This window comes from Panthera uncia (genome assembly GCF_023721935.1).
Source record: "Panthera uncia isolate 11264 chromosome A3 unlocalized genomic scaffold, Puncia_PCG_1.0 HiC_scaffold_11, whole genome shotgun sequence".
NCBI lineage: Eukaryota > Metazoa > Chordata > Mammalia > Carnivora > Felidae > Panthera > Panthera uncia.
Window position 1 is genome coordinate 65,048,918 of NW_026057578.1, and position 71,912 is coordinate 65,120,829.

General features: G+C 41.5%; 2 protein-coding genes across 3 annotated transcripts in view; both read left to right on the forward strand.

Moving 5' to 3' along the window:
* Positions 1 to 31,268: 31,268 nt before the first annotated feature.
* EPCAM (epithelial cell adhesion molecule) lies at positions 31,269 to 44,454 on the forward strand. 2 transcript variants are annotated; one of them, XM_049651444.1, is made up of 9 exons: positions 31,269 to 31,555; positions 33,751 to 33,858; positions 34,169 to 34,409; positions 35,284 to 35,349; positions 36,561 to 36,624; positions 38,088 to 38,189; positions 39,882 to 40,082; positions 42,607 to 42,651; positions 44,030 to 44,454. In XM_049651444.1, the coding sequence occupies exons 1-9, from the start codon at positions 31,480 to 31,482 to the stop codon at positions 44,069 to 44,071; spliced, it is 945 nt and encodes a 314-aa protein (XP_049507401.1). In that variant the 5' UTR covers positions 31,269 to 31,479; the 3' UTR covers positions 44,072 to 44,454. The 2 variants fall into 2 exon arrangements, with proteins under 2 accessions (XP_049507401.1, XP_049507400.1); XM_049651443.1 differs by lacking the exon at positions 31,269 to 31,555 and adding an exon at positions 32,525 to 32,594.
* Positions 44,455 to 57,245: 12,791 nt separating this feature from the next.
* Positions 57,246 to 71,912, forward strand: part of MSH2 (mutS homolog 2) — an 82,071-nt gene continuing 67,404 nt past the window's right edge. The window contains exons 1-2 of the mRNA XM_049651449.1: positions 57,246 to 57,527; positions 68,708 to 68,862. Of these exons, the coding sequence (XP_049507406.1) occupies positions 57,317 to 57,527; positions 68,708 to 68,862 (366 nt within the window). The 5' untranslated portion in view covers positions 57,246 to 57,316. The remainder of the gene's footprint in view (positions 57,528 to 68,707; positions 68,863 to 71,912) is intronic.

Here is a 71,912-nt window from a genome sequence, read left to right on the forward strand (position 1 = left end):
ACTGTCTGAAGCTCTTTTTTTTTTTAAAGATGTTTATTTATGTATTTATTTATTTTGAGAGGCAGAGAACAAGTGGGGGGTGGGGGTAGATGGGGGAAGGAGAATCCCAAGCTGGTTCTGTGCTGTCAGTGCAGAACCTGATGTGGGGCTCGAACCCATGAACCATGAGATCATTACCTGAGCTGAAATCAAGAGTTACACACTTAACCAACTGAGCCACCCAGGTGCCACTTAAGCTCTTCTAACCCATAGGATAATATGGGCTTTGGAATTAGAAGGATTCCATCTCTACATTTATCAGCTGTTTGACTTTGGACAATTTATTTAAACCTTCTCATCTATATAATGGGGTTAATAATGCCTTTCATTCAGGGTGGGAGGAATGGGCAAAATGGGTGAAGTGGGGAGAGGTTAAGTAATTTACCTATAATTTTCACTTCTGGTCATGATGGAGTAACAGGAATCAGATATTCCTTCTCACCATAAAAAACCAGGGGCACCTGGGTGGCTCAGTCAGTTAAGCGGCCGACTTCGGCTCAGGTCATGATCTCGCGGCCCGTGAGTTCGAGCCCCGCGTCGGGCTCTGTGCTGACAGCTCAGAGCCTGGAGCCTGTTTCGGATTCTGTGCCTCCCTCTCTCTGACCCTCCTCCATTCATGCTCTGTCTCTCTCTGTCTCAAAAATAAATAAACGTTAAAAAAAAATAAAAAAATAAAAACCAGAAAACTAGGCAAAAATGCATAAAACAAATATGATTAGACATTGCACAATAGGCAACACAAGTCTGCGATCCCTAAGAGAAGGGAAACACATGAAGTGATTGCCCTGGTTTTCTGCCTATAAACACATTCTAGACCAGGGCACAGGGAGAGCCCAGGGGACTTCCTGACTTGAGAGAGAGACCAGAGTACAGGGGTGGAGGGTGGACAGTATTTGTAGGGCAGAATTCCAGAGGATCGAGTCACATTGAAGGTCCCCTTGAGTCTTTGCTCGAGTAAAGTATACATGAATAGAGCGGAACTCCATGAAACATGAACATTGAGAAGTGGAAGGTATGAGAGAAAAAAACCAAATGGAATTTCTAGAGATGGAATTAACAAGAATAGACACTGCAAGAGAAAAAAATTACTGAACTTGAGACATAGCAATAGAAACCAGCCAAAGTGGAGCAGAGAAAAAGACTTAAAAAAACAAAGCCTCAGTGATCCATGTGACAGTATCAGGTGATCCAGGGGCACCTGGGTGGCTCAGTCAGTTAAGCGTCTGACTCTTGATTTTGGCCCAGGTCATGATCTCACAGTTCATGAGATAGAGCTCCATGTGGGGCTCTGTGCTGACAGCACAGAGCCTGTTTAGGATTCTCTCTCTCTCTCTTCCTCACTCTCTGCCCCCCCCCCCATGCACACTCCCTCTCTCTCTCTCTCTCTCTTTCTCTCTCTCTCTCTCAAATAATATAATAAACTTAAAAAAATCCAGTGATCTAACATAATTGAAGCCCCTCAAAAATGAGGGAGAGCAGAAAAAATACTTGAAATAATAGCCAAAATGTTTCCAAATTTGATACTGTTTGAAGTAAAAAAAAAAAACAAAGTTTTTTACTGTTTTTTTTTTACTGTTTATAACATATGGGGGTTTTTTTTACTGTTTTTTTTTTTACTGTTTTTTTACTGTTTTATACTGGTTTTTTTTGGTTTTTTTTTTTTACTGTTTATAACATATGGGGGTTTTTTTTTCTTTTTTTTTTTTTACTGTTTTTTTACTGTTTTATACTGGTTTTTTTTTGGTTTTTTTTTTTTACTGTTTATAACATATGGGGTTTATAACATATGTAGAAATAAAATGTGTGATCACAATGGCCCAAAGGGTGGATGGGAGAGAAGAATTGGAAGTATATTGTCATAAGATTCTTAAATTTTATATGAAGGGGTATAATAGGTATTCTGGGATATGTAGTTTATCCAAGGTTACACATATGGTGGAGCTGGGATCAAATCAAAAACTCCCAACTGCAAAGCCTTGTGTAGAGAGAGAAGATGAGAGAACAAGTTCACATAGCCTAAGAGTCCTGTAATGCTCCAAGACAGTTTTACCAAAGGCTGTGGGAGTTAAATAAAAATAAATTTAAATTAAAAAATTTTTTTAATTAAAAAAATAATAATAATAAATAAAAGACATGTTTAAGTCCTAACCCCCTGTACTTGTGGATGTGACCTTATTTGGAAATAGGGTGTTTGCGGGGGATCATCAAGTTAAAAGGAGACTATACTGGATTACATTGAGCCCTAATACAAAGACTGGTGTCCTTTTGGAAGAGAGAAATTTGGACACAGAGAGGGAAGAGGCACAGGGGGAGTGCCATGTGGCAATGGAGGCAGAGATCGGAGTACTTCTATAAGCCTAGGAACACCCAGCATTGACACAGCCACCAGAAGCTGGAACAGACAAGGAAGGATCCTCTCCTAGAGTCTCCAGAGGAAGCATGGCCCTCGCCAACACCTTGATTTTTTACTTCTAGCCTCCAGACAGCAGAGTGAATTTCTATTGTTTCAAGTCACTAAGTTTGTGGTGCTTTCTTATGGCAGTTGTAAGAAACCAATACAGTCCTGTAAATTCATTTTTCCTTCATGTTCCCAGTCTTTACGAGGTAAGAAAAAAAAAAAAGCGAAAAAGCTCTAGGGGCCCAGGTAGTAAGTGAATGTTGACAGCGAGGCTCTACGTTGAAAAAATAAACGAGCTTCAGGATGTAAGAGCCATGAAGGAGGGAACTGGTTGGACTGGTTTTCTCATAAAACTCAGTGACTTTAATCCCAACCAGGATGAATTTTAAAGTTAATTGACCCAGCACTTAACACCTGAATAGCTTGCTCTCTGTGTGTGTGTGTGTGTGTGTGTTTGCAGCCCCGTGTTAGGCCCACAGGCCAGATGAATCAGATGCCCTCAGTCTTGAGAAGCTCTTTCTAGAAGGACTCCCCTTACTGCAAGGTGTAATGGCATAGGTCAGTATTAGTCAATTGAGTGAGTAACCAGCTGCAGGGGGTCAAAATCAAGAGTGATTCATTCCACCTAGAGGAGGATCAGCCAGCCCGCTTCACGGAGGAGGAGACACTTCACCAAATAACACTTCACCGCGGCGGAGTCTGCAGCCCAAAGGACAAACTGATCTTATGTGCCAACTAGAGACAAATGGAGGAAAACAAAGCTACCAGGAATGCTGGTGTTTTTCCAGGGGATGTTTCACAATAATGAGGTAGTGCTCTCTGTTCAGTGGAGAGGTAGAAAGCTATCTAGCCCCGGCTTGAGCAGGGGGTGATTCTCTGGGCTCTCAGAGTCTATCCTCTCCCCTTCCGGTTCTCCACATGGGGCTGGGGTTCATCACCACATTCTGCAGGGGGAAGGTGGCGAAACTGGATGTTTTGTTAAGGAGCTGGTGGTGTAAGGAGAGGGCAGACCCTCGTCTAAAATTTGCAAGATTCAGTGTAAGAGTATAGCCTGCATGTCCCAGTTCATCCACATTGCCAACAAGTAGCACCCCTCAGCCCCACTTGGGCCTCCCCAGCAGCATGGCCCACAGTCTGGGAAAGGGACCCAGAGAAGAGGCTATGCCAAGCCTGAAAGCAGATTTGAGCCTTTTGAGCAAGGAATTGTGGTGTCCTGAGTGCTCAGAATGTGGTCTAGAAGGGAGAGGCAGGGTCTAAGTAGGCATATTCTCCTGGCCCTCTTGGCCCTTAACCCATGGGAAAAGACGTGGCTGGAACAGGACTGTAGCAGGACTGCCTAAAGCCTGGACCTGAGCTGACCGACCCTTAGATTCATTTGAGGTCTAAGGGAGAACTGAGTGAAGTGAGTTTCTTCCTTTTGTTCTGCTAGCTGGACAAGCTAATACCATTCATCACAGCAGCCTATGTAAAGAATTTCATGGAAGGTAATGTGTCTGAAGCAGTGGTTCTCAACTGGGGGCAGTTTTGCCATTCAGGGACATTAGGCAGTATCTGTAGACATTTTTTCGTTGTCACAACTGGAGGATACTACTGGCATCTAGTAGATAGAGGCCAGGGATGTTTGAAAAATATCCTCCAATGGCGTCCTACAACAATCCCCCCCCCCCCCCCCCCCCCGCACACGGCAAACAGTGATCCAGCCCCAAACATCAGTAGTGCTGAAGTTGTATCTTGAGCCTGTCGACTTGCCTGCTGCAAGATGCTGAGCCTAGAAAGTATAAGATCACAAGAGTCAGGGCTCCTAAAGAAGGACCCAGAATGAATGCTTCCAGAAAAATGGGTCAGTATCAACAGAAAAACAACTTGATGGTGAACTTGGGACTGTATCTCATCCTCAACAAATGGGCTTGTGTCCCTGCCAAGATCCCCTATAACAACAGCCAGCCCTGAACCATCAGCCTTTCCTGTGCGCCTACCTACCTGCTCACTACCCCCGTCACCCTTCCCCTTCCCCTTGTCTTTGGTCTTCACAGGAGCAACTCTCCATTCAACTAAATCTCCAACGCTTAAACTAATTCAGTTTTCTTTGAGAGCTGAATATCATGCTTCCACAGTGTCTACTTTTATCAGGTTACACAACTCAGGACACAGGCAGAATTTGGATTTAGGGGGTGCCTAGCTGGCTTAGTCAGTAGAGCAGATTCTTGATATTAGGGTTGTAAGTTTGAGCCCCAAGCTGCATGTAGAGATTGCTTAAAAATAAAATCTTAAAAAATAAAACAATTTGGATTTAGGTCTGTGTGGTCAACTGAGCAACCAGTACAGTTTCCCCAAGCAGCCAGGGGTCTGGGAGGGATGCTTTGGGGAACATTTCACTAAATGTTTTCTAGCCCAGAGCAGAAAGTGATGGTCAGGACATTCTGAACAGCAACCCCCCCTTCTACCCCTGCCCCAGGCTCATGACAACTTTTTAAGCTGAGCATACTACCATCAATTAATTCTTCTAGACATAAAATGACTAGTATTACATTCACTCCAAGCCCATGAGTGGGCAGGACCAATTCCAAGACCACCCCCGAGTCTTCATCATGAGGCCTGGGATCCCAATAGTTCTGGGGTCTTAAAAGCTTTTCAGGGGATACCTGGATGGCTCATTCAGTTGGTTGAGCATCCAACTCTTGATTATGGCATAGATCGTGATCCCAGGGTTGTGGGATCGAGCCCTCTGTTGGTCAGTTGGACTCTGCACTAAGCTGTCAAGCCTGTTTGGTATTCTCTTTCTCACCCCCACTGCCCCTCTCCCCCTCCCTCCTGCTCACACAAGTGCTCTCAAATACATACATGCATACATACATACATACATACATACATACTTACTTTTCAGACTCCTAAACTTTCCAATAATGCTTTTCAATTTCCAATGATATTTTTCTCCAAAAAAGACCCCCAATAACTAGCTAAGCAAAAAGGAAAAAGTGTGTTTCTACTGACTTGGTCAATTCTTAATTATTTTGGAAGGAATCCTCCCATTTAGAAATCCCCAGCTTCTTCTTTTCTCCCAAGCTGTTCTTCGTTCATTCCTTCATACATATTTATGTGGTACCTACTAGATAGTGGGGCCCGGCTCCTTAGCATTGGGATGTATAGTGATAAAGAGCCATTTTCCTGTATAATATCACCCAGGTTGATTCCCAGATTTACCATCTCAGTGTGGAAAGAAAGAAAAGTGTTAATGAAATATTTGCAGTGAAATTTCACCAGGGTAAGAACATCCCAGGAAATAATTCCTTGTACTTCAGTTATTTGAGGACTATGTAATGGAGCCTTTAAAAAGGTGGTATCAGAGAAAGAAAAGGAAGGGAAGGTTCTGAGAGACTGGTTGTTTTTAAAAGCATCTGGACCTGGTCTGGTGCTTTTCCTACAAATAGTATGCATATCTTTCAAGATCTAAGAAGTACTGGTGAGCATCAGTTTTAGGGAGAAATAAAACAACAAAGCTTCCTCTGTGCAATAAGAATATATTAGCTTAATGTTTCTTTTCTTTTCTTTTTTTAAGTTTTCACTGACCTTAAAAACATCGAAATCTAAGAAACTGGATTCTGGAGCTTGAGGTTGGGGGAATCCCAGGATTGTGGGCACACGACCACATCAGCAACAAAAACAAAGGAAAAGGAAAAACTGGGGCAGCCTCCCGAAATACTAGGAAGCCTTGTCCCAGCAGGGAGCCCACGGGACTGCCAGGAACTCGGCCCCATTCAAGCCACGTGATCACTCTCTCAGCTTGCCCCTGGGGCCTGGGGACACAAGAGAGGGGAGGAGACTCGGGGACAAAGAGCAGAGCTGTAGAAACCTGCCCTGGGGTGAGGATGCCACGGTTACTGGGTCGGAGTTTCTGCCTTTGTTTTTTATCTCACCCAAGGGAAGTTAAAAATTCACCCGAGCTTGTAAAAGGACTCTTTAAGTAAAAGTACCTGTGGGGACCTCTAAGGATACTTGCTCACCTAGTCCGTCGGCAGTACTGAGGCCAGAGCACAGAGGGGAGGATTTTCACGACAGGCCCAAGCCCCCAGTCTCTCCTTTCAGGACCTCCCCTCCCTCCCCACCTGGGATCACTGAGCAAACCTCCTCTCTCTGCCTCCCTCTTAGCAGTTGTGCCTGAAGGTGTCTGTGCCTGCGCTACATGCCTCGTGGGAGAGAAATCTGTGCTCCCCGGCAAATGAGCTTCACCAAACAGCCACATGGTGTGAAAGAGATTGTTGTTGTTATTTGATGTCCTTCAGAGAAATGCACACAGCGTGACCATGAGGCCAGTCTAGAAGGCATGGGGAAAGCAGGACATGTTCAGGTGCCTGCGTGGCTGTGGGTTCCGTTTCCTCTGGGTTCAGTGAAATTTTCTCCAGCTTCACAGTTAAGATGATTTCCAGTATTTGGCATATTTGTGAGTCTCTCTCTCTCTCTCTCTCTCTCTCTCTCTCTCTCTCTCTCTCTCACACACACACCCACACCCACCCCCCACCCCCACCCCCACACACACACATACACACTGAGAGCTAGAGGAGAGTTTAGAAATCAAATCACTGTTGAACAGACTGTGAATTTAAGTTTTGGAGAAAAGGAATAAAAATCCCAGCTCTACAGTTCAACCCCAAGTTTACCTGCCTAGCCTCTTTAATTGGTAGTTTTGCCTTTGGGCTCCTGCTTGCTTCTCTGATTTCTCTCCTGGTGAGGAGGAACCTTGGAGTCCCAGGCTCTGTGGACCTTTTTCCTATCATAGGGTGAGGATGTGCATTGAGGACAGCAGTCTCTTGAAAGTGGCCTGGAGTAGGGGTGGGAGGTGGGGCAGGACGGGGGCGGGGGTCAGGCACCTGAGTGGCTTAGTTGGTTAAGCAGTTAAGAGTCAGATTCTTGAGCATCTCAGCTCAAGTCATGATATCACAGTACATGGATTCAAGACCCGAGTCAAGGACTTCTTGGGATTCTCAATCTCTCTCTCTTTCTCTCTCTCTCTCTCTCTGCCCCGCCCCTACTTGTATTCTCTCTCTCTCAAAATAAATAAATAAGAACTTAAAAAAAAAAAAAAAGAAAGTGATCTGGGAGGCAGATCCAAGGAAACAGCACGTAATATGTTTTCCTTGGTTGCTCATTTGTCTGTCATTAGTTCTAAGGGTGCCATTTTTCTTTACTTTCTTTTTTTATTTTTATTTCTTTTTTTATGTTTATTTATTTTTGAGAGAGAGAGAGGGAGCAAGTGAGCGGGGAGGGGCAGAGAGAGAGGGAAACAGAGAATCTCAAGCAGGCTCTGTACTGAAAGTAGAGAGCCCAATGTGGAGCTGGCACTCGAACCATGAGATCATGACCTGAGCTGAAACCAAGAGTAGGATGCTTAATCAACTGAGCCACCCAAGTGCCCTGCTTTCATTTTGTAAAAAACTGAGATATAATTTACATGCAATAATATACACAGATCTTAGGGGTGTGGTTCGGAGAGTTTTGACAAATGCATATCCTTGTGTAACTCACACTCCTATCAAAATAGCACACATTTCCATTACCCCCTACCCCCCACCCCCAGATTTCCGTATGCCCTTCTTCAGTCTCTCCCTTCCCAATCCCACCCCAGTCCCAGGCAACTGTGTTCTGATTTCTGTCACCACAGCTTAGCTTTGCCTGTTCTGGAATGCCATACAAATGGAATCATACAATATGTACTCTTTTCATCTGGCTTTTATTGTTTAGCATAATGTTCTTGAGATGCATCCATGTTGTTGCAGGTATCCGTAATTTGTGTTCAAGGTACTTTTGATAGCAAAACTCCACAATGTATCAGGCCCCCTCTCTATAGAGCCTGGTCTTAGGCACTGTGTTTTTCAGAATTCCTCTCGCTGTATATTCCAGGCAAGTGTTGGCTACAAGAGAAACTTGTGTTACGGTATTTGGAAGATGCAAGTGGAACATTAGCGGTGATTTCAAGGGTCTGCAGGCGGGCGCCAGGGCACCAGGCACTGAGGCGGTTCATGTGCGGCTAGTTCATGGGCAGGAGGCAGTATCCAGACCCATAGCACTTCCTGCTCCCACCTGAACTCCTTTAGCTTCTCCATGGGCTGGGTCAAGTGTGTGTGGCTGTGAGGACAGGTGCCAGTATCTCCTGGAGGGCACCCATAGCGTCTGGGTTGGAAGTGGTAAAAATCAGAGTCAGGTTTTAGTTTGTCTTCATGAGTTCCCATGTGTCCTCACTTCACTCTCCATCAAATCCAGCTTTCTTTTCTGACGGCCGGTATGGTGACCTGTGGTGACTTCGGGCTAAATACTAGATCCAGAGGCAGGAGCCTCACTTCTACCAGCTCCCACAATTGTGCAATTCTATGTAATCCCTGTAGTAAATCCTTTATTCTATACCATTCATAGTTTCTGCTTTTCTGGTCAAATCCTGACTGATTCAGGAAGGGCTAGAAGTCAGTATGCATGTGGGCAATGCATCCAACATGAAACATACCCTCCCAGCTCCTCAGATTTGGAGCCAGCGATCTACTTCAACAGTCTTCTGCTGTGGACCCTGGGCTCTGAGAGCCCCATGGAATGCTCCACCTCTATAGCTACTGGCACACATTCTTGTTCCTCCTGTCTTCTTACTCCCCTTCCCTCACTACACCTGCTCCTTGACGTTGTCTAGTCAGCCTGCCTTTGACTGCTCCCTTTCTTTTATCTCAGTCCCTCAGCCTCCTTCTGGCTCCCCTTTATCTCTGCTCCAGTCTACAACCTCATAGAACCACCTGAATGATTTGCAGAAAAATTACCCAGATATGGAAATAAAGTAAGACAATGACTGCCTGTCCTTTCAGTGTTTGGCACTGTTTCATAGGCTCCCCTAAGATTATTCAGTTATCTAGAAGAATCCAAGTTTGACTTTGCTATGTACTATTGATTACAGCCCAGACACTGTGAAATTATACATTAGCTTACAGATTTTTTATCCATTGGAGATGCAAATTATTTCTGTCCAGTGGGAAAGATAAACTACAGTTTTGTAGTTTATATCTAACAAATGTTGTATCTAGCAAATGTAGTCTAACAATCCTTTTTTTTTTTTTTTTTTTTTTTTTTGCTTATAAATACTTGGTTTCTTTTTTTTTTTTAATACTTGATTTCTCAACACTTTTGGAACAAGCTTTACTATTTTACTGGTTCACTCATTAATTGAATATTTTTTTAAAGTTTTTTTAAAGTTTATTTCTTTATTTTTGAGAGAGAGAGAAAGAGAGACAGAGAGGGCATGTGTGTGAGCAGAGGAAGGGCAGAGAGAGAGGAGAGAGAGAATCCCAAGCCGGTTCCACGCTGTCAGCATGGAATCATGAGATTGTGACCAGAGCCTGGATCAAGAGTTGGACGCTTAACCGACTGACCCACCTAGGCGCCGCAGTTGATGAATCTTTAAGGCATGTTATTTTCATATTTGTATCAGAATCACATTTTTAAATTTTTGAAAATTATGCTTTGACAATAATTTCACCCCTTGTCCATTTGGAGCATCAGCTCTACAAACCACCTACCCTGTGTGCACCCAGCCATTTGTACCAAGCTGTTCCATGATGTGGTTTTTCTCCAGTAGGGTCCAGCAAAGCCAGACATGGGTGAAGCTAATTATGGTTGCTCTGCAGGAGTTTCAACTACGTCTCTTTCCTAGATCTTCAACTTCTTTCCTGACTCCTTCCCCTCGGCTGACAAATGAGCTCAAATTTTGCCCACCTTAAGAAAAAGATCATTCTTGACCTGAGAACATGGAAGCATAGGAACAAACACCATGGTACTATTTAGGTTATCGCATTGTTTTTTTGTTTTTTTAAAAATATTTATTTATTTATTTATTTATTTTGAGAGAGAGAGAGAGAGAGAGAGAGAGCGCGCGCCAGAGAGAAAACACAAGTGGGGGAGGGGCAGAGAGAAAGGGAGAGAGAATCCCAAGCAGGTTCCATGCTATCAGCACAGAGCCTGACATGGGGCTTGATATTATGAACAGTGAGATCATGACCTGAGCAGAAACCAAGAGTTGGATGCTTAACTGACTGAGCCACCCAGGCACTCCTAGGTTATCACATTCTTGAATCGCTGGCCCTTCCTCTCTGCTGGAGTGGGAAGAGCCAAGATTCAGGTAAGAAACTAAGGGAGAAGGAGGAAAAGCAGGTCAGTTTTGGTTCTTGACTTTAGGTCACCCCTACCCCAGGCAGAAATGGTTCCTCATATGGTCTACCTTCACTCACTAGATCCTCCTAGAACCTGGGTTTTAAGGCCAAAGCCTTGCTTACAACATATTTATTGTCTATGTAAATAATGCATTGTGTTAATTGCTGAAGATATAATGGACAACAAAGACCTGGTCCTTGCTTTACAGAGCTCATAGTCTGGTATGAGAGGTGGACATTGTTCAAATGATTCCCCAAATTCAAAATTACATTGGTAAAAAGTACAACAATAGGGGCGCCTGGGTGGCGCAGTCGGTTAAGCGTCCGACTTCAGCCAGGTCACGATCTCGCGGTCCGTGAGTTCGAGCCCCGCGTCAGGCTCTGGGCTGATGGCTCGGAGCCTGGAGCCTGTTTCCGATTCTGTGTCTCCCTCTCTCTCTGCCCCTCCCCCGTTCATCCCGTTCATGCTCTGTCTCTCTCTGTTTCAAAAATAAAAAAAATAAAAAAAAAAAAAAAAGTACAACAAAAGAGGGCTGCTTGGAAGTGTAGGAGAATCAGACCTGTCAGGGTCAGTAAAGGTTTCTTTGAGGACGTCTGGATGGCTCAGTTGGTTAAGCGTCCGACTTTGGCTCAGGTCATGATCTCATGATTCGTGAGTTCGAGTCCTGCACCAGGCTCTGTGCTGACAGTTCAGAGCCTGGAGCCTGCTTCAGATTCTGTGTCTCCCTCCCTGTCTGCGCCTCCCTTGCTCTCTCTCAAAAATAAATATTAAAAAAAAGAAAAAAGGTTTCTTTGAGGAAACAGTGGTCATGCTGATGTCTGAAGGATAAGTAGGTATGGATTAGACTACTTAGAACATTTCAGACGGGAGGGGTGGGCAAAGCAAGCACAAAGCCCTGCAGGGGTAGAAAGGGGCAAATGGGAGCACAGTGTGCTGGAGGAGCAGAGGGAAGAGCAGGGCTAGAGTGACAAAGGCCCAGAGAGGCTGGGAAGGGAGGCAGAGACCACACCATGAAGGCCTTGGTCATGTTTAGAATTAGGAATTTATCCTTAAAACAACAGGAAGCCCCTGGAATGGGGATGCAGTAATCAGATTTGGGTTGGGGAAGATTCCTCTGGTTGTTACATAAAGAATGAGTTAGAGAAGGACATGAGTGGGTGTAGGAAGGGGTGGTTGGTTGGGACCAGGATGCAGGTGTTGTTGGGTGCCCTGATTCAATGCAACTTCATCTCATACCATTCCCACACACCTTCATTCTTCCTCTGTTCCTCCTTGGTGGTCTCACACCTACCCCAGCACCTATCTTAGTGTATTATTGTTGTCTCTTTCATTAGTATGAGCATTTCTCAATGGCAATGACTCTATCTCCTTCATTTCTCTCCTTTCCTCACCCCACCGTGTTTTCAGCCAAACAATTGATGCATAGTAGGTTCTCAAATAAATGCTTGTAGACCTGAAGAGTATCTTCCTCCAGTTTTCACTCCAAGGTCAGGGAGAGGCTCCACCTCTTCATGTCCTGTTCATGCCCACCTCCTCCATATTCTGCCTCCAACACTCCACTGACACTTCTGTTGCTAAGATCACCACAACCTCCAGGTGGTCAAACACGATGGACAATTTTAGTTCTTGCCTTAGCTTGAACTCTGCCCATCAGTATCTCTCAACTATTCCCTCCCTTGTGAAAAATTTTCTGCCCTGGTTTCCACAGCCCCACTGTCTTCTGCTAATTTAGCCCTCTAATTGCTTCTTCTCAATATTTTCTGAGGGGCCTACTTCCTCTATCTGTCCCTCAAATATTGATGTTCCCAGAGATCCAGTATCAGCTTTCTTTTCTTCTCTTCCTGGATGATTAATTCATACACACTTACAATCCCAATTATGACCTTAGATGCTGAAGACTCTGATATCTATCCATATGCCTATTCCAAAACTTTCTTCTTGGCCCCAGACATGTGTTTTCAAGTATACTAGATATCTGTACCTAGATGTACAAGGAACACCTCAGAGTCAGATATGAATTCACCCTCTCCTTGGAATCCACCACCAAACTTGCTCCCTCCCCTTCACTCCTTGTCTCTGTAAATAGGACAACCATTTACCCCATCACCAAGTCCTGAGAGTAGAGTCATCTTAAATTGCTAAATAGCTCTTTTTTTTTTATCTCCTACATCCTGTTGATTCTATCTCCTAAGCCTCTCACAGGTTTGCACCCTCTTCTCCAGAACCAACACCCTGCCAACGTCAGTTCAGATCCTTGTTTGATCTCTCCTCTTACATGGTCTCTCCTGTCTCCGTCCTCTGCCCCTCCAATCGGTCTTCTGTATCACTACGAAAGGAATTACTCCACACCTCTGACCACATCACTCCCTGGATTAGTCATCACTTGGATAAAATCCAAAGTCCCCTATCATCTGGCCTTTACCTTCAGCCCCATCCCCCCATCTCCCTGTATGCACCGTGTGATCTTGCTATATGTAACTACTTTCAGCTTCCCCATTGTTAGACCTCTGTGCAAATTGTTCCCTCTGTTCCAAATGCCCCTTCCCCACTTGTTGCCTGACAAATTCCTGTTCACCTCCAAGACCATTTGAGCAGCCCCTCCTCTGTAAAGCTGTCTTTGCTCTCCTAGCACCTTGACATTTCTATACCATACCCCTTGTCTTTACTTTAGTCATCTCAACCTGCCAGAGTCCTGGACTGTGAATTCCTTGGACAGATGGTCCCTCTTAAGATCCCCAGTGCCCGGCACTGCAGGTAATCCAGTAAACAGTGATTAAAAAGACAGATGATTAAGTAAGAAAGCCTCTCTAATCAAAATATTCAGTATTGGCTAAATAAAGCTAATGTATAAATAAAAATGGAAAAAGAATGTAGAGCTATGTACAAGTGAATGGAAATTAATGAAATGCCATTAGACTAAGATCAGAACTTACTGATAAGACAAGCATCATGGGGCATCTGGGTGGCTCAGTCTGTTAAGTGTCCAACTCTTGATTTCAGCTCAGATCATGATCTCATGTTTCCTGGGATCAAGCCCCGCATGGAGCTTGCTTGGGACTCAATCTCTCCCTCTCTCCCTGCCCTTCCCCACCCCACCCCCCCTTGCTTGTGTGTGCTCCTGTGCTCTCTCTCTCAAAATAAATAAGTAAACATGAAAAAAAAAATTTTTTAAGACAATCATCATGATTCTTTTAGAAAAAGATGGATAATTCATCTAATGATATTGGAAAAATGGGTTATTTTTGAATGTATTAATTTAAATCCTGGCTTCATGCCTTGCCCCAAGATTAAGTCTATATGTATTAAAGAATTACTGCAAATATAGATCACTTTTTTTCTGAGAGAGAGAGAGAGAGAGAGAGCATGAGGAAGGAGCAGAGGGGGAGAGAGAGAGGGAGAATCCTAAGCAGGCTCCATGCCCAGCACAGAGCCCAATGCAGGGCTCAATCTCACAACTGTGAGATCATGACCTGACCCAAAATCAAGAGTCAGACTTCCAACCAACTGAGCCACCCAAGTGCTCCAAATATAAAACCATTTTTATGAACTAGAAGAGGGGTGCCTGGGTGACTCAGTTGGTTAGGTGTCTGACTTCAGCTCAGGTCATGATCTCGTGGTTCGTGGGTTTGAGCCCTACATCAGGCTCTGTGCTGACAACTCAGAGCCTGGAGCTTCAGATTCTGTGTCTCCCTTTCTCTCTGCCCTTCCCCTGCTCATGCTCCATCTCTTTCTCAAAAATAAATAAACATTTAAAAAAAAAGAACTAGAAGAAAAATTTATCAAATAGTTATGTGCTTTCTGGATGAGAAATCTCTTCCTAAGCATAATGATAATGGAAGGAAAAAACCTTTAAAAAAGGCTGACAGATGTGACTATACGAAAATATAAATCTTTTGTAAATCCAAAATATAAAATGACAAGTCAAACAACAATCTGGGAACAACACTTGTCTATAAATATGACAAAGCATTGTCACATAAGTGCTTATAAAAACTGATTTTAAAAACCATTAAGATTTTGGGGTACATGGGTGGCTCAGTCTGTTGAATGTCAGACTCGGTTTTGGCTTGGGTCATGGTCTCATGACATGGTTTTGTGAGTTTGAGCCCCGCATTGGGCTCTGTGCTGGCAGCTTGGGATTCTCTCTCCCCGTATCTCTCTGCTCCTCCCCCACTCATTCTGTCTCTGTCTCTCTCAAATAAATAAATAAAAACTTTTTTAAAAATTTAAAAACCATTAAGACTTCAACGGAAAGTAAGCAAAGGACACTTCCACATAATTAAAAGAAAGTGTAATAAAAAATTAACATCCCTGTAATAACTAAAAGGTGGAAACAATCTAAATGCCCATCAATTCATAAATGGATAAACATGGATAAATGGATATCATAAATGGATGAACCTACAATGGAATATTATTCAGCCATAAACAGGAATGAAGTGCTGATACGTGCTATAACATGCTTGAAACTTGAAAACATTATGCTAAGGGAAAGAAACCATGATTACATCTGGATAAAATGTCTAGAATAGGCAAATGTACAGGCTGAGTGGAAAGTAAATTAGTGATTGCCTAGGGCTGTGGGTGAAGGAGGGTGGAGGTGATGGCCAGGGGTGCTGGCTTCTTTTTGGGATAATGAAAATGTTCTAAAATTGAGTGAGGTTATGAATGCCCAACTGAATATACTAAATATCACTGAATTGTTATACTTTAAATGAGTGAATTGTGAATTATATCTCAATAAAGCTGTTATACACACAGTGAAAAAAAGAATTAACATCCCTCGTAAAGAGGAGAGCCCAATCACAACCTCCCTTTAGAGTCACTTGGAAGTTATTAAGTGCCAGAGTTTATCTCATACAGAAATAAATATTTCTGTCTATTTCATGACTAAGACACAAACTTTGCGGCTGACAACAGCATTCGATGAGCTAATGTATATCTGCTAGTTATGACTTCACAAATTATTGAAATGTTGTAGTTTAAGGTCCAAATTGTTACCATTTGTTAAAACTAGACTTGCATGAGAAATTAAAATATAATAATGATGATTAATTTTTAGCCTAAGTGCTCTCTTAACTGAAATGCTTTCTTTTTAGTCTGCCATAAATGTGTTCAATTAATAATCATTTTCCTTGGTGTTCAGGAGAAGGCCAGTATTCAGACCTAACTTCGGAGCATAAAGAAAAGTAAATTTAACATCCCCTGAAAGATTCTTCTGGAGATTAGCTTATGGACTCCCTAGACCCTAGTCTCATGATGGGTTTGGGCACCATGATGTATCTTTCTTCTGAAAAGCTCAGTGCTCTACCCTAGTTTTATTATCTGGTGTTAATATGTAGCTGTTATTTTTATTATTATTATTGTTTCTAAGTAGGCTCTACGCCCATCGTGGATCTAGAAATCACGACCCTGAGATTAAAAGTCGCTTGGTCTACCAACTGAGCCAACCAGCCCCCCTCTATTTGTTAACTTCATGTATGTTTCTGATCTCCCCCAACTGCACTGGAGAGAACAGGGCCTACATCTCTTACTTCCTGGACACCAATAATGGTTAGCATTGAGCTGCATAATTTAAATTAAGTAACTTAAGTGCTTAGTAAATGTGTATTAAGTAAGCAAGTCACAAATTAATCCCCTGCCAGCCCTGTTCTTCAGTGGGGCGATCTGACAGGTACTAAAAGACCCTACAGCCTTGAAGTCCTCCCTCAAAACGAGCTTCTGTGCCTAAGAATCCCACCATCACTTATCTCTTTTTTTTGTTGTTATTTTTTAATGTTTATTTATTTTTGAGAGAGAGAAACACAGTGTGTGTGGGGGGTGCGGTGCGGTTTGCAGAGAGAGGGAGACACAGAATCTGTAGCAGGCTCCAGCCTCTGAGCTGTCAGCACAGAGCCAGACAAGGGGCTCAAACTCACAAACCGCGAGATCATGACCTGAGTCAAAGTTGGAGGCTTAACCAACTGAACCACCCAGGTGCCCCTCATTTGTCTCTTTTGGATAAAACATTGTCTCCAAGAGCCCTGTATTAAAATGTAAATATTGGGGTGCCTGGGTGGCAGGTTAGGCGGCAGACTTCAGCTTAGGTCATGATCTCGTGGTTTGTGGGTTCCAGCCTCACGTCAGGCTCTGTGCTGACAGTTCAGAGCCTGGAGCCTGCTTCAGATTCTGTGTTTCCCTCTCTCTCTGTCCCTACCCTGCTCATGCTCTGTCTCTCTCTCTCAAAAATAAATAAACATTTATTTTTTTAATGTTTTTATTTATTTTTGAGACAGAGAGAGACAGAGCGTGAGTGGGGGGTGGGGCAGAGAGAGGGGGAGACACAGAATCCGAGGCAGGATCCAGGCTCTGAGCTGTCAGCACAGAGCCCGACGCGGGGCTCTAACTCACGGAGTGTGAGATGATGACCTGAGCTGAAGTCAGACGCTCAACCGACTGAGCCACCCAGACGCCCCATAAATAAACATTTAAAAAAGCGTTTTTAAAAATGTAAATATCTAACCTGGGAGGTTGCCATCACTAGCACCTGGTCTTTAGTAGTTTCCTAGCAGAGAGCTTGGGCCTAGGATTGAGTCCAGGGAAAGGGCCAGAGAACTTAAGGTCCCATTTTGGGGTGTGAGTTAGGTTTCTGTGGGGTGGGGCACGGAATATCCAACTGGGCTACAGTGCATCTCCACACAACCAGAACTGATCTGTAGTATAGAGCCTTCACAAACTAAGCCACGCTGCTAGATAGGAACCAAGTTTTAGGGTGAACTCCCATCTGATCAAGGCAGACAAGTGACTGATCCAAGATTACACCAAGAGCACCGTCTGAGTGGTGATGAGGCACTAGGCTGCACCGCTTTTCAGAAGTAACTGCTGCTCTCTTTCAAATCACAATGAGAACCAAAGCTGGGGAACAGAGGTGAAGGAATGTCTGGGGGAACCAGAGGGTTTTATTAACTTAAATTCCCATCTGGAACTGCCCTCCAGAATGATGGGAGGATGGGTCAATGTGGTATGGCTCTTGACCCAGAACCAATATAATTTCTGGATTCTGAGCAATCTGTACATAAACATAACCTACACCCATGCACAACATACCTATGCTTCAGGGCTTCCACATACATAAATCCAGGATTTTTTTTCCCTATGAATTGTTTGCTAGGAGTCAGAAGTCAGCAGCATCCCAAAGTGAGTGGGGGTCACAGATACCAGGCAGGTCCTCTCTCTTCTACCAACCCCCAGTAGGAAGCAGATGGGACAGGTTCCTATGGTTACAAGGGCTTGGCTGCTTTATTACTTTCATTCTTCTGGGCGTTTTTACAAGAAGTAAGCAAAGTACAAATATTTTATAGCCCTTTGGCTACAAAGTATGATATTCCATTTCAAAGAATGAAGGCCCCTGTAAAGGTGAGCCCCTAACTACAAGCTTCTTTGGGAATCGATCACATTATTAAGTACGAGAGCTTATCTGATACACAAATATTTCTCTAGGTTTATGACTGGTAAGACATAACTCTTAGGGTTGGTAGCATAGAAACTGTGTGGGGTGGGGAAGGAGTGGCACAGAGGTAGGGGTCAAGCTTCACCATTCACCAACCATTCACTGGAGCTTGGGCGTTACTGAACTGTGCTTAGCCGGTTCTCTCATTTGTAAAAGAGAAATAAGTGATACAGTCCTGTGAAGAGTAAATAAGATAATGTGAAGAAAGCACATTGTGAGCGGCTTACCAAATGTTCGTTGCTCCTTCTCTTTCTTTGCAGATGGTGAGCTGAATTAACTAACTGGTAAGGAAGGTTTCTTTTCTTTTTTTTTTTTTAAAGTTTTTATTCATTTATTCATTTATTTTGAGAGAGAGCGAGCACAAGCAAGCTGGAGAAGAGTAGAGAGAAGGGCAGGGGAGACAGAGAATCCCAAGCAGACTCCACGTTGTCAGTGTAGAGCCCAACACAGGGCTCGAACCCACGAACCATGTGACCGTGACCTGGGCTGAAATCAAGAGTCAGACACTTAACCGATTGAGCCACCCAGGCACCGTGGTGAGGAAGATTTCTGACAAGTATCCAAATAAGGCTCTGAAAGCTCTCAAGGGTAAGAAGAATCTAAAAAATAAGCTGCAAAAAAGAAAGCAATCTGTTTCATTAACACTTAAAATAGTGTAGAACTGGAGAGTAGCCAGACCAATCCTGTTTCTATTAATTCTGTGTACTGAGTTCTCTGTGGTGGGTATCTGTCTCACCCCTGAAGTTAGAAATTCCTCAAGGGAAGGCATGAGGACTGAGAAACCTAAGACCCCTGTCTTGTTGAACCTGAATCTCCACAGAACTAGTATGGAGCCTCCTAGTTTGATGGTTGATTAAAACTGAATCATTTTATCTCCCCTCCTTGCCAGTTGGTTCTGAAATCTGATTCTCCTTAGGTAATTTTGGACCCCCTTAAGGCTTACTTATAGGCCAGCTTTCACATTTTTACCCCCATTGTATGCCCAACATGCATGAAACAAATTTACCTGTGCTTTCCAGCAGGTGATTTCTACAGGAGTGAGCCAGCTTGGGTGATATACAAGCCAAATTATGCCTGTGTTCTTATCTATACTCCATATACTCCATAATTCCACTGGTTAGTGATTGACATTCAATGGACCCGCTGCTTTCTCCTACCCAAGCGTTTTGCACCCAAGGATAGAAGCAAAGTGTGATGTCCCTCCATGTCAAAATGGCTTACTAACCCTTCACCAGTCTGAGATATTCTATGAACTATTTGTAGCATTTAGACCCACATGCTATTTTTTCTGGGCTATATATCTACATATCTATATCTATATCTATATTTTTTGCTATCTTTTTGATCTAATAAATCCTGCATGGAAATGGAAGTGTGGTCATTACTTTATTGGTTCACAGACTTCTCTACAGGCTTCTGGATTTCCCTTCTCTTTTTACAAACAGGGAACCAACAAAGATGTGACATATCCTCTTTCCTCCCTCCTCTGTCCACATTCCTTTATTTCCTTCTTTCACTTCCTTCTACCAATTCATAGCCATAATTCTCCCTGTAATGCACTCTAGCACCCTAATGCTAAGGACTGATGATCCTTAGCACTAGGACAGTGGACAGCCTAGAACTCTCAGGGACGTTATCAAACTGGGTACATTCTGAGTCAGTATTGTATACACACTGATGTACATTGCATGTGGTTCAGCTGGGCCATGACAGCTCATTGATAACTCACTCATCCTGAGTAGGAGTGCCAGTGAAATTAAGTTCATGATATTTAGTTCATTCTTATCACACACCTTGAGTTTCTAGGGACATCTCCGGTGTCCCTATCAGAACATACAGATAATTCCAGAAAGGAGAGCCATGTAAGTGTGTACTTTCCCTTTGTTGTTCCTTTCTCATGCCTTGCGAGCTGCCAATGTGTTTATTCTCAGCCAGCAATATGAGAACCCAGGCGACAGTCCTGTTTGACCCTGGCCAGTTACCAGGAGAGAGAACTTCCTCCGAATTGTATATGTATACTTGGTTGCTTCAGAGATGTCATTAAATTTGAACACTGTCTAAAATAAGCTCTCAGGTTTCATCAGAGCTTTGGATACACTGTAAATGACGCATCATAAAGACCCCACCCCTCTCTGATCCCGATAAGGCGAGGGTTAAGGTCCATCTCTGTTTGCCACACTCTAGTTCCTTCTGTCTAGGCCACAATACAATTTCTGGAACCAACTAGTTCCTTTCTCAGCTGGCTCTAAGAACACTGTATTCTTTCTCAGTATTGAATGGTTAACTCATACACAAAGTAAATGCCCAATACTTATTAATGACCGTGACTCAATCATCCAGGTGGTTATTAAGCTAAGATTGGTCACCCCAGAGCTCCCACTTCACCATATCCTGCCAGAGAGAGCACTTCCACCCCTCCCTACAAAGATTGCCACCACCCACCACTATACTCTGTAGGGCAGGGCAGTCATCCGGAAGTTCCTTGACCTTCGTATTAATATTCAAAATCTGCACAGCTCAGGCTGATTTCCCATCTCCCTGCAAGAGCCTGTCATGCTAGTCAGACCGTCTTATACCCCATTTGCCTCAGTCACTGCCAGAAGAACACCTTCTAGGTTACCCAACATCACATGGGCCATTCATCCCAGTACCCTTGAGTTCATCACCTAATCTAATCCAGTCCCTCTCTGCCCTCCCCAAACTCTCCCACTGCACCCTTCTCAACTCCTGCTCTGTCACCATCAAACATCCTGATAGCCTCCTCTTCTTTGACCACCCCTCCACCTCTAGGCGGTGAGTGAAACTGGCTTCCCTCCCAGGTGGAAGATGCTTTTACTTTTTCCCTCACTCCCAGGCACCTCAGGGCCAGGGGGTGTGCGAGGTGTTCTGCTTGCCTTTTCCAAACTATTTCTTTAATCCTTCTGAATGTCCAGCTGCTTCAAATCCCCTGTGGTCACCCCTTACCCTTTAGGCTCCTCACTTCCGAGCTTCACTGTCACAGTTCTTCACCCTTGTCTGACCTGCATCGTTACTTCCCAACCCTGCTTAGGTGCCATGGCCCAGCACTGCCATTCCACTTTTGCAAACACCTTCCACACTAACCTCATCCTTCTTTTATCTGTCTTGTTGGCTTGGAATATCCCATTCTGTTGACCCCCAACTCCCTGGCTCTCAGAGCTTGCACCCAAGCAGCCAGTTATTGCTAGAGGAAATCACACCATGTAGCTGATTGATTTCACTTTGAATTGTGACCTGAAACCTCAAAGGAACACTCTGCACTGCCTGGCAAATACTATCAAGTTTTCCAGGAAAGTTCAATGTCCCATGCTACAATGATGTTCTCAGGGGTGTCTGGCTGGCTCCGTTGGAAGAACTTGTGACTCTTAGCCTTGAAGTTGTGGGTTCGAGCCCCACATTGGGTATAGAGATCAGTAAAAATAGAGAGATAGATAGATAGATAGATTTGTCAGAGATTTTGCTCAAAAAAAATTTTTTTAATAAAAAAGTAAAATGACGTTCTCACTTTTTCCTTTTTTTCCTCAAAATCTTCCACACTGCAGGGGCGCTCAGGTGGCTCAGTTGATTAAGTGTCTGACTTTGACTCAGGTTATAATCTCATGGTTCATGAGTTTAAGCCCTACATCAGGCTCTGTGCTGACAGCTCAGAGCCCTGAGCCTGCTTTGGATTCTGTGGACTCCCTCTCTCTCTCTGCCCCTCCCCATCTCACACTCTCTCTCAAAAATAAATACACATTAAAAAAAAATTAAAAGGCTTCCATACAGCGAATCTTTAATAGCTGCAAAGTATCTCCCCCAGAATGCTTATCATGACTCTCATTTTTTTTCAAGTTTTTTAAGAGTTTATTTATTTTGAGAGAGAGAGAGAGAGAGAGAGAGAACGTAAGCAGAGGAGGGACAGAGAGAGAGAGAATTGCAAGCACATTCCACACTATTAGTGTGGAGCCCAATGCGGGACTTGAACTCACGAACTGTGAGATCATGACCTGAGCCGACGTCAAGAGTCAGATGCTTAACAGACTGACTACTCAGGTGCCCCACTGATGGGTTTTTAAAAAATGATTCTGGGGCGCCTGGGTGGCTCAGTCGGTTAAGTGTCCGACTTCTGCTCAGGTCACGATCTCGCGGTCCGCGGGTTCGAGCCCCGCATCGGGCTCTGGGCTGATGGCTCAGAGCCTGGAGCCTGCTTCCGATTCTGTGTTTCCCTCTCTCTCTGCCCCTCCCCCGTTCATGCTGTGTCTCTCTGTCTGAAAAATAAATAAACGTTAAAAAATAAATAAATAAAAAATGATTCTGATGGTTTTAACATAAGTCCACAAATTGTATTCCTCCACGTGGGAGGTGATGCTTCATTTGCCTCCCCTTGAGTGTGGGCCACACATAGTGACTGGTTTCAAATGAATGGAGTGGAAAAGGGAAACATAGCCACTTTACAGTGGGGAAACCTGGCAGACACTACCTTACATGGTGATTCAAGTGATCCGAGTAATAAAGCATGCAAATAACAAATCAGTTTGATATCATGTACCCTGGATATGATTTAATGAGGGGGGCCTAACACCTCTGTAGTATTCTTCCCCAAACCCATGAATGACCTCTGTCTTCGCATGAGAAAATATCCATACCCCAGCTGAGAGACATTCCACAAAACTGTACTATACCAAAGAGTACTATACCAGTAGTACTTTTTTTTTTTTTTTTTTCAACGTTTATTTATTTTTGGGACAGAGAGAGACAGAGCATGAACGGGGGAGGGACAGAGAGAGAGGGAGACACAGAATCGGAAACAGGCTCCAGGCTCTGAGCCATCAGCCCAGAGCCTGACGCGGGGCTCGAACTCACGGACCGTGAGATCGTGACCTGGCTGAAGTCGGACGCTTAACCGACTGCGCCACCCAGGCGCCCCATACCAGTAGTACTTTTAAAAAGCATCAAAGTCATTAGAAAAAGGGAAAGACCGAGAAATGGTCACAGACTGAAGGAGACCAAGGAGAGAGGATAATTAAATGCAACATGGGATTTTAGATCAGAAACTGGAACAGTAAAAGATCATTCGTGGAAAAACTGGGAAATTCTGAATAAAGTCTGCAGCATTGGTAGTAATATCATACCAATGTTAAGTTCCTCTGGGCATGTAAGATGTTAACACTAGGGGAAACGGGGTAAAGGACATATGGGAACTCTGTACTGTATTTTCAACTCTTCTGTAAATCTAAAATTATGTCAAAATAAAAATTAAAACTAATAACTCTCACATCTCGTCTTCATAGCCTTCTTTCGGCTGATGACCTTACCTCATACATCCATGATAAGATAAAAGTGTCAGAACAGAACTTTCATTCTCTCACAGCCCATTAGCTGCTGTGTCTGTGTCTGCCTCCATCTTGCTGGTGGAAGAGGAAAGCCATCCTTGCTCTCCCTGAGGGCTAACCCTTCCACTCTGGGTCCCATTCTCTCTACCTTCTCCCTTTCTCCAGGATGCCCCTCCCTCACCTACTTCTCTTCTGTCCTACATCAGCAATCCCCCCCTCTCCTGGATCATTTCCATCACCATGTAAACACCATCTCTCACATTAATAAGACCCTCCCTTGACTCTTCATGTCTCTCATTCCACTACCCTGTTTTCCTCATCCCCTTGGAAAATATTTTGCAAGACTTATCTGCATGTGTTCTCTCCTCAATTACTATTTCCTGTCAATTTCTCTCCATGATCGCCATGATTCTGCCAAAATTACCAAAATCCATTGGACCATTCTGTGTCATCTTACTGATTTCTCAGTGGCATTCAGTACAATTGACCATTAGCTGTCTTTTGAAAACCCTTTTCTCCTGGCTTCTGTGACACTCCTTCTCCTAGCTTATTGCTACTTCATCTGCCAGTGCTCCTCAATGCTCTATCCTGGCTCCTCCTCTTTCCTGGTCAACTGAGTCAGTTGAGTGCCCAGCTCTTGGTTTTGGCCCAGGTCATGATCTCACAGTTCGTGAGTTCGAGCCCCATGTCTGCGCTGTCAGCACAGAGCCTGGAGCCTGCTTCGGATTCTGTGTCTCCCTCTCTCTCTGCAACCTCCCCTGCTCATTCTCCGTCTGTCTGTCTCTCTCTCTCTGTCAAAAATAAATAAATGTTTTTTTAAAAATTTAAATGAATTAAATAAATAAAAAGTTTAAATAAAATAAGTTCTTAAAAAGAAAATTTAACACCCATTTATGATACTCCCAGGAAACTAGAATTAAAAAAAAAAAGTTTTTAAACCTGAAAAAGGGCATTCATAGTAAAAAACTCACAGCCAATATAATACTTTATATCAAGCAATTGAATGCTTTCTCTCTAGGATCAGGAATAAGGCAAGAATGTCTACTTTCATCACTTCTATTCAGTGCAATAAATAATATTTAAAAGAAAGAAGTAAAATATTTTTTGAAGATAATATGATTGTGTACATATCAGAGCCTAAGAAATCTACACACACAAAAAAGCTGCTAGATCTATTAATGAATTTAGCAAGGTTGAAGGGTATAACGTCAGTATATAAAAATACATTGTATTTATGTATACCAGTAATGAACAATTGGAAAATGAATTTACAATACAATTGACCCTTGATAATATGGTTTGAACAGCACAGGTCTGCTTATAAGTGGATTTTTTATAGTACTTTGTTTAAAAAAAATTTTTTATAGTACTGTACTTTAATTGTATTTTCTCTTTCTTATGATTTTCTTAATAACATTTCTTTCCTCTAGCTTGCTTTATTGTAAAAATATAGTATCTAATACATATAATTATTATAGTACATAACATAAAATTTTGTTAATCAACTGTTTATGTTACTGATAAGGCTTCCCATCAACAGTATGCTATTAGTAGTTAGGTTTTGGGGGAGTCAAAAGTTACACTGGGGATTTTTTTTTCTTTTTAAAAACATTTTTTTTAACATTTTATTTATTATTGAGAGACAGAGCGAGACAGAGCACGAGCATGGGAGGGGCAGCGAGAGGTGGAGACACAGAATCTGAAGCAGGTTCCAGGCTCTGAGCTGTCAGCACGGAGCCCGACGTGGGGCTCCAACTTACAAACTGTGAGATCACGACCTGGGCCAAAGTCTGTTGCCCAACCAACTAAGCCACCCAGGCGCCCCTACACTGGGGATTTTTGACTGTTGAGGGTCAGCACTCCTAAACCTTGTGTTGTTCAAGGGTCAGCTATAACATCAACAGATGAAATGCTTATGGTTAAATTTAACAAATATGCATAAGATCTTTACACTGAAAACGACAAAACATTTTGAGAGAAACTAAAGTGAGTTCTAAATAAATGGGTGACATAGACTAGAAAACTCAATATTACTAAAATGTTAATTCTCCCCCAAATTTGATATATAGATTTAATGTGATCCCAATAAAAATCCCAGCAGGCTTTTTCATAGAAATTGACAAGCGCAGTCTAAGATGTATATGGAAATGCAAAGGACCAAGAATAGCTGAAACAACATTGAAAAAGAACCACAACATTGGAGGGCTTCTGCTCCTTGATGTCAAGACCATCTTAACCAAGCTGGCAGAGTCCTAGAGCAAGGACAGGCGCGTACGTCAACAAAACCAGAGAGTTCAGACATCGACCCCACACACATATGGTTAACTGAGTTTTGATAGGTGGCAAGGATAGTTTTTTCACTGTATGGTACTGGAACAACTAGCCAGACATGTGAGTTAAAAAACAAAACAAAATGAAAAAAAAATACATGCACAAAAACCTTGACTTTAAAAAAAAAAATGTTTTTTAATGTTTAGTTATTTCTGAGACAGAGAGAGACAGAGCATGAGTGGGGGAGGGATAGAGAGAGAGGGAGACACAGAATCAGAAGCAGGCTCCAGGCTCTGGGCTGTCAGCACAGAGCCAGACGCAGGGCTCAAACTCGCAAATCGTGAGATCATGACCTGAGCCGAAGTGGGTCGCTCAACTGACTTAGCCACCGAGGCGCCCCTTGACATTTTTTTTTAACATAAATTAACGTATTTATTATAGGCTATCAGTGTTTCAAATGGTGGAGCTTCTACTGGTCTTTCAATTCCTTCAGTCTCCTGATGGCAGATTTTCCTTGTGACAGCAGAAATGGTGTTTGTTATAGATCCAGGCTCCACCAGCCACCGTTTTCATGAAGGAACCACAGTGCTAGATCCCCACAGCTCCTCTTTTCATCTTGGTTTTGCCACAGAGGGAGCAGGTGTACTCGGTGTGCTGGCTTATTTCAATTGTCTTCACCATTTTCCTGAACTAGGCACTTGAACAGTTTCCTGGTGCGGTTAGCCATGTTGCCTCAGATGAGATCCCAGCCCAGTCAAAAACTTTGACTCTTATATTATACATAAAAATTGACTTGAAGTGGATCATAGATCTAAACTTAAAAGCTAAAACTATGAAAGTTCTAGAATAAAATGTTGAGAAGACGACAAAAAGTTGGATGATTTCCGCATAAATAATAATGGTGAGACGCGTGTGAGAGAACTTTGTAAGAGAGAACTGTCTTGTACAGTAGGATAGGAACATGTACCATGTGAAGCTGGGGAGAAAAAGCAGCTGACTGCCTCTAGTGGAACAGGAATCAGGGTGGGGAAGGGAGCTCCTGGTTTTTAACGCTTGTAGTACGATTTGACTTTTATACTATGTACATGCATTTATTTGATAAAAGTAAAAATCTGTATTATTTTTAATTACAATAGATTTCACCTAATGAGTATCTACATATTAATGTAGGAAATAGTGTACTAAATACTTATTATGTAGCGCTTTACATTTTATGAAAGAATTTCAAGGGCCAAAATATATAAAAAACAGTTTTTTCATGGTTAGGGGCTAGAAGTTTTGATTTGGAGACAAAGTTAACTTTTTTAATGACAGATAAAATGACACTTGATAAAAATTATACACATACATATGTGTATATATTAAGGTGGGGCCCGAATATACAAATGCAAACTAGTTTTATAAACCTAAACCAAACTGAGTAATATCTCCATTTTATCAAGAGTACATCCAATGAGGTGTGCCTGGGTGGCTCATTCGGTTAAGCATCAGTCTTCAGCTCAGGTCATGATCTCGCAGTCCGTGAGTTTGAGCCCCGCGTCAGGCTTTGTGCTGACAGCCTAGAGCCTGCTTCTGATTCTGTGTCTCCCTCTCCCTCTGCCCCTCCCTCACTTGCACTCTGTCTCTCTCTGTCTCTCAAAAATAAACACTAAAACAATTAAAAAAAAAAAAAAAAGAGTACATCCAATGAAACCCGGTTCTTTAGAATTAATGAACACATGGCATCAAACTGTTTGACAATGATTATCTAGGAGAGAGAGAGGTTTGCTGGGTAGTGGTCAAGAAGAACTTTCATTCTTCAATCTTTTTTTTAAAGATTTTATTTTCACGTAATCTCTGTAGCCAATGTGGGGCTCAAGTTCACAACCCCCAGATCAAGAATTGCATGGGCTACTGACTGAGCCAGCCAGGTGCTCCTCATTCTTCCTTCTATATAATGTACCTTTGTTTCCTACTAATATATTACCCATGAAGTACCAAAAATTTTAAGAATTAATAGCCCATTATAGTAAACGTTTACACATTACACTTCCTTTTAGCCATCTGCGAGAATAACATTTATCCTATTTAAGGTTTAAGTTCATATATTATGTGTGTGTGCAGGAGTGTGCACACACACACACATATACTCTAAACCTATGTGAAGAAACTAGTATAGGATATTAACTAGGTAATGTTCTTAAAGAGCACTTCTAATTGTTTCTTAAGGAACATAATTCTTTTCTCCAATGCTGATTATATTTAATATGATATATTTTTGTTTTAGAAGTATCCTTTATGTAGTCAAGAAAAACTCAAAACCCAAATCCTTATTCAATCAATTAATATTTTATATTACTCATTGAATTTTTTATTTTTATTATTTTTTTAATATTTATTTTTGAGAGGGGGGGGAAGGGGGAGGGGCAGAGATAGAGGGAAACACAGAATCTGAAACAGGCTCCAGGCTCTGAGCTGTCAGCACAGAGCCCAACGTGGGACTTGAACTCACGAACCACAAGATCACAACCTGAGCCAAAGCCGAATGCTTAACTGACTGAGTCACCCAGGCACCCCTCATAAATTTTTTTAAGTGTTTATTTTGAGAGAGAGAGAGAGTCTGCATGCAAACAGGAGAGAGGCAGAGAGAGAGAGAGAGAGAGAGAGACAATCCCAAGCAGGCTCTGCACTGTCAGCACAGAGTCTGATTCGGGGCTTGATCCCACCAACTGAGAGATAATGACCTGAACTGATATCAAGAGTCTGACGCTCAAATGACTGAGCCACTCAGGTCCCCCACCCATTAAATTTGTATTAACTACTTTCTCTCCTTTTCCATCCAGTCTTTGGCTTTGATGTTGTTTTTTCAGAAAGAGAGAGCATGAGAATGGGAAAGAGGGACGGGGTGAGTTGGGGAGAGAGAATCTTAATCCATGCTGAACACAGAGCCTGAAGCCTGACTCAGGACTTGATCCCATGAGCCTGGGATAATGACCTGAGCCAAAATCAAGAGTCAGGGTCTCCATCACCTGAGCCACCCAGGAGCCCCTGATGTTGGCTTTCAAATTTGATTCTTATTTGATGGAATGCAGGAGTTTGGTCAGAAAAGTTTAATTTTGGGGTGCCTGGGTGGCTCAGTCGGTTAAGCATCTGACTCTTGATTTTGGCTTAGGTCATGATCCCAGGCTCATGGGATCGAGCCCCACATCAGACAGTGCAGACCCTGCATGGGATTATCTGTCTCCCTCTCTCTCTGCCCCTCCCTACTCACTCTCTCTCAAAAATAAATAAACATTTTTTAAAGTTTAATTTTTAATTTTGTCATATTTTTTTCTTAGTCAAATATATCAAACTGGCTTCTGTCAAAATTTAAAAGCAACATCTGTAAAATTTGAGAATAGTTTTAGGAGTATACCTGGGTATGAAATCTTGCAAAAATATTGACATTTCTTCCATAGGGCACTGGAATCACAAAAGACTAACAATCAAAGCATAAAATGAGAGTAATTTTGAGCAGTGAGTGAGAAATTACAAAGGTGTTAAAGAGCTATAAAAATAGATAATATCTTAGGGCATCTGGGTGGCTCAGTCAGTTAAGCCTCTGACTCTTGGTTTCAGCTCAGGTCGTGATCTCGCAGTTCATGGTTTTGAGCCCCGCGTTGGGGCTCTACACTGACAGTGTGGAGCCTGCTTGGGATTCTCTTTCTCTCCCTCTCTCTCTGCCCCTCCCCTGCTTGTGCTCTCTATCTCTCAAGATAAATAAAATAAACTTTAAAAAATGTTTAAACAGGGGCACCTGGGTGGCCCAGTCAGTTGGGCAACCAACTTCACTCAGGTCATGATCTCACAGATCGCGGGTTCCGGGCTCTGTGCTGACAGCTCAGAGCCTGGAGCCTGCTTCACATTCTGTGTCTCCCTCTCTCTCTGCCCCTCCCCCCACTCATGTTTTCTCTCTCTCTCTCTCTCTCTCTCTCAAGAGTAAATAACATAAAAAAATTTTTTTTACATGTTTAAATAAAAAGTAAGTAATATCTTGGATGTGTATTTAGATACAGTGAGTTAGAGATTAATGTGGTATTTTGTCAATTAATAATCATTTACTCAATTCTCTTAATTTTGATGAACAATTTAATAAACAGCCTTCAAGTTATAAGAAGATGAGGTAACAGAGTTAGATCTGGCAATGAAACATTTTGCAAATAAAGCCACAAAAATTAATGAGATTATTCTTGGGAATAGTATGTATAGTTTGGGGGTTGGCAGTGTGCAACTTCCTGAAAATACCCAAAATGCAAAAGCAACAAAAATCAGGTTGATAAATTGTTCTTGATTTGATACTATTCATTTCACTTAAATTGCTGAACAGATCATAAAGTTCCAAAACCAGGTCTAGCAACTCAGATTTACAGGTTTAAAAGACTGATAAGATTTCCTTATGAACTCAATAATCAAATAGTTTTTTTAATGTCCTAGTAAAATTCAAATTATACAGGTAGCCATTGTAACACAGTGACTATTTACATTAATCAACTGACAATAATAGGAAGGTACAACTTAAATTATTGCTCAATAAAAGCATAAATTTTTACTTGATATATACTCGAAAAATCAAATTTAGTTGAATCTTAAAATTGCTTTTTCACCTTTCCTCTTTTGCACTTACTCTGATATCTAAAACAGAAAAAAAAAAAAAAAAAAGCCAGAAAAAAAAAAAGCCTCCCTCCGACAAAAAAAAAGCCTTTTAAAAACAGGCTGTCATATTACAGCTAGCCCAGATAACATTAAAAACACTCGAGTCATTACAATTATTTTAAGACTGTAATAATAGCGTGTTGTAATTTGAATTCATTTGCAATGAAATTATTGTCCTTCGTTTCTCCTTCTCTGTATTTTGAAAGGACTATCGACATTGTTCTCCAATATTAATCAAAGCTGGAATCATCTCAGTTCTCAACATTTGGCTCTTTGGGAACATATTTTCTTACATCTTCAGGTGCTAAAAATGCTTATAAAAATGGGGAAAGAATGAGAATAATTATAAAGAACACACGGATTTGTCATCTCCTGACAGCCAGAGAGAGTTTTCTTTTCTAGCTTAAAAGAGTAAACGGCCAGGTAAAGTTCAAAGGTCGACTTTTTTATTGTTGTTCCGACGGTTCTCCAGCTTCCCTTTACATTCCATTTTAGCTTCCGCCTTCCCAGACCCCTCACTCTTTCCTTCAGACCTCATTTCTTCAAGGTTTCAGAGTCGTGCTCCTTCTGGTAAAGGGAAGCCTCAGTTTTTTCAAATTTTCTCCGTAGCTACCAAGGTTCCCTGCAGGCTGTCAAGGTCATAGCCCACCGCCCCTCCAGCCCCACCAGCAACCACTGCAGGAAGCACCTGCTGGCGGCGTGGGGCGGGGCGCCGCCCACATACACCTGGGGACGGGGTGGTACCCCCACCCCCACCCCCGACGGCCTCGCCAGGTGTGGGGGAGGGGAGCTTACTCTTTCTCTCTCCCCCGCCCCCAGGCGGTGACTCACCGCCGGAGACCTGCGGCTGAGGTGTGCAGCCCGGGGCAGGGCCCGGGAGGCGGGGCCGCCAGGTCCGGCAGGTCTGCTCCGCCCCGCCGCGCGCGCAGAGTGAGCAGTTCCTCTGGGAGCTCGCACCGTCGGTGCGGTGCGGGTATAGCTCTCCGCCGTCCTCCCGACGCTGACCCGCGCAACCCACGCCCGTCCGCCGGCTCCCAGCGCCCCGCTTCCTCCGCACGCTCTCCTGCGAGACCCCAGCCCGCCTCGCGCCTCTGTCGCACAGTATGGCGCTCCCCCAGGTTCTCGCGTTCGGACTCCTGCTCGCGGCGGCCACCGCGGCGGTGGCCGCGGCTCAGAAAGGTAAGCAGCAGAGTTGTGGGCTGGGGCCAGGTGGGGACGTCCCACGGCATCCGAGACGGAGATGGTGGTGAAGGGGCGGCCGGCCGCGCTTTCTCGTCTGGAGCGGATGGCGCGGGGCTGCAGCAACCCAGGCCCTCTGCGCTCTGCAGGCGGTGGGAAGGCTCCCGCTCGCACGGCGAGGAGGAAACCTCCTCACTATGCGGCTTTGCACCGCTCTCTAGGGAAATGGCCCGGAGCAGGGGCGGGGAGGCAGTGAACGAAGTGGCCTCGTTCGGTAACTCCTTGGCCTCGGAGTGGGCCAGGAGGGCTTGGGGAGACGCAGCGGCCGCGCCACGTCTGGGCGCGCCCACCTACCCCCGCCGAGGCGCGCGCTTGGGGTCCTAGTGTGGCGGAACCAGCCGCGGCCGGGAGGGGAGTCGGTGGCGAAGATGGCCCGGCCCCTCCTCCCCCGGGCACCTGAGGCTGGCCCCGGATGTGGGTCTCGGGCGGGGTCAGGTGGCTGCGGGGAGGCCGTGGGGCCCGCTGCGCATCTGCGCGGGTAGCAAGTCGTCCTGGGCCTCGACTACCTGGGGTGTGAGAGTGGGTGTTTCCACTTCTTTAAGGATCGTGTAGGTAATGCCAAGTTTATTGTAGGAACCCAGAAATATCGGTAATGGTAAAGAGTAAAAAGAAAAACTCACAATCTGACCGCTTCAAGAGAATCTCCTAATTAATAACTGACTATACTTTTTAGACATTGCTTTAAACATTGCTGTAAACCTAAACACAGTTTTATATCTTGGTGTGTGTGTGTGTGTGTGTGTGTGTGTGTTTACTCCCACATAACATCCAGATTTTCCTTTTCTTTTAATCTTGGAAACCACAATTTAAGTGGTGATGGAACAGTCTCTGGTGTGGAAGGTCACGCCATTATCCGAACGTTGGACATACGGTTTGATTACATTTTTCTTAGTTTGTTATAAACATCTTGGCTGCCATCTCTTGATGGTAAGATGGTGGCCAGAAGTAAAGTGGCAGTTGGCGGAAGTTTTCTGGAAAGGTCTTTAGACCTTTACCAACAGGGCTTGGGCTTAATTCATTACACTTTCAAACTATGCAGTTTAATTAACTCATGTTTTTCTAGCTCCAGTCTAAGGCTAAGTACTTAATCTTAAATTGTTTTAAAGTGATGATAGTTGCTATAGAGTATGTTCAGAAAGCCTGTACATGATTGGTCTGTTCTAAATTTCCACATCCCTTGGGCATGAAAATGGGCTTTGGAGCAGGTATAGTAGAGTGCTGCATAAGACTTTAACTCTGGAGGACAGCCACTATCTCCTTTTGTGATCCCAATATGGAGTTTAGTGCTGGACCGATTATATAGGTGGTTCATATTAATTATAATTTAAACAGGGAATAATTAAAGCCAACTTGAGATGAAGGATCAATATAAAAATGGTTTGTCACAGTAATTTTTGTTAATGATTGTATTCTCTTAGCTAGACAAATAAACGGAATTAGAGGGGCTTGCCAATTTGAAATTAAAATGAGGTTTTGAGATAGTGAAAGATAATGACTATTGAACTGGCACTAATACCCAGGATAAGCTGCTTAATATCACCTTCAAAATTGGGAACTTAGAATTCAGTTTAGTTAGGAAGCCCACAAACAAAAGTGACCCCTAAATTCACTGAAAGTATAATTTTTCTAAGATATAAAGTTGTCCAAGGGCTGAATATATTCCCACTAAGCTTAAATCTTTAAAGTTCAGATTTTAAGAAAATGGGCTGGGAGGAGGGAGGAAATGTGAGTTACTTACAGATCCTAGAATTGGAATTGTTGATTTTTGGGAAATGAGTCAGTAGCTGACAAGCAAGAGTTTATCTAACAGAACAGGAGGAGGGAAGGAGCTGAGACTGAGAGTATCATCATGGAGATAAGGCTGAATATGATGTTTGGAGGGCTGTATTCTTGGTTTAAAAAAATCAAAATGGGAATGCATGCAAATTAGACTACGTGTCTGTATAATATATACAAACTATTCACCATGATATCAGCCACTCAAATTACAGCTGAAAAAACATTCAGGACCATTTTTTAAGGCTTTGTGGCCCTATAACTTAAGCATTATTATTAGAACATAATTTAGCTGGGACACTAGAGTTCATAGTTGGATCCACATTTTAAAGTGGGATTTTGTTTTTTAATTTATCTAGGATGTGTCTGTGAAAACTACAAACTGACCACAAACTGCTCTTTGAACACACATGATCAGTGCGAGTGTACTTCAATTGGTGCACAAAATTCTGTCATTTGCTCAAAACGTGAGTAGAATATCCTCATTGCCTTTAAACTGTATTTTGGTTTAGCCTTCCTTAATTGATGTGTCTTGAGTTGGGAAGTGTTGTGTTTTGTGGGTTTTTTTTTTTTTTTTTTTGGTTCAAATTTGGATCATGTTATTTTGTCAAAATTATCTCCTGTAGCTGAACCATCTGAAAACTTAGAAAGTGAATATGGAACCATGTAAGTCTGCAATAATCTTTGGCTCTGGGAGTTTGGAGTTAAATTAAAATGTTTTTCCTTATGCATAAAACTGCAGTTACTTTTCAGTATGACATGAAGCTTTCTTTTCAGTGGCAACCAAATGTCTGGTGATGAAAGCAGAAATGACTGGCACAAAGTCTGGGAGAAGAGCGAGACCTGAGGGGGCTTTCCAAAATAATGATGGGCTCTATGATCCCGACTGTGATGAGAAGGGGCTCTTCAAAGCCAAGCAGTGCAATGGCACCACCACATGCTGGTGTGTAAACACTGCTGGGGTCAGAAGAACTGATAAGGACACGGAAATATCCTGCTCCGAACGCGTGAGGACCTAGTGAGTTGAGCTGTCAAATGTTCCTTGTCTTCATGCTTTTCAGATTCGTTTAATGACATTTATCTTTGAGTATGTAATGTGATTTGGTGGTTTAGAATTCAAAAGGTAGAAAAGGGTATACAGTGAAAAGCTTTCATTTTTTTCTCAACCCCCTTCCCCCACCCCAGCCTGCAGCTACCCAGTTTACTTCCACAGAACCGATGTCACCAGCTTGTTATATAACTTTCCAGAGATACTTTTATGAATTCACTAGCAATATATTTTTGTTATTTTAAGAATTGTTTCTTATAGTAGCCTACTAAACAAGGATTTTCCTCTTACATTTTTACTTAACACTGTTCAGATTTTAAAGTTGGATTAGTGTTAAATGTATATGAAAAATTTAAGCTGTTTATGTATTTGCCTATTTATTGCGTTTTAAAACGAGGTGTGGTTGTCTCGGGCTCATGCAATAAAAAGGAGCGGAAGCATACTCAAGCTAGCTTAAGGGAAAAAATTTTTATTTAAAAAGTGACTAGAGCTGGAAAGTTATCAAGACCAAGGCAGGCACTCTCTCCTTTGGTGTTCTGAAGCCTCATGGTCACTTTTCTCTGTTCCACTCGGTGCCTTTTTGTCTGTTCCCTTGAACGTGACCCAGCGTGAGCAGCTAAGCCTTGGCTTTACGTGACCTTGAGTATAGTGGCCCAGCGCCAGAGGTTGACCTGTTGGAAGGGTGTTCTCTCCTGGATGAGTGCTTTATGAGCAACGTGTGAAGGCCAAGGAAGAAATTAAGGGCATACCTATTGCATAAACCCTTTTCTGTTAATTATACTGTAATTTCACTTGGGAATTTTCCTATTAGTCAATCAATAAATACTGTCTTTTTACTTTACAGCTGGATCATCATTGAACTAAAACACAAAACAAGAGAAACACCTTATGATATTAAAAGTTTACAGACGTACGTACTATTAAGTGCATTCTATTTGCACAGTTAATACTCAGATCTTCGTTCTACACCATTAGAAAAAGGAAAACAAGTCTTAATGCTTTTTCATATTTATGAAAAATAAGATATTATAAGTAATATTTTAACCTTATTTTGAAAATAGAGTTGCAAGAATAATACAGATTCGTATAGGAGTCTTCACTCAGATTCACCAGTTACCAATGAACATTTTGCCCCACTTTCTTTTTAAATGTGTATGTGTGTGTGTGCTTTTTATATCTGTCTAAACATGTATAGATGTTTTTTTCTGGAACCATTTGAGAGCAAGTTGTAGATATCATGCCCCTTTACCCCTAAATACTTTAATGTATCTTTTCCTAGGAACAAAAGGCACCCTTTTAGTTTCTTTCTCTTTCTTGTAATCTCTACGTGCAATGAGGGAATCAAACTCACAACCCCAAGAGGAGAGTCGCATGCTCTACTGACTGAGCCAGCCAGGCGCCCCGAAAGGCACTTTTTTCTATAACCACTCTACAGTTACCAAATTCAGGAAATTTAACGTTACACCAAATTGTGCCACTTTTCCCAGTGTTGATCTTTATGGCAGTTGTTTCCCCCTTTGACCCAGAATGCAATCTGAGATCATGCATTGCATTTAGTTGTGATTCTTTAGTCCTTTTTGATATGGAACACTGTCTTGGCCTTCGTTGGTCCTTCATTACATTGATATTTGTGAAGAGTATAGGCAAATCAGTTCATAGAATGTCCCTCAGATTAGGATTTATCTGTGCAAGCTAAACATTTTTGACAGAAAAACTGCATAAGTGATCTTATGTCCTTTTCAGTACTTCACATTAGGAAGCACCCGATGTCTTGTCCCTTTATTAGTGATGTTAACTGTAGTTAAGGGGATATGTATATATATTAGGTTTGTAAGGTAGAGTTACTGTTTACTTCTTTGTAATTAATAAATATATGGGCAGATACTTGGGTACTGTGTAAATATCCCATTTCTAATCAAACTAGAACTCAATTATTTTAACATCAATGGATGATTCTAGCCTGAATCAATTATTAGTAGTTGCAAAATGGCATAAAATTTTTAAAACAAGTTTGGTTAATGACAATTCTAGAGCTTGAGCTACCTGCTTAGTTAAAAAGTAATGCTTCTTAATGTTGTGTAGTACACTTTTTTTAAAACACAGGTTTTTAATTATTTACAGTGCACTTAAGGAGGTAATCACAACTCGTTATCAACTAGATCCAAAATATATCACAAACATTCTGGTAAGATTTTTGTTTTTTTTTAAATGAGCTTTTGCAGAAAGTTGGTGGAATAGTATGGTTTGGGTATGAATTTTGATAGTGGTTAAACTGCACTTGAATACCAGTTTAAACCCTGGACGCTTAATTCAAATTTCCTGTTCTTTTCCTTCCATAGCCTTTGAAAACCTCAAGTTCACCCTTAAGGAAAATGTAGTATCTCTAATTTCCATCATGCATGCCAGTCACTTTAGCCTGGGAAACCTCTCTCAATGATTGCTTTTGGTACATTTTCTTTAGGATGCCACCTAGCTCCCATCTTCTCTGGTTTAAGGAGCTAATTCTTAACCAGGTTACCCCTTCCTTGACTCTTTGAACTCTGGTTGAAAAATACTTGAATAGTGTAATGGAACTTTTTCAAGGCAGAAAAGTGATGTCATTTTTAAGGACAGGAAGGAATATACTTTTTTGCTCCTTAAAAGCAGAATGTGGTAAATGCATACTGCATTTTGGATTGTATTTCTTTAGTATTTTATTTTAAAAGTAGTTCTAACCAAATAAGGTGCTTTATTTTTTTATTTTGTTTTTATTTAAAGTTTACTTATTTATCCTGGGGGGGGAGAGAGAGAGAGAGGTCAAGTAGCGGAAGGACAGAGAGAGAGGGAGAGGCAGAGAATCCCAAGCAGACTCCATACTGTCGGCACAGAGCCCAGTGCAGGGCTTGAACCCATAACCTGTGAGACCATGACTGAGTGGAAATCAAGAGTCAGAAACCTTTTTTTTTTTTTTAATTTTTTTTTTTTTAATGTTTATTTTTGAAAGAGACGAGACAGAATGCAAGTGGGTTGGGGCAGAGAGAGAGGGAGACACAGAATCCGAAGCAGGCTTCAGGCTCCGAGCTGTCAGCACCAGAGCCTGACACGGGGCTCTAACTCACGAGCTGTGAGATCATGACCTGAGCTGAAGTCGGATGCTCAACCGACTGAGCCACCCAGGCACCCCCCAAGAATCAGAAACTTAGCTGACTGAGCCATCCGGGTGCCCCTTTGCTTCTTTTTTTAAAGTAAGCTCTGTGCCCAATGTGAAGCTTGAACTCATGACCCTAAGATCAAGAGTCACATGCTCTACTGACTGAGCCAGCCAGGTACTAAGATACCTTTAAGATACTAAGGTACTAAGATACTAAGATACTTTAAGATCTTGTTTGAAATCTTTTGGGCAGAAGAATATTCTCTTTTAGAAAGAAAATATGCATCATAATTATTTTTAGTTGTGTAGCTGTCTTACTTCCCTTGGATAGATTTTAAAACTTCCAAAGAGTTTTACATTATTAGTTATAAATTCAGTTACCCGCTAATGGAAAGGAACACTGACACATTTAGATTATAGAAAATAAAAAACTAAATATTCTGAATATTGAACAGTAATATTTTTACATGATTTTGGTTGTGTTGGTATTAATTTGTATTTTTCATATTTTCCCCCAGTATGAGAATGATCTTATCACTATTGATCTGGTGCAAAATTCATCTCAGAAAACTCAGAATGATGTGGACATAGCTGATGTGGCTTATTATTTTGAAAAAGATGTGAGTATAATCTTCCTCATTTAATTCCTGTGTTTAGAAATGCAATGCTAGGGGCGCCTGGGTGGCTTAGTCGGCTGAGCATCCGACTTTGGCTCAGGTCATGATCTCACGGTTCGCGAGTTCGAGCCCCACATCAGGCTCTGTGCTGACAACTCAGAGCCTGGAGCCTGCTTCAGATTCTGTGTCTCCCTCTCTCTATGTTCCTCCCCTGCTCACACCCTGTCTCTCTGTCAAGAATAAATAAAGAAAAAAAATAAAAAAAAAAAACTGCTTTATAAATGCAATGTTGTATGTCATGCTTCAATGGATTCAGGATCTTTCATCATCTTTTTTTTTTTTTTTTTTTTTAAGTTTATTTATTTATTTTGGAGAGCACACAAGCTGGGGAAGGGCAGAGAGAGAGGGGGAGAGAGAGAATCTTAAAGCAGGCTCCACTCTCAGCACAGAGACTGACACAGGGCTCAATCTTACAAACTGGAGTAATGGCCTGAGCTAAAATCAAGTCAGACACTTAACTGACTGAGCCACCCACCCAGGCGCCCCTTCTTTCGTTATCTTTTTCTTCACTTACATATCAACCACACCTCTGTTCTCCACATGATTCTTGTGCTGCAATTAATAACATCCTCATCCCTGCCTTGCACCTTCTGCAAACACCTTTCTGACCTGTTTGTTGTGTATGAGAGAATATCTTCTCTCATAATTCTTACCTGTTGTATCCTTGGTAGTTACTTAGTTTATGTGGATAGCCTCTTCTCCATTATAATGTCCATGAACAAGAGGTGATATAAGAAGTGCTATGTAACTAGTGTGATTAAAATAGTTTGTTTCGGGGCGCCTGGGTGGCTCAGTCGGTTAAGCATCTGACTTCGTGTCAGGTCACGACCTCACGGTCCGTGAGTTCGAGCCCCGCGTCAGGCTCTGTGCTGACAGCTCAGAGCCTGGAGCCTGTTTCGGATTCTGTGTCTCCCTCTCTCTCTGACCTTCCCCTGTTCATGCTCTGTCTCTCTCTGTCTCAAAAATAAATAAACATTAGAAAAAAAAAATAGTTTGTTTCGACTTTAATATGTTATCAAAAAAATAAATTAACATAGTGAGCTATGTATTTTTATTAAAAAATATTTTTTAATGTTTATTTATTTTTGAGAGAGAGACAGAGCATGAGCATGGGAGGAGCAGAGAGAGAGGGAGACACAGAATCCGAAGCAGGCTCCAGACTCTGAGCTCTTGGCACAGAGTCCGACTAGGGGCTCGAACTCACAAACTGTGAGATCATGACCTGAGCCGAAGACAGACGCTTAACCTACTGAGCCACCCAGGCACCCCTACACTGAGCCATTTTCTGATGAAACCTGGGATTTGCTTCAAAGCAATCTGGCCCAGGGGGAGGGGGAAGGGAGGAAGGAGAGAAGGAAGAATGGATTAAGTAAGGTTGGCCATTTGTTTATATTGTTGACTCCAGGTGATAGGTACATGGGATTTCGTTATGTTGTTCTTTCTACTTTCATGTGTGTTTGAAAATTTGCCACAATAAAAAGTTTTTTTTGAAGTTTCAGCGTACGTGATTGTTACCGCTGAAACCAAAAAGACCCTTGACAGCAGTTCTTTCCATGTATAATTGGCATCTAATTCTATGTGGCCATGGTAGGTTTTCTTAAATATTTTAAATTGCTTTTCTCCTTCTAAATATAGGTTAAAGACGAATCCTTGTTCCATTCCAGTAAAATGGATCTGAGAGTAAACGGGGAGCAATTGGATCTGGATCCCGGGCGAACTGCAATTTACTATGTTGATGAAAAACCACCTGAATTTTCAATGCAGGGTCTGCAAGCTGGTATTATTGCTGTCATTGTGGTTGTGACACTTGCAATTATTGCTGGAATCGTTGTGCTGGTGAGTGTAGAACAAGTCCACTTTCTTTTTTTCTTTTTTTCTTTATTTTATTTTATTTTTATTTTTATTAAATTTTTTTTTTAACGTTTATTTATTTTTGAGACAGGGAGAGACAAAGCATGAACAGGGGAGGGTCAGAGAGAGGGAGATACAGAATCCGAAACAGGCTCCAGGCTCTGAGCTGTCAGCACAGAGCCTGACGCGGGGCTTGAACTCACGGACCGCGAGATCATGACCTGAGCCGAAGTCGGCTGCTTAACCGACTGAGCCACCCAGGCGCCCCTATTTTATTTTATTTTGGAGAGAGAGAGAGAGTGTACAGGAGTGGGGAAGAGAGAGAGGGGGGCAGAAAGAGAGAATCCTGAACAGGCTTTGCACTGTCAGTGAAGAGCCCAGTGCAGGCCTTGATCCCATGACCCTGGATGATGACCTGAGCCAAAATGAAGAGTCAGAGGCTCAACCAACTGAGCCACCCAGCCATTTGAAGGCATATTTTTTCAAGAAAAGGTGACAATGTGAGAGAACTATCTCCATATTTTAGAACATATTAATGAAGCAAAATCTTCAGTTTTTATAATACTCTATAGTGAATGAATCTCTTGCATCTGGCCCTTTTTTATAAAATGGTCACTTTATGAAGTAAGAAAGGATACTAATCTGAGAAAAGCTCATAGCTGAGCACCGCACAGGTCAGTTACGTTGCCACCAAGCAGCAAATGTCCTTTAGTTCTCTTGCTGCAAACAGTCCAACAGCCCTGCCAGCATCAGTGCAAAATACCTGAACTCCCAAACCGTTCAATGAAATGAAACAACAGAACACCAATTATTAAAGTTAGCATGGAAAGGGTTAAAAGTGGTAAATATGAGGAACGATTCTAAACAAAAGATTAGCAAATTTAATTTAGCAGTGCCTCAGCAGAAGAAGGTACCACCTGGACAGGATTTATTCTAGAAATACAAGGATGCTCAGCATTAAGAAATCTTAACAACATAGCATAATTCAGAAATAGATTTGAGGGTATGTGAAAACTTAAATTTTCAGTTCAGTGGAATCATCATACTTGGCTATCCATCTGGACGAAAACAAAGTTGAGTTTCTATTTCACCCCCCCAGGGCAGGCCATATTGCCCAACTCTGGGAATGGTACATTATGGAGCAGGGTGCCCATGTTCAAACAAATTCCTGATGGATTATAGTAACAAATGTTGAAAAATAGAACAAGCCTCAAAATTAATTTAGGAAATGTTTGTACAACCTTGTGGTAAAGGAAACCAAGCAAGGCAGGAAATCTAGAGTCCATGAATGAAAAGTTACATATTTGACTAAGTTGAAATTATTTTTTATGGCAAAGATCTTATAAAGTGAAAAATAGCAATGATATGCTGGGGGGAAATATCCATGATGCATAAAACAAAAAAGATAGTTATGCATAATATATGAATTCTTAGAGGAGAAAATTAAATCAAGAATAGCAAACGGCATGGATAGATGATTTACAGAAGAAATCCAGATGGGAAATAAACACATGAGAGAATCCTAGAAATCAAATTGTCCTATAGAAATGAAAGCACAGGTACATAGGAAGGACAGTATAGGTTATGTATTGCACTGTTGCTCGTAAGGGTGAATCTGGAAACAATTTGAGTGCACCCCTGTAGGAAAATGGATGAGGAGATTGTGGAATATCTATGTTATGGAATAAAGCTGTTAAAAAGAATGAGTGCAATTTATAGCTTTTGCTCATCGGAAGGTTCCTATGATGTTGATATAGGCTGTGCAGAGAGGGAAATAATACTGTATGATCCCATTTTTTTAGACTGCCCCCTTTCCCAAAACTCATATGTATGGTTTTGTGTATGTTTGTATTAGGATGGAGCAAAATGTGGAAGAATGCGTAACAGGCCGTTAGATTTTATTATTAAAGATTGTTGTTTTCTCAATGAATTTTTTTTTTTTTTTTTTTTTTGGTTTGTTTAACTGGTTGTTGTAGGCTTTTTGCTGTTACTGTTCCAGAAGATTTTGGTGGGGGCTGGGCTCAAAGTTTTGGTTTTTTTTTAATTGAAATATAATAAACAGTGTTATATTAGTTTCTGGTATGTAAAATAATGATGCAACAATTCTGTATATTAGGGGCACCTGAGTGGCTCAGTCAGTTAAGTGTCTGACTTCAGCTTGGATCATGATCTCACAGTTTGTGAGTTCAATCCATGCATAGGGCTCTGCACTGACAGCATAGAGCCTACTTGGGATTCTCTGTCTTCCTCTTTCTCTTTGCCCCTTCTCTGCTCGTGCGCACATAGTATACTGTGCTTCTCTCAAAAATAAATAAACATTTTTTAAAAACCTCTTTAACTCTGTATATTACTTAGGTCTCGTCATGGTAAGTATAGGCTTTTGTTTTTTTTAGTTTAGTAGGGAAATTTTAATTTAAGAAATAATATCTGTAGATTTTAAAATTAAATTTGTTCAGATAGGAATAATGTTCATTAAAAACATTTATGTGTCAATTTTTCTTCCATTCAGGTTATCTCCAGAAAGAACAGAATGGCAAAGTATGAGAAGGCTGAGGTAAATGGATTACTTAATAAAAAGGCCCCTTTTTAAATCTCTTACTCCTGATAATCACTATACCTACCTAGACACTGATAGGACTCCATTATACTGGAGCCCCTTCATAGTATAGTCCTTAAGGTCTTAGGGACAGTCTTTCAGTGTTTCCTTAAATTCTCCTTCATGAGTTCCATGGCAGACCAGCTAATACTGAATTCTGCCTCAACGCATAGTGGGATAGGAAACCTGCAATTTTTGTTTGACAAAGTGTCAACTTTTAATGGAATCTTTCAGAGGCGTACTCTGTGGATTCACATTACAGAAACTTAATGTGGCTGATGACCTGAGTTATTGTTTTTATTCCAGTGAAATAATTATTAAAAAAGAGCTTAATACACGTCCTAATGAGTCTCTTCCATGCTAACTAGTCACCTACATTAGTGTGAAGACAAAGTGTGAGATTGTTAGCGTGTCAGTTGCTTGGAGTTGGATGTGAACCACACTTGTTCCTGAACTCTGTCAATAACATTTTCAGTATACCCACTGATTTTTATATATTTATGCATTTATTTATAATTGTGTATGTGCATTTTACTCATCTTCTACCAAGAAACACAGAAATGTAAAAGAATATTGAAAAAAAATTGAATAGAACTAGAAAGTTGTAGCGATTTTTTTTTTTTTTTTTTCCTAAACCATAGTTGACCATCTGGCTTACCTGGTTTGGTGACCACAGGTCTAGGGGACAGACTCTCCCTGAACTGAAGCATAACAAAGTTGGAATGACAATGTAGTGTTGTGGTCAAGAGCAATGTAGATGTGGGTTTGATTACTTGTTAGCTGGGCAAGTTATTTAACTTCTTTAAGCCTCCATGTTTCCTTATCTGTAAAATGGGGATATACGTACAGACCCATTGTAGGATTAAACACAGTAGTCTGTATACAGTGTTGGTCCACTGCTTGGCACACAGCAGAATGTTTGCCAGTGGTCGTAGTTTCCATTCATCTTGTCTCAGTTCTGCTTGTAACTAATTGTGTGATCTGTGACAAGTCAATTCTGAGCTTCAATTTCCTCGTCTGTAAAATAGAAAATATATTGTTTCTTACTGGACGTAAAAATGGCATCCATTTAATAAAGACCTTATCCATTCTTAAAGATCTAACTCACCTGCTACTTCCCCATCACTTTGGCCGTCTTACCTCCAAATAGTAGTTTGGGTCGTGCATTCAGTGCATGCTTCCTTGTAGTACATTTTTTCTTTTTCCAAATGGGGCTCATAAATGTGGAGAGAATCATCTTGCTTTCCTCTTTTTTTTTTTTTGTAACTATTTTAAGGATGAACAAAAGCCTGGAAAATTATTTAAATTTGTTTTCTCTTTTTTTCCTCTATTTCAGATAAAGGAGATGGGTGAGATGCATAGGGAACTCAATGCATAATGACTATAATTTGAAGAGTAACTACAAGAAGGGAAGTTAGCAAACATTACAAATGTACAAACATGGGACAAAGAGATCTTTGAGGACTATTGTTTTGTTAGTTAACATCTGTTTGTAATAGTGAAACCTGTACTCAATATATAAGCAGCTTCAAATTGACTTTACCAATCTTAAAATTTGGCCACAAGTGTCTTATATATGCAGATCTGATACAAAACTCAGAACTTGGACTGCAGAGTTAAAATTGTTTCTGCCTTACATTGAAGTGTGTACCTTAAATATGCTTCCACAGTAGAGATTTAATGACTAGTGTCTCATCCATTTGTGATTGAACGCTGCCTTTCTGTTTACTTTGAGTCTTGTACATACAAACTTTTTTTTTTACAAACCGAAATAAAACATTTTAAAACTAAATTTCCTAACTTTGTTTGAATCATACAGAATCAAATTTCATAGTATACAAATAAGATAACAGGTTAAGAAATGCTCAGAATGCTAACTGCAAATTGGAGTTTTATAGGAGTATTTATAATTATGTGTATTCAGTATAAAGTGTATAATCTCTATGTAACTTCTACACAGAAAAATCAAACAGTTTTATTCTGAATGAATCTAAGTTTCTGTTTTAAACAAATTGGCATTTTGACAAACACACCTTAGGGCAGAATTGGTGGATAATGTTATGAACCATGAATGCTATGGTTGGTTGAGTTAAAGCACCAGACATTCAACATCTTACATGACAAATAATTACAGTAAGACACATTTTGTATGAGTTAAGAGTATCCTGAAATTTTGCTTTTGATAGGAAATTTTTAAAAACACTATGAAGAGAACAGCATTAAAGAAAATGTAAAAGTTAGATTGAACATTTACCAACGATTTTTATCCCTTCTGTAGTAGGCAGACTTCTAGGATGTCCCCCAAGATTACTTATCCCTGATGTACATGCCCAAATAATCCTCTCCCCTAGAGTGTGGGCAGGGCCTGTGAATATGATGAGCAGTCACTCCCAAGATTAAGTTACATTTTATGGCAAAGGTGAGGGGATTTTAGATGTAGATGTGATTGAGATCCCTAAAGCTTGACTGTATTGAAAGATTACAAAAGAGTGCCTGAAGGTAGGAGACAAGAAGTAGAAACTATAGATGAGCTCTCCCATTAGTCTTAAAGCAAACTGCCATGTGGTGGAGAGGGTAACCTATCAGGAAACAGCAGGCTGAGAGGAGGGCCTCAGTCCCACAACCACAAGAACTGAATTCTGCCAACAATCACTGAGCTTGGAAGAGGACCCCAGCTCCAGATGAGATCACAGCCCTGGCCAACATTACCGCAGTCTTGAGACCGAGAAAAGGACCCACTTATGTGATGCCTAAACTCCTGACCCGTGGAAACTGATAATGTGTTTATTGTCTTAAAATGCTAAATTTGTGGTAATGCATTATGCAGCAATAGAAATTGATACCGCGGCGAGTAGCAAGAAGGGAATAGATAATAAGGAGCAGCCATTACCTGAGACAGAGCCTGAGACAGAGCACCCGAAGAAGAGAATCTCTACTTCGCCTAAGCCCCACTCCCCGGGCTGAGATCTGGACCCGTTGGGAGAGGGCAGTGCAGCTCACTGAAGAGCAGGGAAGTTGCTATGATGCTACCCTGGAGGGACTTACTGAAAATCTGCCCATGGAACTTGCTGGAAATATGCCCTCTAGGACAGGAGTCCTCAAACTACAGCCTGCAGCCTGGCCTACCACCTGTTTTTATATAGCCTGGGAAATAAGAATGGCTTCTGCATTTTTAAAGGATTGAATATTTCCTAGTATGTGAAAGTTACATGGTAAAAATGTCAGTGTCTGTAAATAAAGTTCTATTGGAGCACAGCTACGTTCATTTATTGTGTGTGGCTGTTTTGTACTACGGCAGAAGAGTAGCGTTGGACCCACTGGCTGGCAAAGCCTAAAATATTCATTCTGGCCCTTAACAAAAAGTTTGCTGAACCCCTGCTTTAGGGTGCTGGGGAAAAACTGTTCATAGGAACATGTCCTATTAGACACCAAAGGCACTCCGTAAAGCTGCCTCCCCCCCCCCCCCCCGAAAGAGCACAAGCAGTAGAGAGGGAGAGAATTTTAAGCAGGGTCCATGCCCAGCTCGGAGACAGGGCTCAATCTCACAATCATGAGATCATGACCTGAGCCGAAATCAAGAGTCCAATGCTTAACCGACTGAGCCACCCATGTGCCCTTAAAGCTGCTTTTTGTCATTTGGGTGTGGGAGCAGGTGCTCAGGGAAGCTGAGGAGCTGGAGAAGCCCTGAGCTCTGCAAACTGGGGAAACAGCAGGTGTTGCAAGGGGAATGCACTCCCCCTTTTTCTTGCACTGTGTGTCCTGCACCCTGTACTGACAAAGCTTCAGGTGCATTTTTACACAGAAGGCAAAAGGGTGAATTTGCATGGAAGAGGCAGTAATTAAGGCACATTCTTCAATCCCTTGCCTTCAAGTGTCTGTCCTCTTTTGAAGCTATGCTTCTAAAGGCAACACTGACTACTAATTGCCAATGGCCTTTTTTCCCCAGTGTTTAATCATGTGATTCCTCCACAGCTTATCACTATGACTGTCCCATTTCTTAGTATGTTGCTTACAGATTTTCTTCTTTGGCATAACTGGCATTAGTCTCCCCTGGTTGTTTTCATCTTCTACTGACTCTGAAGTACTGATCCAGGATTTAGCCTTAGTATTTTCTACTCCTGTGGATGTGATCTATTTAAAAACTGTGCCTTTTCTTCTGTTAATCTGCCTTCTGTCGATTTAATTCACACACTCCCAAGAACTGAACCTAACAGGGTAGAGGAAAGTTTCTCAACAAATATAACAGTTAATAATAGATACAACATAATTTCACAACTCTTTTCTGTCATCCTGAAACATGGCCCCCAAGCCCTCTAAACATTCCCACTGACCTCCCTAAAAAGCTACCATTCCTTCTCTCTTTCATATCAAACTTTTAATTTTTTAAAATGTTTAAAAAAATTTTTTTTTCAACGTTTATTTATTTTTGGGACAGAGAGAGACAGAGCATGAACGGGGGAGGGACAGAGAGAGAGGGAGACACAGAATCGGAAACAGGCTCCAGGCTCTGAGCCATCAGCCCAGAGCCTGACGCGGGGCTCGAACTCACGGACCGTGAGATGGTGACCTGGCTGAAGTCAGACGCTTAACCGACTGCGCCACCCAGGCGCCCCAAATGTTTTAAAATTTTAATTTCAGTATAGTCAACGTACAACTTTATATTAGTTTCAGGTGTAAAATAATCCTATTACTCAGTGCTCACCACAGTAAGTGTACTCTTTATTTTTAGGTTATCTCCATACCCAACATGGGGCTTGAACTCAGGACCCCGACATCAAGAGTTACATGCTCCTCCAACTGAGGCAGCCAGGCACCCCACAATAAGTGTACTCTTAATCCCCGTCACCTATTTCATTCATCCCCCCACTCCCTCCCCTCTGGTAACCATCTGTTTGCAATCTAAAGTTAAGAGTCTGTTTTTTGGTTTGTTTCTTTTTTTCTGCTTTGATCATTTGTTTTGTTTCTGAAATTTCACACTTAAGTGAAATCATAGGGTATTTGTCTTTCTCTGATTGACTTATTTCACCTAGCATACTCTGGATCCATCCGTGTTGTTGCAAATGGCAAGATTTTATTCTTTTGTATTGCTAATATTCCATTGTGTGTGTGTGTATGTGTGTACATACATATACATACCCACCACTTCTTTATCCATTCATCAGTTGATGGACACTTGGGCTGTTTCCATAATTTGGCTATTGTTGGTAATGTTGTGATAAACATAAGGGTGTATACATCCTTTTGAATAGTGGTTTTGTATTTTGGGGGTAGTAGTGTGATTACTGGATTGTAGGGTAGTTCTATTTCTCCTATCCAAGTACTAACCAGGCCCAACCCTGCCTACCTTCTGAGATCAGACGAGATTGGGCATGTTCAGGGTGGAATGGCCATAGACCGGGTACTTCTATTTCTAATTTTTTGAAAAACCATAACTGTCTTCCACAGTATTTGCACCAGTTTGCAGTCCCACCAACAGTGCTTATGGGTTCCTTTCTTCTTCACATCCTTGCTAACACTTGTTTCTTGTGTTTTTGATTTGAGCCATTCTGACAGGTGTGAGGTGATATCTCACTGTTTTGATTTGGATTTCCCTGATGATGAGTGATGTTGAACATCTTTTCCTACGTCTGTTGGCCATCTGAATGTCTTCTTTGGAGAAATGTCTGTTCATGTCTTCTGCCCATTTTTAAATGTGATTCTTTGGGTTTTTTGGTGTTGAGTTATTTAAGTTGTTTATATATTTTGGATACTAACCTTTTATTGGATATCATTTGCATCTTCTCCTATTCAGTAGATTGTCTTTTAGTTTTGTTGGTAGTTTCCTTTGCTGTGCAGAAGCTTTTTAGTTTGATGTAGTCCTGATAGTTTATTTTTGCTTTTGTTTTCCTTGGCTGAGGAGACATATCTAGAAAAATGCTGTTACAGCCCATGTCAGAGAAATTACTGTCTATGCTCTCTTCTAGGATTTTTGTGGTTTCAGGTGTCACATTTAGGTCCTTAATCCATCTTGAGTTTATTTTGTGTATGGTGTAAGGTATTGGTCCAGTTTCATTCTTCTGCATCTCCAGTTTTCCCAACACCTTTGTTGAAGAGACTTTTTCCCATTGCATATTCTTGCCTCTTTATCGAAGAGTGACCATACAATCATGGGTTCATTTCTGGACTTTCTATTCTGTTCCAATGATCAATGTGTATTTTGTGCAAATACCATACCGTTTTCATTACTATAGCTTTGTAGTGTAACTTGAAATCTGGAATTGTGATACCTCCAGCTTTGTTTTTCTTTTTCAAGATTGCTTTGGCTAGTCAGGGTCTTTTGTGGTTCTATACAAATTTCATGATTGTTTGTTCTAGTTCTGAAAAAAATGCTGTTGATATTTTGGTAGGGATTGCATTAAATTTGTTAATTGCTTTGGGTAATAGTAGATTACTTGTATTTGTCTTCTTTCCAGATTTTTTCTTGTGGTTGATTTCTAGTTTCATTTTGTGGTTGATTTCTAGTGTTGTGGTTAGAAAAGATGCATGGTATGGCTTCAATCTTGAATTTGTTCAGGTTTGTTTTGTGGCCTAAAGTGTGATCCATTCTAGAGAATGTTCCATGTGCACTTGAAAAGAATGTGTGCTCTGCTGTTTTAGGATGGGGTGTTCTGAATATATCTTGAAATCCATGTGTCCAATGTGTCATTCAAAGCCACTGTTTCCTTGTTGATTTTCTGTTTGGATGAGCTGTCTATTGATATAAGTGGGGTGTTAAAGCCCCCACTATTATTGTATTACTATCAATTACTTTATGTTCATTATTAACTGCTTTCTGTATTTGGGTGCTTTCAAGTTGGGTGCATAAATGTGTATAATTTTTGTATCTTTTTGTTGGATTGTTCTCTTTATGATTATATAGTGTTATTCTTTGTCTCTTGTTACAGTCTTTGTTTTACAGTCTATTTTGTCTGATATAAATATTGCTACCCTGGTTTTCTTTTCACTTCTGGTTGCATAACAAATGCTTCTCCATCCCTTCACTTTCAATGTACATGTGCCTTTAGGTCTGAAGTGAGTTTTATAGGCAGCATATAGATAGGTCTTATTATTATTATTTTTAAATCTATTCTGTTGCCTTATGTCTTTTGATTGGAGAATTTAGTCCATTTACATTCAAAGTAATCATTGATTAAGTATGGATTTATTGCCATTTTGTTACTTGTTTTATGGTTGTTTTTGTAGTTCTTCTCTGTTCCTTTCTTCAGTTGCTCTCTTCTCATGATTAATTGGCTTTCTTTAGTGATATACTTGGATTCCTTTCTCTTTATTTTTTGCAGATCTATAACTGGGTTTTTGGTTTTTTTAATTTTTTTTAACACTTATTCATCTTTGAGAGAGAGAGAGAGAGAGAGAGAGAGAGAGCATGAGTGGGGGAGAGGCAGAGAGAGAGGGAAACACATAATCTGAAGCAGGTTCCAGGCTCTGAGCTGTCAGCACAGAGCCGGACACAGGACTCAAACCTACAGACTGTGAGATTATGACTTGAGCTGAAGTCGGATGCCTAACCAACTGAGCCACCAAGGTACCCCTATAACTGGGTTTTTGATTGATTAGGTTTATATGTAACATCTTCTGCATAGAGCAGTCTATATTAAGTTGATGGTAGCTTAAGTTTGAACCCATTCTTTACTCCTCTTCTCCCCACCTTTTGGGTATATGGTGTCATATTTTATATCCTTTTATGTTGTGAGATGGATATACTTATTTTTACTGCTTTTGTGCTCCCTACTTTTCTTACTTTTACTTATGGTCTTTCCACTCAAAGAGTCCCCTTTAATATTTTTTGTAGAGCTAGTTGAGTGGTCCTGAATTTCTTTAATTTTTCTTCCTCTGGAAAACTCTTTATCTCTCCTTCTATGTGAATGATAGCGCTGCTGAATACAGTATTCTTGCCTGCAGACTTTTTTTTTTTTTTTTTTTTTGAGAGAGAGAGATAGAGAGAGACAGCATGAGTCAGGGAGGGGCAGAGAGAGAGAGAGAGAGAGAGAAAATCCCAAGCAAGCCCAAGAATCCTCTGTCAGCACAGAGCCCGATGTGGGGCTGGAACTCACAAACCATGACATAATGACCCAAGACAAAATCAAGAGTAGGACACTTAATCGGCTGAGCCAGACAGGCACCCCTTGGCTGCAGAATTTTTTTTCTTTCAACACTTTGAATATATCATGCCACTCTCGTCCTGCAAAGTTTCTGCTGAAAACTCAGCTGACAGCGTTATGGGTCATGTATGTAACTGTTTTCTTTTCTCTTGCTGCTTTTTAACGTTTATTTATTTTTGAGAGAGAGAGAGAGAGAATGAGTGGGGGAGGGCAGAGAGCGACTGGGACAGAGGATTCAAAGTGGGCTCTTTGTTGACAGCATAGAGCCTAATGTGGGGCTCAAACCCACAAACTGTGAGATCATGACCTGAGCCAAAGTCAGACCAACCGACTGAACCACCCAGGTGCCCCTGCTCTTGCTGCTTTTAAAATTCTCTGTTTATCATTAATTTTTGCTACTTTAATTACTATGTGTCTTAGTTTTGATCTCCTTGCGTTGATTTTGTTAGGGGTTCTCTGTGCCTCCTGGTTCTGGATTTCTGTTTTCTTCCCCAGTTTTGAGAAGTTTTCAGCTATTATTTCTTCAAGTAAGTTTTCTGCCCCATTTTCTTTCTTTTCTTCTGGGATCTCTATAATGCAAATGTTATTACACTTGATGGTGTCACTGAGTTCCTTAAGTCTATTCTCATATTGCTTAATTTTTTTTTTCTCTCACTTACTTAACTTGATTACTTTTCATTACTCTGTCCTCCAGGTCTCATTCTTCTGCTTCTTCTAGTTTATTATTTATTCTATTAGTGTATTTTTTACTTCATTTATTGTGTTCTTCATCTCTGATTTGTTCTTTTTATCTCCTTGTTAAGGATGTCATTGAAGTCCCTCTTAAATCCAGTGAGTATATTTATGATCATTACTTTAAATTTTCTATCAGGCATTATTACTTGTTTTCATTTCACTTAGGTCTCTTACTGTTACTTGGTACTGTTTTTACATTTGGGATATATGCCTCTGTGTCCTCATTTTGTCTAACTCTCTGTGTCTGTTTTTTATCAAACTTTTTAAAAGATTTTATTTTTAGGTAATCTCTACACCAGATGTGGGGCTTGAACTCACAACTCCACAATCAAGAGTCACATGCCCTACTGACTGAGCCAGCCAGGCACCCCATCAAACTTCTAAAACAACAAGCACATCTTGCTTTCAGAATGAACTCTTCAATCCATAGACCTTCTGTTCTCCACAGTAACTAACCAAAGAGCTTTCTCCAAAACCAGTGACTTCTTTGGGTCCTTTGTCCACTTTTAAATTGGTTTATTTATCTTTTTATTATTGAAATGTAAGATTTCTTTATATATCTGGATACAAGTCCCTTTGGATATATGATCTGCAAATGGTTTCTCAGAAGAACATTCAGAAAACATGAAAAGGTGCTTAATATCGGTAGTCATTAGGGGAATGAAAATCTAAATCACAACCACAGTAAGATACCATTTTTTTTTGAAGCAACAAAACGTTCTAAAGTTAGATTGTGGTGATGGTTATACAACTCCTGATAATATAATCATATGCTTTATTATTATTTTTTAAATAGGTTCCACACACAATGTGAGGCTTGAACTCATGATCCTGATATCAAGAGTCACATGCTCCAGGGGCACCTGGGTGGCTCAGTTCGTTGAGTGGCCAACTTCGGCTCAGGTCATGATCTCCAATTCATGGGTTTGAGCCCTGCAATAGCGAATTACATGGCTATACCATATTTTATATATACATTCATCAGTTGCTCCTAAGCAGTCACTACTTTTATTACCAAATAATATCGAGTTGCATGGCTATACCATATTTATTCATTCATCAGACTGCTCTGAAGATGTCTCCCTCTCTCTGTGTCTCCCTCTCTCTCTCAATTGTTAAATTAACAATAATAATTTACTTTTAAGGTTAAAACACCTTAACGTACACAATACTTTTCTATACTTGGTTGTTTTAAAATAGTAATTATTCTTTAATGAGCCTCTTTGTTAGTACATATGCTTTTTTACCCAACACTTATTCTGACTGTAAAAAGAAAATAGTCATTATTGTGAATTTGGAAAATATATGAGAAAATTAAAAAAAACCTGTTGGGGTCATGATTTTTTGCACCCTATCAGTCATGTCATGTCTTCCAGTTATATTTGTATGAAAGTTCTCTTGCCAGTTATTTTTAGAAATGCATAGTTTCCTATGTAGGACTGGAAAACATATGAAATTTCTGTAAGATGCCACTATTTGACATAACTTTAGAAATTTATCATAAATATTGTTGGGGAGAAGGAAATTACTTCCTTTATTCTCAGAAGTTCTTCTGGTCGGATTAATAATTGACACAGATTAACAGAAGAAAAAAACAAAATTACATGGGCACAGAGATTCAATAAAAAACTGAGACCAAAGGAAATGACAAATGTATGCAGTGTTTATACATTTTAGACAAAGAAACATAAATCTGTGAGGAATTGACAGGACAAAGAAAACATGTTTGGGAGTTTCAATTAGTAAAGGAATTCTAACCAGAATTTGGGCTGGGGTAGTAAATTAGTAAAAACGACAAGATTTGTTTATATAGGCTTCTTCAGCCCTGAATTCCCACCTCTGGTGATATGGATGCTACTCTCAGTCTCCAGGTGATGTGGGGGGCACCTTTCACATGGGAGACTTATTTCCTGCATTCAGGGAGATAAAGGGTCAAGAGGCCCTTCTTGCATTGCTGCTTTTTCAGTAACTTCAATTTAAAGCAATCAACATTCCACTGTGGCATATCTTGGGGCAGACTGCACTGAGCTCCAACAACATTGAATCCATGCACATGACTTAAAAAAAAAAAAAGATGCTCTTGGGGCGCCTGGGTGGTTCAGTTGGTTAAGCGTCCAACTTTAACTTTGGCTCAGGTCATGATTTCAGGGTTCGTGAGTTTGAGCCCCACGTCGGGCTCCGTGCTGACAGCTCAGAGCCTGGAGCCTGCTTGAGATTCTGTGTCTCCTCTCCCTGCCCCTCCCATTTGCAGCCTCTCAAAAGTAAACAATAAACATTAAAAACAAGATTAAAAAAATAAATAAAAAGATGCTTTTAAGACAAACTCTTAGACAAATTCATTACAAGTGCATGTCAAAGTTTTATTTCAAGCTTGTGTTTGAACAGGTTAATTTAAAGAACCCACTTCTTGGGGCACCTGGCTGGCTCAGTGGGAAGAGCATGCAACTCTTGATCTCGGGGTTGTGAGTCTGAGCTCGATCCTCTTCTCAAAGACATTTTGTAGGGGAATGTCTGGGTGGCTCAGTCGGTTAAACATTTAACTTTGGCTCAGGTCATGGTCTCTCAGTCAGTGGGTTCAAGCCTCACATCTGGCTCTCTCTGTCAGCACAGGACCTGCTTCGGATCCTCTGTCCCCCTCTATCTCTGCCCCTCCCCTGGTGTATGCTCTCTCTCTCTCTCTCAAAAATAAATAAACGTTAAAAAAAAAAGACACTTCGTAGGAAAAAAGCATGTTAGGATCATTGTTATTAGCCTGGATACAAAGCAAAGGATCATTAGGTATCTTCTATGTTTTGTTAAAAGTCACTGTCCTCTGCCGAGGCTGATAGTCCTCCGGAGGAATTTTCTGGACTTTATGCCCATTATAGTCTCTCAGAAATGGTTTTAATGGGTGCCTGGGTGGCTCAGTCAGTTGAATGTCCAACTTCAGCTCAGGTCATGAGTTTACAGTTCATGAGTTAAAGCCCCACATAGGACTCTGTGCTGACAGTGCAGACCCTGCTTGGGATTCTTTCTGTCTCCCTCTCTCTCTCTACTCTACCTGAACTTTCTTTCTCTCAAAATAAATAAATACACTTAAAAAAGAAACAAAGAAATGGTAATAATGTCTCAAAAAGAATGGCTAAAGACATCAGACTATAAAACTCAGGTTTCAAACACATTATCTTTTTCAGAACTGCTGGTAGAACTCCCCCTGCCCAGGAGCAACCACCACGGTTATGGTCTTTAGAAGGCTCACGCTTTGGAGATCCATCTTGATTAGCATGGTGCTTCACCCCTAAACTGTACAAATATTCTGAAATGGGGCTTTAGCTCACAATCTAGAGTGGATTTTTTCCAATTTTATTTTTTAAAATTTATATCCAAATTAGTTAGCATGTAGTGCAACAATGATTTCAGGAGTAGATTCCTTAGTGCCCCTTACCCACTTAGCCCATCCCCCCTCCCACACCCCCTTCCAGTAACCCTCTGTTCTCCATATTTATGAGTCTCTTCAGTTTTATCCCCCTCCCTGTTTTTATGTTATTTTTGTTTCCCTTCCCTTATGTTCATTTGTTTTGTCTCTTAAAGTCCTCATATGAGTGAAGTCATATGACATTTGTCTTTCTCTGACTAATTTCACTTAGCATAATACCCTCCGGTTCCATCCACGTAGTTGCAAATGGCAAGATTTCATTCTTTTTGATTGCCGAGTAATACCCCTTGTATCTATATACCACATCTTCTTTATCCATTCATCCATTGATGGACATTTGGGCTCTTTCCATACTTTGGCTATTGTTGACAGTGCATACCCAATAGGTGCCAGGCCTTATGGCACACAGACGGTTAAGCATACAGAATTTGGAACAAGACAGAACTGTATTACTTACTACCAGCTCTGTAATCTTGGGCCAGATACTTCACATCTCCAAGTTTCCATTGCTTCATTGTAAAATAAGAATAACAATAGTACCTAATACCTAGCGTTTCAAAGATTAAAAGAGTTAACACATGTAAAAATAAGGAAGACACCTGTCAGTGAATGGTGATGAACATTAGTCATTATCATTAACTATAAAAACTCATTGGTGTCCTTTCCAGGTGTTTAGTAAAAGAAGTGAACAGGTATTATAAAACAATGCAGAAAATATAATATGAATAAGGTGGTAGGTACTCCAGAAGATAACGCAACTGACGACACCTGCAGAAACTGGGCAGGTTGGACTGAGGAGACATTTGGGATCGAAGACAAAATGATGACTGGGAATTTGCTACACAGACAGGAAAGGGCCATTCTGGAGCAGAGAGACAAGTTTGTGTTGAAGCCACAACCCTTGAAAGGTAAAGGAAATTTAATTATTAAGTAAGCTCTGTGCCCAATGTGGGGCTTGAACTCAGGACCCTGAGGTCAAGAGTCTCGGGCTCTACGGACTAGGCGCCCTAGAAGAGGAATTTACTGGCCCAGATAACAGACCTGGGGTGAGAGGCGAGAGCACTGCAGGCTGAGGGAGATGTTAAGTCTGTGGGAAAATTAGTCAGCAGAGGATCCAAACTTTTTCTGTTTTCCAAGATATTTGAATTTTAACTGTAGGCCACTGGTTTCAAAACATTGTCGGGAATACCCAAGGATGTTTTTAAAAAGATCCCAAAACTCCACCTTCATAAATTCCAAGCTTTTGTATGTGGGTGTGGCCCAGGTATATCTTTGAAAAGCCCCTGGAGTAATTCTGCAGTTGAATCAGGGTTGGAGTTGCTTCCTTGGGTAGAGTGAGCCAAACAGGAGAGTAGATACCTTTCCTAAGGCAGGTAACTGTGCAGGATGCGTTCTGACCTCCTTCAGATCTTTGCTCAACATTAAAAAAAATTTCACCCCATCTTTATTTTCCACCTATACAGTTATCTTCTAACAATTTTCTTACTATAAATTTACTTATCATCTGAATTCATTCATGAGAATACAAACTGAACAAAGGCAGTGGTTTTTCTCTTTCCATTTCTAGTGATCCTCAGATTCTAGAAGAGGCTGGCACATAGAAGGCCACATAAATGTTTTTAAATGAATGAATCAGTCAAGGAGAAACGAGAAAGAATATGGCTAGTATAGAACAATAAGGAGGTTGTGGAAGAAACCTGTAATCTTGATGTTGGCAGTTTGCTTAAAAAGGAAAAGGGAGACAGGGAAAGAGGGGTGGTTTTATTTTTTAATTTCAGTATAACTCCAGTGTTGTTAGTTACAAGTGTACAATATAATGATTCAACGATTCTAAGCATTACTCCCTGCTCAGAGAGAGGTGCAGTTAAAAAAAAAATGTATTAGGACGGGAAGAAAGGCTAGTTTTTCCTTGTTTTCAAGTTTCTTTCTGATCTCACTCATACTTCCGGGTTCATAATAAACTCAAGAGAGCCAAAACGTCCCACCCGGCCGCCTTCCCTAGTTATCTATCCACCTGGATTCCTTTCAGATGCAGCAGAAAAACTCACGGGCACCTGAAATCTTTTAACGATGGCTGTCTGCCAGGGTCGGCGCGCGACCTAGGCCCAAGCATGCGCAGTAGACAGTTACCAGCGTGCGCGGGAAGCTGGGCCGCGTCCGTTTGTGATTGGCTGCCGCAGCGGACTCCCACCCACCGAAATGCAGCGCTCGGTGCTGATTGGGTGACTCCGCAGAGGCCGGACGTCGCACGGGAGGGAGGGAAGGGAGGCGGGAAACAGCTTAGCGGGTGCGGGGTCGCGCAGTTTTTTCTGGCAGGCGGTGGAGAGTTTCCGAAATGGCGGTGCTGCCGAAGGAGACGCTGCAGCTGGAGAGCGCGGCCGAGATCGGCTTCGTGCGCTTCTTCCAGACCATGCCGGAGAAGCCGACCACCACGGTGCGCCTCTTCGACCGGGGCGACTTCTACACGGCGCACCACGAGGACGCGCTGCTGGCCGCCCGAGAAGTGTTCAAGACCCAGGGGGTGGTCAAGTACATAGGGCCGCCAGGTGAGGGCGGGGACGGCGCGGGCTCGGGGGGACCCCGCGGAGGGGGCTCCTTTCAGGCAATGGGCGGCGTGCGATTCTTGGGCGAGGAGGCACGGGGGCGGAGACGTCGGTGCCTCCCGGGGATGGCGCTTTCTGCGGCCGCTGCCTGGCCAAGTGGGGCGCCACCCGCCCCTGCCCTGCGTCCGTCCTGAGTCTGTCCCTCTGCAGCGGCCCTAGACCTGAACTAACAACGGACACGGGGAGAACGGACACGGAGAGGGCGTCCCGGCTGCCAGGCGTTGGGCGAGGCGTTTTAATACATTGTTCTTTCTTGATCCCCTGCAGTCGCGTGGGTGTCTGCCCGCCGCCCCGCCTTGGCCCTGTGGATCTTCTCGCAACTCCCGACCAGGAGTTAGATTTAAAATAGAAGGTGGTCTGGGAAACCGTTTTATATCACCAGTGTGATTTTGCCCACACGCAGTGCAGGGATCTGGAATGGGTTACTGTTGATGGGCAGGAACTGTTGCCAAGTGGTCAGAACCTCGCTTCGAGCCAGATTGCCTGGATTCAAGTCGCGATCCTCCACTTAATAGCTGTGTGACCTTGGTCTAGTCACGTATGTCTGTGCCTCAATTCGTCACTCCATGTCCTCTGTAATCCCAGCCCCATCTCTCCAGCATCATCTCTCTCTCTAAGGCTACATACAAACTTCTCACCCTATGTGAGCTGTATGTTCTAGATGTTGTGTGTTGATCTTTACTGCCTGGCTCCATTTTGATGATGGAAAGAGCATTCTGGCAGGAGTGAGGAGTCGTAGCTTCTAGTGCTACTTTTGTCACATGCAGATGGGATGTTATTGACAAAAAGGATGTTTCATTCCTTAGACAAAAATTTGTTGAGTGCTGCTGTATCACGCAGTGTTATGGACACTGGGAAAGACAGTATCCCTGCCTTCACAGAGATCTTTCTGGTGAAGAGCAAGGCAGAATTAACAATTCACTGAGAAAAATTGTGGAGGTGTGCTCCGTAGCAAGTTGAAGTGACAAAGAGGCAGGAATGCCAAAGATTGGAGACCTCAGAAGCACTGCACGAGAAGCTGAATTTCACTTGAGTCTTGAAGGACCGGGTGTTTGCAGCGGAGAGGATCTGAAAAGAGGCAGATTGCTGTTGCTAGAGCAGAAAACCCTGAGGAGGGTGGCTCAGGTGGATGGGATCAGATGATGAAAGGCTCTTTATGTTGTAGTGAGTTGTTGGAATTTTATGCTGTAGGTCCTTGAGAAGTTGGATGGCTTAAGTAAAAGGTGAAGTGATATGTTGGATCATTTGGCTGTAGGGTGGGGGTTGTTAGAAGGGGCAAGAGTAGAGGTGTTGGGATCAATGAAGACCAGCCAGAGATCATTATGGATGGCTTCATAGTTAACGATGGTCTAAGTTGCTTTCCAGTTTTAAAGTTTTTCCAGGCTAGTGCACTTAACTCTCTTATTTTTGTATTATGCAGTGTAGAATAGTTTAAGCATTTAAAATGATGTAAAAAGTTCTAAACATACTTGTATGTTTGTGTACATTGAATCACTGATTTTTCTATGCACCTGTTAATGATTCTAATAGTTTTTCTATTTTTTATTTAAAAAAAAATTTTTTTTTAACGTTTATTTATTTTTGAGACAGAGAGAGACAGAGCATGAATGGGGGAGGGTCAGAGAGAGAGAGGGAGACACAGAATCTGAAACAGGCCCCAGGCTCTGAGCCCTCAGCACAGAGCCTGACGCAGGGCTTGAACTCACGAACCGCGAGATCATGACCTGAGCAGAAGTCGGACGCTTAACCAACTGAGCCACCCAGGTGCCCCTAGTTTTTCTGTTTTAGATTATGAAAGGAATAATGGATATTAAGCATTATACCCATTTATTGGGAAGGAAGTTTAGTATAAATATCCAGGAATCTTTTATACTGGAGTGTAAGCTTTTAAAAAACAAAAATTTTCCTTTTATTGCTCTTGAAGGTTGAAATGTGTTTACTGGGCACATTTCTAAGAATAGAGTAACCTAGACTGTCACCTCCTCTTAGTCATGCTGAGTATGGCATTAAGGGTGAATTTAACTTGGGGCCCCTGGGTGGCTCAGTTTGGTTAAGTGTCTGACTCTTGGTTTCTGCTCAGGTCATGATCCCATGCCATGGGTTTTTGGGATTGAGCCCCGCATCTGGTTCTGCACTGACAGCATGGAGCCTGCTTGGGATTCTCTCCCTCCTTCTCTCTGACCTCTCCTGATTGTGTGCGCGTGCATGGTCTCTCTCTAAATAAATAAACAAACTTTAAAAACAGGTGAATTTAACTTCTCAGAGATTAGCAAGTAAATGGGTTATTCCTAAGGATCTAGTTCTTATGTTAGACATTTATGCCAAATACACATTTTAGGTAAAAGATTGTCCTAATATATGTTTGTGTAGGATAATAGTTACAAAAAGATCAATCATTTGTTACTAGAAATCGGCTGAAATAACTGGAAGAGGGAGGGACTCAAAAGCAAAAATGTACTGTAGATCTTCAAAGCTGATGTCTTGCAGTTTTCACTATGCAGGATGCAGTGTAACTGAAGATCTTTTTAAATAATGTTTTATTTATTATTAAAAAATTTTTTTTTGAAGTTTATTTTTACAGACCCAGAGAGCCAGTGGGGGAGAGGCAGAGAGAATCCCAAGCAGGCTCCATACTGTCAGCCCAGAGCCCAAAATGGGGCTCGGACTCATGAACTGTGAGATCATGACCTGAGCCTAAACCAAGAGTCAGATGCTTAACTGACTGAGCCACCCAGATGCCCCTTAATGTTTTTTTTTTTTAAGTTTATTTATTTATTTTGAGAGAGAGAGAGCGAGCATGCATGTATGCAAGGGAGGGGCAGAGAGATGAGAGAGAATCCCAAGCAGGCTCTGCACTGCCAGCACAGAGCCTGATGTGGGGCTTGAACTCATTAACTGTGAGATCATGACCTGAGCCAAAATCAAGAGTCAGATGCTTAACTGACTGAGCCACGTAGGCCTCCCAATAATGTGTCATCGTTGGTGTAAGGCTGCCAATACTTGTTTCTTGGGAGGAATTTTCCTTCAGTTTAATACTATGCATAATGTTAAAGGGTTAAAAAACCTTTTTCTTTGTTTCTCTGTTCCACCTGGAAACCTGATCAAGTTAAGGTTAGTTATGTTTCTAGGCATCATTGCTTATTGCAGAACTGTAAGGCATGATGAGGACCACGTGTACTTGCACTCTACAAATCTTGGACCCTGTGACCTTTTCCCATATTATTGAGCAGTTGAACTTGTTTCTGACTAGAGAAAATAGAAATCATTAGACGAGAAGTCCCTCAATTTCCTGCCCTCAAACCTATACTTTAGGTAAAACAGATTTGTTGAGATATTATTAATATACAATATGATTTACACACTTAAAGTAAATAGTTCAGTTTGTTTTTATTTTTACAAATCCGTGGTTTTTGTAATAAACCATTACACATGGCACATTTTGTTTATTTATATTTACTTTCTAAAGTAATGTATGTACTCAACATGGACTCGAACTCAAGACCCTGAGATCAAGAGTCGTCTGCTCTACTGACTGAGCCAGCCAGGTGCTTCCATGGTAAATTTTAAAACATTTTTTGGGGGCGCCTGGGTGGCTCGGTTGGTTAAGCGTCCGACTTCGGCTCAGGTCATGATCTCACAGTCCATGAGTTCGAGCCCTGCGTCGGGCTCTGTGCTGACAGCTCAGAGCCTGGAGCCTGTTTCAGATTCTGTGTCTCCCTCTCTCTCTGCCCCTCCCCTGTTCATGCTCTGTCTCTCTCTGTCTCAAAAATAAAAACGTTAAAAAAATAAAATAAAAAATAAAATAAATAAAAAAAAATAAAACATTTTTTGTCAGCCCCCCAAATAAACCTGTACCTATTAGCAGTCACTCCCCACCCCTTCCACTCTCTCCTGTTCTCCCAAACCTAGGCAACCACTAACCTGCATTCTCTCTAGATTTGCTTATTCTGCACATTTCATAAAAATGGAACCATAAAATATGTAGTCTTTCATGACTGGCTTCTTTCCCTTAGAAATATTTTCAAGATTCATCACTGCTATTAGTACTTCACTTCTTTTTATTGCCAAATAATAATCCATTCTATGGATATACTGTATCTTGTTTTTATCCATTTGCTAGTTCACAGACATTTGGGTTATTTCCTGAACCTATACTTTTTTTTTTTTATTTTATTCACTTTTGAGAGAGAGAGCACATGAGTGAGTGAGGTGCAGAGAGAGGGAGACAGAGAATCCTACTGACAGTGCAGAGCCCAATGTCGGGCTCAGACCCACAAACCACAAGATCATGACCTGAACCTAAATCAAGAGTTGGATGCTTAAGCTACTGAGCCACCCAGGCATCCCCTGAACCTATACTTTTTAATGTCATCTGTACCTTCTTTCCTTCCCTGTTGTGTCAGTGAGGAGGTGGCCTTTTGCTATGGTCTGGATCCCATCCCCACTTCTCAGATGTGGCTTTCTGTTGATCCTTTCTTTCTTCTGTCTGGTTCATTCTATTAGCATTTAGACTTAGTTGCATCTTCTTAGCTACTTTTGATTTTCAACATCTAGTGATAACATTATTGTAATAAAGCCCTGTGAGATGGGTTAGTACCTAGCTCCAATTTGTAGATTAGGAATCTGAATCACTGAAAAAGAAAGTTCCTTAGCCTTTTGCCTCTTTTGTTGTCAGATCTCAGAAAGTGTCTCCTTTTGGAAGTCTTTCTTGATTCCCACGTTAAGATGGTCTGGTTAGCTGTGCCTCTTAGGTGTTCCCTGACCTGAGACTTTCTCCGTACCCTAGACACAGCATGTATTCTACCCTATTGCCCATCTATCCCAGTAGACTGAAAGCTCCTAGAGGGCAGGAACTGTGTTTTAACCAGTGTCTGCCTCTGAACCCCAGCACCTGGCACAGTGCCCACGTGTAGGAGACACATGGTAATTGTCAGCTGAATGAGGTTGGGGGCTCCAAATTATTCCTGAAGAGAAGAATCTTGTATGAACATGAGGCGGTTCCTTCTGCTGTATCCCAGGTGGAGGCTGGGTAGTTTTCTGTCCCTTATTTCATACCAGGAGGTCAATTTTACCTCCCAACTGATTAGTTGTGTTTATTTTATTTTTTTACAATGTTTATTTGTTTATTTTGAGAGAGAGAGAGAGAAAGCAAAAGCGTGAGCAGGGGAGGGGCAGAGAGAGAGAGAGAGGGAGACACAGAATCCGAAGCAGGCATCAGGCTCTGAGCTGTCAGCACAGAGCCTGACGCGGGATTCGAACTCACAAACCAGGAGATCATGACCTGAGCTGAAGTCAGGTGTTTAACCGAGTGAGCCACCCAGGCACCCCAAGTAGCTGTATTTTAGATGCCTGTCAGTAAATAAGACTTAAAATGCACTGCCACCCAGTATGTCACAAAAACTCCTTTGAGAGAAATAGTAATTTTGGAGGATAACCTTGGCGGTTGGGCAGCCCTTCTGTACCTTAGCAGTGGAGGTAGGGGAGGCCATGGGGGGAGGGGAATTACCTCATTTGTCTCTTCACCCCACCCACTCTTAAGAAATTACCACTGTTGTGAACCTGTGTTCTGTTGAATTTGTCTGTTGAAAGAGGTTGAAAGACTTGACCGGATTCCTTCTACCCAGAGCCAAGTAGATAACATTGATGTGCAAAGTAGTTGAATGTAATAGGGAGTGGTGGGGCTTGTGGATCTGCGAGTGCTTGTTCATCCGGTGATAGCATTCAATTTCAGATGCTTTAAAAACCCTGTACTGGCCAGACAGTTCTGCTGACACATCGTACTGGGTTGATGATTTAAGAGCTGTTTCAGAATTTTGCCAGACTGATGATTTTTTTTTCCCCTCTCTTAGAATTGTTTTTGCTGAGTTAGACTTTACATTTTGCCTTCTAAAATGTAAAGGAAGATTTGAAAAGCAGTATTTTTTAAATTCATTGTATTTATTGGAAGTTGCTGATAATCTTCACAGTGGTGTTTATAAGTGTCTTTGGGAGAAATTCCTCTGTGATTTTTGTGTCAGTGCTTTCCTTGAGCAAAATTTTTTTTCTTATTTTAATGATGTTTCATCATGAATAATATTACTTATGTGGAATTCAACTGGATGGGTTGGTAGGGTGACCAATCATTCTAGTTTTCTTGGGATTGAGAGGGCTCCTGGAACATGGGACTTTTAGTATTAAAAATGAGGGCGGGGGGCACCTGGGTGGCTCAGTCAGTTGAGGGTCTGGCTCTTGATTTTGGCTCAGGTCATTGTCTTTTGGTTGGTGGGATTGAGCCCCATGGTTGGGCTCTGTTGATGGCGTGGAGCCTGCTTGGGATTCTCTCTCTCTCTCTCTCTCTCTCTCTCTGTCTCTGTCTCTGTCTCTGTCTCTGTCTTTCTGTCTCTCTCTTTCTCTCTGCCCTCCCCCCGCTCTGCCCTCCCCCCACTCATTCTCTCTCTCTCAAAATAAACAAACTTAAAAAAGAGAGGGGCGCCTGGGTGGCTCAGTCGGTTAAGTGTCCTTCAGCTTGTGTCATGATCTCACAGTCTGTGAGTTCAAGCCCTGTGGTCGGCTCTGTGCTGACAGCCTGGAGCCTGCTTCGGATTCTGTGTCTCCCTCTCTCTCTCTGCCCCTCCCCCACCTGCATTCTGTCTCTCTCTGTCTCTCAAAAACGAATAAATGTTAAAAAAAAAAAAATTAAAACACCAGAGAGTTTTGGGCAAAGTGGAATGAGTGCTAGGCAAAACCAGGAAATAATTTAAATGGGATCTACCATTCCACTCAGGTTCTCATCGTGAGTGAGTGTTAGTTGGGAGATGTGAGTCTGTTGCAGGCTGGAGGCCTTCGTTTTGGAGGATGCCTCTGAGAAGTGTGAGTACAGGCTTTGTTGAATGGGAGTATAGAGTAAACATAATTTTCATGCAACTTGCTTTCTAAATGCAAGCTAGAGAAACAGCAATCTATTCAAGTCTAAGAAAATGTGACTGAGTTGAAGACTGGTGGCCTAAATAGTGTTTTGCTCTAAGTTTGAACTGATTGCCTGTATTTTAAACATTGGGACATTTCATGAAAAAAAATCATATTTTGAGCTGCTTTTGAAAAGTCTGCCCAGTTGAAAACTCTGGGTGTGAATATACCCGCAGCAAAGCAGTGGGTTTGGAGCTGAGTGGCTGCTCTCTGATGTGTTCCAGATTCCTCCTTTACTCTCCTGTGCTTTCCTTGTTTTGTCACTGTTCCCACCACTCTATATGATCTCTTTTGAAGCCACTTGTCATGTCAGCTCTGTTGTTCTCTTCCTTTGGCTTCCTTTGCTCATTTGATACCTGGCCTGGTCCCTGTAAATACTTGTTTGTCAGTCCTGGATGAGATCACGAGGAATGTTCTAGGGAAGAACCTTAGGCAAGATTTGAGCCCTTTTTCAGGGTGGCAGACAGTGGGGATTATACTAATAACTTATAACTAATACTAGTACTTATAACTAATGAAGAAATGTTGGGAATGTTACCTGTGTTTAGGTGTACAAAACAGTTGAATTATGTCATTTAATCTTCATGCTTATTTGTATTTGATAGTTATACTTGACATGATCTATTATTTAAAAGAAATTTTAAAAAAATGTTTATTTATTTTTGATAGAGACAGAGTGTGAGCTGGGGAGGGACAGAGAGAGAGGGAGACATAGAATCCGAAACAGGCTCCAGACTCTGAGCTGTCAGCACAGAGCCCAACATGGGGCTTGAACCCAGGAACTGTGAGATCATGACCTGAGCAGAAGTCGGATGCTTAACTGACTGAGCCACCCATGCATCCCTATTATTTTTTAAAAATATTCTTTTTTAAGAGAGAGAGGGAGGGAGAGACAGCACAAGTTGGGGGGGGGGCAGAGAGGGGAGGTACAGAAGATCTGAAGTGGGCTCTGCTAAGAACTGAGTGCTAGATGCAGGGCTCGAACTCATGAACCGTGAGATCATGACCTGAACCTAAATTAAGAGTTGGATGCTCAACTGACTGAGCCACCCAGGCATCCCTATTCTGAATTAACTTACTTTTTAGTTTTTATTTGAGAGAGAGAGAGAGAGAGCAGGGGAGGGAGCAGAGGGAGAGGGAGAGAATTTTTTTTTAATTTTTTTTTTTTTTTAACATTTTTGAGACAGAGAGAGACAGAGCATGAACGGGGGAGGGGCAGAGAGAGAGGGAGACACAGAATCGGAAGCAGGCTCCAGGCTCTGAGCCATCAGCCCAGAGCCCGACGTGGGGCTCGAACTCAGGGACCGTGAGATCGTGACCTGAGCTGAAGTCGGAGGCTTAACTGACTGAGTCACCCAGGCGCCCCAGAGGGAGAGAATTTTAAGCAGGCTCCATGCTCAGTGTGGAGCTTAATGCAGGGTTTGATCCCAGGCCTCTGGGATATTGACCTGAGCTGGAATCAAGAATCGGATGCTCAACTGACTAAGCCACCCAGGGGGCCCCTTAAATACTTTTAAGTGGTATTATCACTGGTATTACCTGTTATTATAAGAAAATCGAATTTTTATTCAATTTGATGGTGTGAGTGATTTTATTAATTTTGTAAGAAATTGACAATTGCAAATCAAAACTAAGGTGGGACACTGTTTTCTAGTAAGAGTTCTTAACCTTGGCACTATTGATATTTTGGACTGAGTAATTATTGTTGTGAGGGGCTATCCTGTGCATGTTAAAATTTTTTTAAAGATATTTTTATTTTTGAGAGAGAGACTGAGTGTGAACAGGGGAGGGGCAGAGAGAGAGAGAGGGAGACACAGAACCTGAAGCAGGCTCCAGGCTCTTCTCTGTCGGTGCAGATCATGGGAGATCATGACCTGAGCTGAGGTTGGATGCCTAACCAACTGAGCCACCCAGGTGCCCCAGTATCCTGTGCAAGTTTAACAGCACCACTGCCTTACCCATGCGATTCCATTAGTACTCTGCTGTTCTCCCTCCCTCAGTTGACAACCCAAATGTCCCCAGGCTTTGGCAAATGTCTGCTAGAGAAGCAAGATTATTCCTAGCTCAGAACCAGTAATCTGAGATGAAGACCAGAAAGTTTGAAAACTCTGTGTTGCTTGGATAGGGGAAATAAAGGCACTCATACTTTATGGATGATAGTGTTAATTTACACAGCCAACCAAAGGGAATAGTCTGGCAATATTTATCAAAATCACTGTATTCTTTGATAAAATCCAGTTTTGGGGCTTTACCTTACAGATGTACTCATATTGGAGAGTGAAGCATGTACAAGATTATTCATGCAGCATTGTAATAGAGACTGGAAACAACCTATATGTTCATCAGTAAGTGACTAAATTATAGTACATCCTCAGAGTCATTAGAATGTTTGTAGCTATAAACAGAAAGAAGCTGATTATGTACTGATGGAACAATCTCCAAAATATATTAGGTTAAAAAAAAAAGCCAAGATACAGAGCACTGTTTGTAGTTTGCAACCATTGATGTAAGAGAGGAACAAAGTAATGTTTGTGTGTGCATAGCCTGTGTTTGGAAATATATTAAAAAAAATTTAATGTTTATTTTTGAGAGAGACAGCGTGAACAGGGAGGCACAGACAGAGGGAGACACAGAATCTGAAGCAGGCTCTAGGCTTTGAGCTGTCAGCACAGAGCCTGACGCGGGGCTCAAACCCATAAACCATGAGATCATGACCTGAGCTGAAACTGAACTCTTAACCCACTGAGTCACCCAGGCACCCTGGAAATATATTTTATAAACTGATGGTACTTGGCTGGTAAACGCTATGTGTAGGGGATCAGTGTGAAAGGGAAGTCTCCTTTTTGCTGTACTTTTTTTTCCTTTTTTAAAAATTTAAACCAAGTTAGTTAAAATAGTGTAATAATGATTTCAGGAACAGAATTTAGTAATTCATCACTTACGTCTAACACTCAGTGCTCATCCCAAGTGTCCTCCTTAATGCCCATTTAGCCCATCCCCTCACCCAATACCCCTCAAGCAACCCTCAGTTCTCTGTATTTAAGAGTCTGTTATGGTTTGTCTCCCTGTCTGTTTTTTGTATTATTTTTGCCTCCCTTTTCTTATGTTCATCCGTTTTGTATCTTAAATTCCACACATTAGTGAAATCATACGATTTTTGTCTTTCTCTGAGTGGCTTATTTCACTTAGCAAAACTCTCTACTTCCATCCACATTGTTGCCAATGTCAAGATTTCCTAGTTTTTGATTGCCGAGTAATACTCCATTGTGTACGTATACCACGTTATCTTTGTCCATTCATCAGTTGATGGACATTTGGGCTCTTTTCCATACTTAGGCTATTGTCGATAGTGCTGCTATAAACATTGGGGGTGTGTGTGCCCCTTTGAATTAGCATTCTTGTATCCTTTGGATAAATACCTAGTAGTGCAGTTGTTGGGTCAAAGAGTAGTTCTATTCTTAATTTTTTGAGGAACCACCATACTGTTTTCCAGAATGACTGCACCAGTTTGCATTCCCACCTTGCTGTACTTTTTCGAACCTTTGAGTTTTGATCTGTGTTACCTAGAACATTTTGCAATGAATAATGACTAATTTGTTTTTATGGACCTTTTCGGAAAAGTTTAATTTCATACAAATACGATATAGTTATAAGACATTTTTTTTTTTTGATGTTTATTTATTTTGAGAGAAAGAGAGCTAGTGGGGGAGGGACACAGAAGGAGAATCCCAAGCACGCTATGTACTGTCAGCACACAGAGCACAACGCGGGGCTCAAACCCACAAACCATGAGACCACAATCTGAGCCCAAACCAAGAATTGGCTGCTCAACCAGCTGAGCCACCCAGGCGCCCCATGTAATTATAGAACTCTATTCAGACTTCTGAGAAACTAATTATAAGAAAGGACAAGTAAGTTTATCTATATATGTATTTACTTATTCTTTTATCTTTCTTAATTTTTTATTTTGATGTGTAGGTTCCATGAAAGCAGAAGAGCCATATCTGTTCATTTTATGCCCTTCAACTACCAAAGTCCTTCAGATATGTAATAAGGGCTTGATAAACAGTTTATTGAAGAAATGAATTACTGAGAGAAGAATGTGGCTTGGGGGAACCATTGTGTTACTACTTTAAATCCTTAAATCTGTAACATGTATTTTTAATATTTTTCTTTAGGAACAAAGACTCTGGAGAGTGTTGTGCTTAGTAAAATGAATTTTGAGTCTTTTGTAAAAGATCTTCTTCTAGTTCGTCAGTATAGAGTTGAAGTTTATAAGAATAGAGCTGGAAATAAGGCCTCGAAGGAGAATGATTGGTATTTGGCATTTAAGGTAATTATCTTCCTTTTTAATTTGGTTATTTTTAAGAGTAGAAAAAATAAAGATGTGAGGGAATTCTGTGTGCTTTAATATTTTAACCAGGTTGTGATAATAAAATACTTTGAGAAACTAATATTCTTTAGCATGTGGTTTTTAAAATCACAGTTTAATAGCAACTTTGAAATTCACTAAATCGTTATTATGAGTATGAATACTCTGAGCTTTGTCAGTATTCCTGAAACCTAAATAATAAAAAAGATTTTACATAAAGTTGAGTGCCAGCATTAGACAGATTTGATTTTACTGTTTTTAAAGTAATAATGTCCAGATTTACTGTATCCCATATATCTCCTACACATCTGTAACATGTTTGTATCTTTGTATGTGCCTTTCTCTTCCATTAAGTTTATAATTTTTGTAAGTCAGAGACTTTGTTTAATGATGATCATTTCTTGGTGTCCCTGGAAAGGCTTATTTATTTTTTTTCTTCTTTTTTTTTTTTTTCCTGGAAAGGACTATTAACATGCATGCTTCTGTGCCTTCATGGAGATAGCACTATTTTATTTTATATAATGACTGTCTTCATTGCCATTCTGTAAGGTCCTGTTTTTGGTTGTTCAACTGTAGGTTCTGTAACCTGCAGAGTAGGTTCTCAATAAATACTGCAATAAATGAATGGTTAAAATGTTGTTGGGGAGTTACAATTTATTCTTGAAAGGGAATAAATGTGTGGTAAGGGAGACAGTGCTTTGGGCTTATAGTCAGCATATTTCATTTCTTTTCTCCTCTGCCCCTCTGGGTGTCCTTGGTGTATTTCCCAACTGTCTCCTGTATCTGTTTCTCCATAAACAGTAAAATTAGAAGGTTTTTAATGATGTTTTCCAACTTGAAAGTCCTGTGAGTTTTTTCTTGTGAGGTTTAATAGAATATCTAAACATCTGATCTTGGTACTACCTCAAATATAACATTCAGTCTATGTTCCATACTGTGTCCTCCTTCCCCCACCTGCCTTTGTAGGTATGTCTGTATTTACTGAAGATTATATCTGGGAGAATTTAGCATTCTGCATTATGGAGTTTTCTGGGAATTTTCATTGGTGTTTTACTGAGAAAAGTGCGGCTTTTACTAAGAGTTTTAGTCTGTGTCTTGAAAGATTTTAGTAGAAAATTGAGGTACCACAAAGTGATGTTTTTTCATTTTTCACACAACTCAATTAGTAATAACACCAAAATGTAGAATCCTAAATTTAAGAGATTACCATGATTATCATCCCATCATACCTCACTCCTCTGTGTCCTGTCAGAATCCTTCAAGATGAATTCACTTTAACTCCTACCTTTTAAGTCAGGGGGAAATTTTTTCAAATATATGTCTATCAGGTTAAAAAGGTGGTATCTTAATCCTGACATTTTAAGAAGTTCAGATCTAAAACTGCAAAAACTGATTTATCATGACATTTTTTAGCTTTAAAAAATTTTTTTTCTAAATGTTTTTATTTATTTTTGAGACAGAGAGCGACAGAACATGAGCAGGGGAGGGGCAGAGAGAGGGAGACACAGAATCTGAAGCAGGCTCCAGGCTCTGAGCTGTCAGCACAGAGCTCGACGCAGGGCTCGAACCTACGGACTGTGAGATCATGACCTGAGCTGAGGTCGGATGCCTAACCGACTGAACCACTCCGTTGCCCCAGACATTTTTTAGCTTTTTGATTCTATTGTAAATATTAGTGATATTTAAAGTAGTTGGTCTCTTATGATTGATTTCTTTCCCATGTTCTCAATGGTATGTACAGAGTGGGAAAGGATCTTGGATACAATCTAGTTCACAGATTAACAGTCTTATGTTGAAGGACCCTTTTTTTTTTTTTTTTTTTCAACGTTTTTTATTTATTTTTGGGACAGAGAGAGGCAGAGCATGAACGGGAGAGGGTCAGAGAGAGAGGGAGACACAGAATCGGAAACAGGCTCCAGGCTCCGAGCCATCAGCCCAGAGCCTGACGCGGGGCTCGAACTCACGGACCGTGAGATCGTGACCTGGCTGAAGTCGGACGCTTAACCAACTGCGCCACCCAGGCGCCCCTGAAGGACCCTTAAGAACCCAATTTTATTAGCTACTATTCCCTTTTGAAAGTTTAAAGGTGTGCTTTGTAACCTGTATGTGCAAATCTGAAAAATGTATGTAAAAATATGATGTTTACATTTGCAATTGAATCAGTGCTTTTAAAATTTGAATGCAAGATAACACTGTTTTTCCATTTCATTTTTAAAAAATTTAAACATTTTATTTTTAAGTAATCTCTACACCCAATATGGGGCTCAAACCACAACCCCAAAATCAAGAATCGCATGCTCTACTCACTGAGCTAGCCAGGCACCCAGCCCTCCATTTCATTTTTTTTAATTGATTTTTTTTTAGAGAGTGAGGGAGAGAGAGTGCTAGCAGGGGAGGGGGCAGAGATAGAAAGAATCCCAAGCAGTCTCCACACTCAGCATGGCTCCCGATATGGGGCTTGATCTTGACCTTGTGATCATGACCTAAGCCAAAATCAAGAGTCAAATGTTCAACCAACTGAACCACCCAGGCATCCCCTTCCTTTTCATTTTTGATCCAGATTTTAATCAACAATCCATAGTTACAGGATATTTAGAGTCATTTTATGGAAAAATCAATGATTATCATGTTTATGATGCTAAAGTCCTTCAAGAACTGTTGGGGCACCTGAGTGGCTCAGTTGGTTAAGTGTCCGGCTTCGGCTCAGGTCCTGATCTCATGGTTTGTGACTTTGAGCCCCACATCAGGCTCTGTGCTGACAGCTCAGAGCGTGGAGCCTGCTTCAGATCCTGTGTCTCCCTTTCTCTCTGCCCCTCTTCTGCTCGTGCTCTGTGTCTCTCAAAAATGAATAAATGTTTAAAAAAAAAAACAAAAAAAACTATTGAACTATTGATGGCTATTGGTTGCTTAAGTTTGGTTGTCACCGTGGTCATTGGACTCTTGGTGACTCTCCTGTTTCATACCATGGGTGGTCAGTTGTCTCAGAAAATGCCTCATGTTAACGGTTTCCT

What these genes read in the sequence shown, in the direction of transcription:
- EPCAM (XM_049651444.1), top strand. Translation starts at nt 31,480, where the DNA reads ATGGCGCTCCCCCAGGTTCTCGCGTTCGGACTCCTGCTCGCGGCGGCC. An exon ending in GGTGGCCGCGGCTCAGAAAG is followed by an intron (nt 31,556 to 33,750) that starts GTAAGCAGCAGA and finishes TAATTTATCTAG; the next exon opens with GATGTGTCTGTGAAAACTAC. An exon ending in AATATATCACAAACATTCTG is followed by an intron (nt 36,625 to 38,087) that starts GTAAGATTTTTG and finishes ATTTTCCCCCAG; the next exon opens with TATGAGAATGATCTTATCAC.